This window comes from Sprattus sprattus (assembly GCF_963457725.1).
Source record: "Sprattus sprattus genome assembly, chromosome: 17".
Taxonomy (NCBI): domain Eukaryota; kingdom Metazoa; phylum Chordata; class Actinopteri; order Clupeiformes; family Clupeidae; genus Sprattus; species Sprattus sprattus.
Window position 1 is genome coordinate 19,482,887 of NC_137915.1, and position 63,694 is coordinate 19,546,580.

Here is a 63,694-nt window from a genome sequence, read left to right on the forward strand (position 1 = left end):
CCTGCTGGCCTGTGCCCATTAAATGTATGTAACCCTCTGTTTGTGCCCTCTGGTCTCTGTGCAGTTTGGCTGATTGGAGGTGATGAGCCTTGATTGGGTGCACCTGGCACGCAGGTTCACCGGACTCTATAAAATATCTGGCTCCTCCTCCTTCAGGAGATTCGACCTGCAGCAGACACTACCTAAGCCGCTGGTGTTGGCCAGCCTCGGAGTGTTGTACTGTTCCGTTGTTTGTCATTGTCATTGTCATTGTCATTGTCATTGTCATTGTCATTGTCATTGTCATTGTCTTTGAATTGTCGCTGTTACAGTTTTTTTCCATCGCTAACGAGCGCTTACCTATACTTAAAATACTTTTTCTAAACTCTTAACACAGACTTACACCTACAAAACACAATTGGCCAAATAGATCATTTTCTTCTCAAAAGCACATTTTGTTAACTATATACTAACTCTTCATTTCAAAATAGAAGACATCTTTCTCTGCACACACTAACTTTACCAAAACACTGGACATCTGAAATTATTCTTTCAAAGAATAACTCTTGTTTTCACTTCAGAAGGAACATGCAGCCAATCAAAGTACACCAGGTTTCAAAATACTGGCTATTGTGGACATTACAAAAACTGCATAGACTTTTATGTTTCAGTTTTACAGGTATTTGCATGCAAAACATGCAATCCACTGTTTTTTACGCCAATTTTTTTGGTTGGGAACTGTATATCCACATGTTATGTTCACATTCAAAAGCATTCCAGTAAAAAGCGAATCAGTTTTTTTTTCTTTACTGTTTACTACAGGAGGTATAGTAGAAATGCTGTTTACAGTATGATACAACAGAAAACGTTTTACAGTATTGTTTACAGTAGTAAAAGACTGTGGTTTATCACATGGTCAATGATAGTGGCACGAATTCCATCACTCACTACTGCCCTTGTAGCCCTTATAATGCCACCACCACGCATTCTTATACCTCTACCTTGCCCTCTCCTTAGGCCTGCTCTTCTCCCTAGACCTGCTCCTCTCACTTCTCCTGCTCCTCTCACTACTCCTGCTCCTCTCACTACTCCTGCTCCTCTCACTACTCCTGCTCCTCTCACTTCTCCTGCTCCTCTCACTACTCCTGCTCCTCTCACTACTCCTGCTCCTCTCACTTCTCCTGCTCCTCTCACTACTCCTGCTCCTCTCACTTCTCCTGCTCCTCTCACTACTCCTGCTCCTCTCACTACTCCTGCTCCTCTCACTTCTCCTGCTCCTCTCACTTCTCCTGCTCCTCTCACTACTCCTGCTCCTCTCACTTCTCCTGCTCCTCTCACTACTCCTGCTCCTCTCAATTATCCTGCTCCTCTCACTACTCCTGCTCCTCTCACTACTACACCTCTCACTGCTCCTCTCACTGGGCCTGCTCTTCTCCCTGGGCCCCTTGCGCTAACTCTTCCTCGTCCAGACATCTTTTTCGGTTTCTGTTTCCAAAAACATCACTCCTCAAAGTCCTCCTTTTACTGTATACCTAAGTACGTAATGCCATTGATTCTAAGCCAGACTGGAATCAGCTGTGGTTGACCCAATATACCCAACATACATCAGCTGTGTGTCAATTATTCAATTGTTTGTTTATCATCAGCTGGGATATATTGTTTTAGAACTGATATTACTGTATTACAGAAGCAGAGGTTTTTATACTGTAACTAAGGTTTGGAATATTGTGTTTGCAATTGTGGGATGTTGTGTGTTAACATTTGTAAATAATACAAAAACAATCCATAATATTGTTTGGAGGTATAGCTTGTCTGTTAAGAAAATGTAAGCATTATATAAATGTGTTCACTGACTGAATATTGTGTGAAAACAACATGAAATGTGTGAATGGTATGGCCACAAAGGACCGATGTTGTGCTAATCGTGTTTAGAGTTTTGAAAATGTGACTACTGTTTAGAAAAACGCTTGTTAGCGACTGAAAAAAACTGTATTTGTTATTGAGAGTTGACGAATACGTTTGCGTATGTGTTCGTTTGGGTGATTGCACCGCGAGAGTTTTAAATAAAAGCTATCTTTGGACATAGTGAAACCTACTCCGTCTGCTATTTGTATTGACACTTCAACCCTAGGGGCTTCTTGGCAGAAGTCACAAAGGGGCTTCTTGGCAGAAGTCACAAAATCCTGATTTAGTCCAGACATTGTCACACGTTGAATAAGACAGAGAAAGCAGTAAAGGCGGTTTCTTGTAGCACAGCCACACAGCAATCTGAGATGAGGCACAGCTCGTCGCTGCCTCACTGTCTCGCTGTCTCCTGTTGGTTTGAACAGGACATGCTCAAATTCAGCGATTTATTTTTTGTAATGCTCTGAATGATTGGAATCATGCAAAAATTACATTTAAAGCATAGATCCGTAGAGAAATATTAATATTCAGTTAATTCAATGTTTTACTTTTTACAATGTTCGCACGTCTCTGGATCATACGGTCATAAGGGCTCAAGATGTTGAACTCTTAATCCAGCTATAACCAGGGGTGTCAGGAGGGATCAGCAGATTCCCTAACTCACTCCCAAAGCAAATAAATCCATACCGCACAAGGAACGTCTTATATTTTGTGAGTCACAAAATATGACTGTGTGTCACCACCACAAGTGGAAACAGAGCAGTGACTGTGAAAAGTACTTGAATGGACAGTGAGGGGAGAAAACGTTAATGTTACTTCAGATGCCATCACCTTTGTTCTAGTCACTAGAAAAATACTGAAAGAAAAATAAGAATGTCTGCTTTCCCTGGGAGGATACGAGATCATTTTATTTGTCCCTGCCCCGAAAAAAGGATGGGCTAGAGGTGCACAAGACGTGCTAGCTGTAGCCTGTGACCAAGACAGACTACCAGCCTCTGAACCTGTCTGACTCTGAACATCATCATCAGCTAAATTGGATTGAAATGGAGATTATTTATATTGTGAAAGCTGGTTTACACAATGAAATAAATGGCACTAACAAAATTAATTTGCTGACATTGGCCATTCTGTTAAACACTAAAATTATAAGTTTAAATCATCAGCTAAATTGATCCATTATTAAACTGAGCATTTAATTGTTTAACAGAATGGCTGATGTTAGACAACTGACTTAGCTACATTAGCTTAGCTATAGAATCTTCCATTTTCAGCCCCCTTCATTGAGGCAGAGGTAGTGTTTGCCTCCCCTCTGTACTTTCAATGTGGTTATTCAGCGATTTTGTTAGTGCCATTTTTTTATTGTGTAAACCAGCTTTCATTAAACAAATAATTTCCATTTCCATCCAATTTAGCTGATGATGACGTTATAATAATACGATGACGCTTAATAATGGGTTAACACGACAAGGCGAACGTTTGCTGATAACACACGCCCTCCGATACAATAAAACATTTCTTAAAACTGGACTTTCAATCCAAACGTGAAGTGATCAATAGTGGGAGACCCATGCCGGAGCTTTAATGTATGCTTCAAACGAAGGGACAGAAGCTTGATCGACTATACACAATAAAGGCAAATTGCTTCACACAGTGAGTGGTTGTGATCACTTTTGAGGAGTTTACCTTGGATCGTAAAAGATGAAGCCTAGTTGTCATTTTGTCGTGTGAAATACAGCCAAACTTTATAATTCTTCTGCCTAGTTGGTATGTTTGCTGCAGTCTGAAGAAACCAGTGTTGCCAACTTTTGATTTAATTAGAATGATTTAGTTTCAATCACAATCGAGTTGCAAACTCGTAACTAGAAAATGCATTTCCTGAAGGAAATACCAGTGCATGACATGCAAAAGTTAGGAAAGGAAGAAGAAAAGAAAGAAGAGTGAAAGAAGGAAAGAAGAAAGGAAAGAAGAGTGGAAGAAGGAAAGAAGAAAGGATAGAAGAGTGAAGAAAGGAGAGAAGAGAGGATGAAAGAAAGAAGAGTGAAAGAAGGAAAGAAAGAAGAGTGAAGAAAGGAAAGAAGAGTGAAATAAGGAAATAATAGTTGAAGAAGGAAAGAAGAAAGGGAAAGAAGAGTGAAAGAAGGAAAGAAGAAAGGAAAGTGAAGAAAGGAAAGAAAAGTGAAAGAAGGAAAGAAGAGTGGAAGAAGGAAAGATGAGTGGAAGAAGGAAAGAAGAGTGAAAGAGAAAAAGAGAGTGAAAATATTGAAAAAAGGAGATAAAAATGGAGTGAAGAAGAGAGATTGAGTGTGAGAGAAAGTAGACTGAGAGGGATAGAGAGGAAGATGGAGAGATGGAGAGAAAAAAAGTATAGAATGGAAGGTGTCTTAATGTTCCTAGTTACAGTTAAATTGAGAGGGACAGAGAAGAGGTTCCTTTGATTTGGCGCAGCTGTCAGTGAAGCACAGGTGCAAGCCAGTTTAAAGACCCTATTATGATGTCATAATGGCCCAATGTAAGTCAATGGGAAAATTTCGATTCGTTTTTATTTAATATCTTAAAAAGTATAATGTTTAGAAAAGTGAAAAATACATAGCATAAGTGTCCTTTACAAGACCTACGGACAAAGTTTGAATGTTACTACGTACTTAAGTTTCTACGTTAAGCGGTTTGGGCTGAATTTATCGCAGAAAAAGGTAACAAGAATAATAATAAGAAGAAGAAGAAGAAGAAGAAGAAGAAGAAGAAGAAGAAGAAGAAGAAGCCTAGGAATAACAATACAGGGCATTTCATGCAAAGAACAGAACATTGATGGCGGAAGAACACACAAAGTCTGGCCTTTCGATGTCTATCAAACAGGTGAAGCTGAGTCAGCCAGATCCGTCAGATCCTATAACAAAGCCTTGTTACTTTAAACAAGGTCACTGTGAATACACTGTACATTCTTGTCAATTTATCTGGTTATTGCTGTATTAACCCAGGTTAAAGGCTGTTCCGGCCAACCAATGTGTCCTTTGCCCTCTTATTGAAGTTCCTCAATATAAGCATCCAACCAGTTTATCTTCTCCAGCAAATATGTGACACAGGGCGAGGGCGTTCTTGCTGTTCAAGGAATGTCTGGCCTTGAAGACAAAACAAGTCTATTATTACATATGTGTATGGTAACAGCTATTTAAATATCCCCATAATTAACATGTTTACCCTTAGCAGCTTTATGAATAATAATAATTTTTTTTTTTTTTTATATAATTGGTTGTCTGTTACTTTATATGGAACTTGGTGTCTGAAATAAAGAATACTGCAAAATATGAAGAATTATGTAGAAGCATTATAACTACTTTTGTCAGAAATAGTGGAAGTGGTGGTTGTGAGAAGAGAAATACATTTTGTGTGAAACTTTTTTTCAGACTAAGACATAACAATGGTGCAGGACCATCTGATATTTATGAGCTACATCTATGATAATCCGAATATAAAGCCTCTGTTCTGATTTAATATTCACTGCCTATTCCTTTATTTCATCCACCATTCTTGAATTTTTGCCTTGATGAAATCAGCCAGTGCATAAAACTGCCCATGTATGGTGGTAAGAAACAAAGGAAACCTCAGTGAATACAATACTTTAGAGAACATCCAACCAGCAACTACACATGATGATTAACTCCCAGATGAGTATGTATATGTAAGTATGTATGTTCACTCTTTGATAAAGGATTAAATGATATGTTGAATTGTAGAAAGCAGATGAGTACTGTATATGCAAGATATGTAAAGAAAACCTGCAACCTAGCAGTCACCCCACATATATTCAGATTGTTTACAGTCCTTTGATTTTCTGGAGCAAGTCACTGCACCTTGGCAGTCAGAGTTATTTGTACAGAGTGCTCAGCATCACCGATTTCTAAGGCAGCACAGATCAGTTACGTCTTTGCACCGTACAGTTACGTCTCCCCCTGGTCAATAAATAAACAGCTCCTTCTTAGCCTTTCCTTGCTATCCCCAGGTAGCCTTCTTCTGTCGGGGAACCAATAGGGCTTTCATATTTAAGACAATAAAGTCCATTTGTGTGTGATAACAGCTTAAGGAGGACACAAGGAGAACTGAATTCACCTGGACTGATGTGTCTATAAAAGAGGAGAGCAGTCCTGAGAGGAAGATCCAACCACAGCCTCAACCGCAACGACAGGATCTCAATCACTCAGAGCTGATGTTGTTGTTGCTGTTTGCGCTCCTTGCCCAGACCGTGAATAACAGCCGTGATGTTGTGTGTCTGTGAGTGTGCGAAACATCCCATTTCAGACCTTGTCTCGGTACATGCAGGGCACACTGCCAAACAGCCGGCTTGAATTAGACATGGCAGTTCTGCCTAACGGATCCTCTGTCACTCTCATACATCCAGCTTTCTGCTTTGGCGCACGGTTCCAGCTTCTTTCACTTGGTTCAAGAAGCTGGACCTGAGCGTCTCAGTTCCGGCATGCCCTTATTATGTCTTTTGACCTCCATCCCCACTGCCCACCCCCCCCCCCCCCCCCCCCCCCACCACATACATACACACACACACACACAATGGGTAGATGCCTCAGAAGCCTGAAGTTGGTCTTCACGCAACACACACGTGACAAAATGTAGAAATATATATAAAAAAAAAATTGCCTGCAACTTCGGTCATGGCTGGGTTGTTTCATTCTCAACATAACCTTCACAAACTACATGACAGTTGTTATTTCACAATAGTTTGTAAAGGAGGACAGCCCAAGGTTAGAGGTGCGGGGCGGGGGCTGTTTGGCAAGTACAAACAAATAGTGGATACTTATATCTCACTGTTATAAACAAGATAATCACTAAATGACAATTGACACAAATCCTTCAATTCACTTCATACAGCTGCAAGGTTGAGAGTTCATGCTCAGAGGTAAAGAAGCAGGATGTGTAAACCGACCAAAGGAAAGGCGTCTGTCAGCTATGCCTCTCTTCTCTATTCAAAAGCACATATTTGAGTTGTCTCATCCCCTGCTACGATAGAACAAGCCCACAGGGCTTTAAACGCTCAGCAAGCAACCTGGATGATGAACACCCGCCCGGTGTGATAAAGGTAGTGTGTGTTGTGTATGCTGTGTGTTGCTCTACGGGAACGCAAACATGGCACCTTTCACATTCCATTTGGTATTATCTGACATGATGGGTTACATCATGCATGTCATCTCACCATGCTTTTACATGTGTTAGAGTATCAAACAGACACGTTTGAGAGACTCTTGTCTAGTGGAATGGCATTGGGTGGCTCCAACTGCATGGGCAGACAACGTGTTCTCCCTTTGTTTTAGGGGAAGTGTGTGTGTGTGTGTGTGTGTGTGTGTGTGTGTGTGTGTGTGTGTGTGTGTGTGTGTGTGTGTGTGTGTGTGTGCGTGTATGTGTTGGGGGGGGGGGGGGGGGGGGAGGTAGAAGAAGAGAAGAAATAATCCTTTTTACTTAAGAATAAAAGACAAGGCAATGCACCTGTCCAATACTGCTGATGCTCACATGGGACTGGATGGTTGAACAAAGAGAAAGGTCAAAAAAATGAAATGCTTTTGCAAATAGGGGTGGACACTGACAGGAGTGGTATTTACTTTGCAGGAGTCCTCTGAGCATTGCATAAACCCTGGGAGGAGAAACGAAAAGGATTGCAATACATTACAGCTGTTCTAGATTATGCATGCCGTGCCTCGCCAACCTGACAGCCAAAGCCCATTTTAGATGACGGAAGCCAGCTTCAATAATAATTTCACGGTAGAGATATTACTCTCAGACTGCTAAAATCCATTCATAGAATCCATAGGGCATTCCGCAACTTTAACAGTAAGAAAAGGTGGACCCATATTGCTTCCATGCCATCTTGATTTGCATGACACTCCATACATTCTGGACTCTGGAGTCAAATGAATTTGATGGGCACACAGGCACAGAATGTTCTGATCAAGCTAATATTGGTACGCTAATCACATTGTTACATTAATCACGGGCTTGAGAGAAATAATGTTAAAGTTAGAGTCATCTCCAATCTGTTTCAGTATGCAGAAGGGCTGCCTTAAATCTCCTCTGCACCTCGCAGACATCTGTTTAAGATTGCTGTTAATAATCACATTGGCTACAGATAGCCACGGATTAGACAGAGCTAAAGCTTCAGGTATGGTTAATGCAAACAGCACCTATATATCCTATGACCTGAGTAATGCCATGTATCTTTTCTTAAGCCTTGTTCATGTCATTCAAATGTCAGAAAGCAGTTTTCACATTTAACTGAATCCTGCAATATTACAACGTAGGTAATAATTTATATTGTGACCATGCTTTAATATTGACGTTGAAGAGTTTACGTGGAATTATTCCATAACATAATTTAGCTAAGACACTGTATGCCTTATACATATGCTTTGTACGTATGATCATGTTTAAGTCATCCTGTATTGGAAATGATCAGGTCTTACATTTTTACCACAAAAATGCAGCAAAGTTTCCTTTCACTGTACAGGTGCAGGTGCTTGGTGAATGCAATCTATTTACAGTGGCTATATTTCTATGTTCATAATCACAAATTACAAAAGGAAGTATATTTATACCTTGACAGCTTAGTATGTGTTCTTTTTGCATTGAAGCCAACGCATTGCTCTTCAATTTTGGATCATAGTCTGTGTAATCCTCTTTGCTGTATTTAATTCTGTGTGAGACGCGGACCCATTGCAAAGCATAAGCAGTGAGTGGCACTCATACATCAACCCCTGAATGAAAGAGATATTGGGGGGGGAAAATGACTGAGGAAGACAAACAGAGAGAAGATAGAGAGAGAGAGAAAGAGAGAGGCAGAGGAAATCAAAACCAAGCACAAACAGAAATGTATTTCCTCTAATCCCCTTCAAGCTTGGTCTGCTTTGGACCCTAAACAAAACCTAAAGTCTAGAATCAGTCAGCACATCACACATCAGCCCATAATATATAATGTATAACCTTTATTATCCTTCCTGCAAAGAAACTGGGATGAGATTCAGTCTGTTTCCACCATTGTAAAGGTAATACAAATGGGTTGTGTGAATGGAATGGAATGGAATACTGCCAGCTACTTTGAATGGCACAATAGCCATTTTGTCTCTTGCCAGTGAAGGTTTCATTTATTTATTCAAGCCTTCATTTAAATGTGTGTTTTAGCAGAGAACGGTAAAAAACATCATGAATTTTAACATTAAACCTTCTAAAATGTAATGGTTGTTTAAAAAGCAGTAATGCATTATATATTCATTTAAATGAACACGAACACGAAGGTTTGAATTATGCACATAACTTTGGCTGATTCATCAACATCATGTTCTGCCTCACACAATGGAAGGAATGCGCAAAGCACAGGTAAGAAAGAGTGAACTGGCAATCGATTTAGCAACACTTGATAATTCAATGACTCCTCTGGACTCTCGCTCAGATAAAAAATTAAAAAGATCTCTCTCTCTCTCTCTCTCTCTCTCTCTCTCTCTCTCTCTCTCTCTCTCACTGTGTCCCATACACATGCACACATACAGACATTTTATACAGAAAATGTTAAGGTCATATTTTTTTGTGGTCCTTTTAAAACATGGTGGAAAAACTTAGATGACTGAGGTCTACTGTAAGTTATTTGCCTCTTGTTGGGCCTCTTGTTCCAATGCGTAATGACCCTCCATTTGCCATTTCTGTACAAAGCTATTTCCAACATTCCATTCCAGTGAGAAGAACCAGTGTGTCTTTGTCTGAGGCGAGAAACCTCTCTCAAGATGGTCAGCCTGAGTGGAAAGGAAGATTATGTCAAGGACGGATGAGTCAGTGTTGTCTTTCAACAGTAGATTTTGTTCCAAGCAGAAGGATTTTCTTTCAAATTCCATGTAGATTGAATCTGATGTAGGTTGAGAAACAATGGAAACAATCTGGAGGTTGGGAGATTGATGTGGGGTGGCATTCAAAACTCCTGCACTGTTGAACACTGGCAGTTAGATTTGCAAACTCAGAGCGTTGGTCCTTACGGGCTTCAAGCTGTCCATTATGTGGGTGTGTTTTGGTGTCCGTTCACAGTCCTGGCTCTGGAAGCGGGAAACAAACCAACATCATTCCAGTCAATCAACACATTGCTTCAGTAGCATGTAAGGGAGTGTGATTAGCTGTTGAGCTCAAATATCAACAATCCTTCAGCCAGAATCGTGGACTGTACCTTTAGTGCCTCAAATATTTTGTCTCACTTGGTCTATCCCTTTGATCCAGGGGGCTCCTACACAAAGAACAGCAGCTGACTTTCAAACTAGTCTGCCAAAGAAAAACAACAGCATACAGGAAGTAAAACGTAGTAATAATAAAGGGCTTCACATTGCCAGACACAACACTTCGGGGGCAAATCATATGAAGTGTTGAAATTCAGGTAGCCTAATTTAGATAATTAAGTGCAAAATTTGACCAAATGTGATCTGTGCAACATGACAAATAACTTAATTTCCAGGATTTTTCTGGACCAGCACTTGATTGGCTTTATCCACATATTCCCAAAGCTCTTGGCACAGTCCAAGTCACAAGATAATAGCAAACCTGATTTTAATCCATGCTCTATGCAAATCCCCTGCCTTTTTTTCAGTCAATGTGTGCTGTTTCCTAAAGCAGGAGCTGCTGGATGATGACCACGATCCTAGTTAGAAGGACAGGATAAGAGTACATTCATTCAGAGAACTCATTCAGAGTTCTATTCATATCTGTCTGTTCACAAAAGTTTCTATTTCACAATGTCCTTTCATCTGACAAGCAGTAACAAGGCTCACTTTGGAAGGGCACTCACCAATAAACTGGACACTGAGCACTTTCATGCATCCCACATACAACATTTGGAGCACTGAGCACTTACATGCAATTTACCTTGCAAACATCCCACTTGTTAACAGTTAAGTTTGAAAGCACTACAAAATCCCAGTAGGCCTAACCGATAAAATTGTTCTGCATTTGTATTCAAACTACACTCATTCTGATAGCAGAGGGAGAACACAATAGGACAGTGACAGGTACGATGGCCCGTGGAAAATCCTATCTGTGTCCTCAGCACTTTTCAAACCAAACTGATGCCCTCAACTGAATGGATACCCCACTTTCAAGGGACATTACATGGTGCGCCACGATGGCATTGTAGCACTCCTGAATACCAGAAGCTGTTTGTGGCTGCTCCAGGGTCCTCTTCTTGTGGACAAGTCTCCTTACAAAGTTAACCCTGTTACTGTACTTTATCCAGTATCTCAAACACATCATAGGCATTCACGTATCATAGGCCCTCTGAGTGGCATTCTTCTTGAGGGCATTCCACCTGACGCTCTTCTGGCATGTAAACATTGTTCTCAGAGTGGAGAGAAGCCATAACAAAGGCATACGACTGGCTCTCTGCACCTGGGGTTGAGGAAGCAAGGGGAGGTTTCATGACTTGGTCAGGAGTCACAGGAGCCGCACGCTCTTCTAAAAGAGTGAGTTGAGTACAATGAATGAGAATGCCTTTGAGAGTTGGGTGAAGTGTGTATCTCGTATACAGAGAACTTCTGCTGCTTTTATTTAGCAAGAGATCAACTTTCTGCAGGCCATAAGTATTAACCTGGCTGATGTTGGTCATAAAAATAACTATCAGGCACTTTGCCCAGATCATTACCTTTTATTTGAGTAAGATGAAGTTAATACAAATATACATGATATAGTTGAGGGCTATATTGCTGAATATACACAAGAAATGGGCTGCTACTATTTTCCACCATGAAACCAATATCAGCGGCTGCTTCTGAACACAGATGAACCAGCATTTATTTATATGATGAAATGTGCAGCCATCTGCAAACTTTTATTAAATTCTATTTTCCCTGGATTTGGCTGGTAGAAGGCGCTTCATTTTTATCCAAAGTGACAGTAAAATCCAATAAGGTTTCTTAACTGTCATTATGAATAAGGTGTCCAGCAAATAACCCACAAATAATAAATATATATTTTCTTTCTCATACTCCTGCTTCATGGTTGATGTCACGATGACTACTAATAGATTTAGAACGGTCGAGACGGTCTAATCCAAAATATTAGTAGTGAAAATCTTTGACAGCAGTGGTTTTGATGAGGAAAGCTCTCTGAAAGGCTTACATCCGACGTTTCTATTTGACATGTCTTTGCTGTAATGGCAAAGGCCTTGTCAGGCCAAGGACTTTTATGACTGACCTGTTAAAACCTTGACCAAGACAGACAGGGGAACGGCTTACACACAGCAAAGGCCACCCAACACAGCAGTTCACAGGAAAAGCTAGTATATCCACTCCACTGATATCAGATCCCACTACACTGCTGTAGGTTTATGAGATTGAGATCAGATCCCACTACACTGCTGTAGGTTTATGAGATTGAGATCAGACCCCACTACACTGCTGTAGGTTTATGAGATTGAGATCAGATCCCACTACACTGCTGTAGGTTTATGAACTACTGGTATTTTGGGTGTCCAATAATGATGCATTCTTTCAGTAATTGTGGTTTACCTTATCATCATATCTGAGCTCCAATCCTTTCCCATACATGACAAAGTTGTCATTTTAATATGACTTTATAAGTGCTGGGCACATTTTACTGTCCCTTCTTAACGCTACGTCACTCATAAGATAAACCTTATGATGTACCTTAACTTATTGAGTTGTTTCCCAGAGATTCTTAATGCTACGTCACCCACAATATAACCCTTATACTCTTAGGTATACCTCAACCCAGTTTTTATTGTAAATAAATGTTTTAGAGCGTATTAATGTTGAGTCAGTGACAGTGCACTAGTGACATATGCACTTACTGTGATGGAAGACCAAGATACAGTATGTGTTGTGTTACACTGTGTTCTTTGTTGAATATAAAGAAAAACATCAGTAATAAATGAATGACATACCGTTAAGAAGGTTTTGGGTTAGTAAGAAGCTTTAGCCACAGCCAGGAAGCCCATCCATTGGTCGTTGGAGAGCTCCAATCACCATCAGTGGGTATGAAATACGACATCTCTCCCGAGTCAGCCGCTGCGTTTTAAAAACACCCCTCGGAAGTTACAATGGAAGTCACATTAGCCCCCTGCTGTCCCATATCCAAAACTCACATTACCACTCTCATGATCATTTTTATTTGCAAATTTAATAGATTAGCCCATTTCTATAATCCTTTTGAAACAAATAAACACCCCCTCCACAAAAGGGCCTCACACAACGGCATAGTGAGTAGCAGCTCTGCAGGAGGCTTTTAACCCTGCCCATTCTGAAGGTCAGCATAAGGAGAGATCTCTGTGCCATATGGGACAATGGAAGTTCCCTACCTGGCCTCATACTATTGCCCTTAAATGACACCTCAAGGTTCAGATTTAATTGTATGCAACATAAAATGCCCCATCAGTAATTCAGGAAGTGTGGGCTCACTCTTCTGACACTATTTATGATGTATGCAGTCAAAATAACACCTTTGCAACACAACCTTGGCAGGGCCCATTGAGATTAATGGCTCAAGGTTCACCTTGTCATAATACAGGATGTGGTGACTTAATTGATTTGCGAATGCTGTGGCTGTAAATTTGAAGGGAACTTTATTCATACTAATTGAATTTTGACAGAAGGGCATGTGTAAATAAAAGGGATGTTTTTTTTCTTTACGATTATAACCTTTTCAGTAGATTTGAATGGAGACCATGACAAATGTTTGGCCAATGTCAAATTGAGAGCCTCGTATTAGTCTTTGTGAATTCAACACAGGAAAAGTCCCCAAGGACTAACTTCATGTCATATTAGTTTCAACCGTAACACATACACTGACAGAGTGAGCACTGTTGTACAAGAAAAGCTTATCTCTTTGGCTAAGGCTGAGGTTACCTTGACTTGACAAGAGACACAATTTAGACTGAAAAAATCATGCATAATTTAAACCACCGAACATTTCACAGACCACTTTCTTCATCTTGAATCATGTTTCGGTTCTTTGTTCTATTGAACACCGAAACCAAACACAAAAGATTATAATTTTCCCATCAAAATAAGTAATTTTTTACAGTCCTAAATGGTGCAGGACTCTTCACCACCCCTAGATATCCGTAATGTTATTATTTGTTTTCTGTTTATTAGTGGGTATTACCACAATTAATGTTTTGTCATGAAAATTTGGACCGTTACGATGGAATTAAATTCTGGATGTTTGGTTGAGTCATCTGACCACACACTCCATTCACCACTATTGACATTGAGATTTATATTCTGGGCACATACTTCTACTTCCCCCTCATTGTCATTTATGGAGCTTCGCCAAACGTCCTGAAATATGCACTCCAGAATGTGTTTTTGTTTGTGTGTTTGCACATCCTTGCCAAATGTCTTTTTCTTTGACGCCAGCCAACATTCACATTCGCAGAAAAAAAGGCTGTTCTGCCATTTGAAGGCTCTAACAGAATGGGCTCTTCACTGACGAAGCTTACCAACAGCAGTGGTGAGCGCTCACCCTGTCCAGATAGTCTCAAATCAGTTTAATCCAATCCAACTAATGGTTTACCAAATGAGTAAAGGGAGGAGATCAGTGAAGTTTCCGTCAATTCCCTCAAAGCTTTGGAAAGCTTGACTGATGTGTTTCCAGCTCGACCGCTGTCTGAATTTATGGAAACACGGTTCCTTTTCCACACTACTGTACACAGCGAGCACAGAATTATAATTGTCGGTCTGAAAATATACTTTCCCAAGCGTTACATAAATCTCTCCTGAAACGAGGAGAGATCGTTCAGATTAAGGACACAACTTTTAGGAGTGAGGAATGTGGAATGCTTCCGTTTGGAACTAACTTTGAAGTGCAATGTGTGCCACCATCCTCAGGCTCCCTGTGGCTTTCTCCCCCGACCACAAGCACTCCAACATTATCAAAATAAAGTGAAAATGTGAGATGAAGTGAGGTCAGAGTTGATGTAGAATTAATGGAGTCTAGATGGAAAGCAATGATCACCAAGGCATGGAGCCTCTTCACGCTTTGGCACTACAAGAGCAGAAGTTGTTATCGCACTCAATACCTGATAACAACACCATGACAAATCTAGAGTGATCTTGTGGGGAAACTACTCAAAGGAGTTGTTTGCCCACCCATCCTGGCATGCACACACACACACACACACACACAATACACAATGCACACAATACACACAATACACACAATACACACAATACACACGAGATATACAGTCAGAAAACACACACATTTTTCCATCCGATAAAATCTATTTCCATGGAAGCTCAACCTATAGAGCCCTCCTATACAGCTGTAATTTTCAAAACTATGAAAAGCAAATCAATGGAACTCTAAAGAGGTTGAAAGTATTAATGTTACGTTTTGCCATTCTTCGGTGCCCTTCCAGAAAGAAAGAAATAACTTAAAGCAGGGCCACCAACAGAGGAGAGTTCAAAGTAATGATGGAATACCAATGATTTTTGATGCAGAAAAATAACTCTCACACAATGCCATTTTTAAGAATTCCAGTTTTTTTTTTTTTGAAAAACTGTAATTAACCTTTCAAAAGAATATATTTACGGAAGATTCAAGAAATGTGTGAGTGTACTGTATGTAACAGAGCCTAAAAGAAGCCTTGACTATATTAATCAAAATGTCAAAATGAACAAGGAAAAGTTGTACATAATTATTGATACCAAGCCGATAGAAGGTACTTCAACTGATGAGTCATCCCCATCACCATCACCATATTGTGTGTTATATTTGTCTTCAACGCATGAGTCGGAGCTGGGAAATATCACGTTGAACGTTCTGAATTCCGAAAGCCTAGCAAATTTATACTAGCTGATGTGCATCATATACAACATCAGGCACAACATATGAATGTTAGTTTTGTGTGCTCTGACAACACAGTAGATTCTTGCTTCTTTCTGGTTAGCTGCTAGGCTGCGTCACACCCCTATCCCGCCATGCAAACTCTTCCTTTTACATAGGCCAATTTGGCTTTGTGAATTCCTCTGCTTAACATCAGAACAACAATGCCACCCCACTCCCCATTCTGTGCTCATACATTTGATACAGAATGGCAAGGTGGAATAAAGGCGGAATAAAGGTGGAATCAAGGCGAATAAATATTCCCGTCTTCAACAGGCTGTGTAATAGCGGCATATATCTATTAAGAAGACTGGGCTACCTGACCTTCTATGGCCTCAAACTGTGTGCTGTCAGGTTGATCTCTCCATGCAGATAGGGATTGACCTCCGGTGAGGATGGTGCCTTACTGATGGACAGAAGTATAGGAAAGGCTTTCTTTTCATTCTGACTGGCTTCCCTCCTCTCCTCCAGTACTGCATAACTGTGATTCCCTTTTTCAAATCACACCCGAGCTGCTGACTAACTACACACTGTTTATTAAACATTTCTGTTAACTGACATCTGATGAACTTCCCGTGTTCACACTTTCAGAAACGTAATCTTGTATATTGCATGTATGTTACCATGCCAACAACTATGTAAAAAAATGTAAAATCACCCATATATAGTCTATAGAACTTGAATTATCTTCATGTCATCGTAGAGGGATACAATAATGCATGCTTACATGCTACTGGATTGACTGCATTAGCGACAGGCATATTTGAGTAGACATTTAATGCACCGCCATGGCTTATAATTCATTTCCAAGTCAAAATATATTAAATTTGTCCCTGCAGGGGAGTTCCTCTCATTTGTCTAATGCATATTTCATCGATCACAACTATCATTAAGTAAATCTATATGCTCAAGTCAAGCAGCGGTGGCAGTGCAGTAGACTAGCTGAGCCCCAGAGGGCTCCTGAGGTGCTGTAAATGAACCTCCTCCTTGCTACGCTACATGGTGATTATCATAAAACATTTTATTGTTGTGAAGAATCTTCAAGCTTTTAGCATAGTTGCCAATCACTTTTGCACCCACCCCCATGCCCTGTCAAATATGTTGCCACCATCTAAAAGAACGCTGGCCATTCATCCCAGGCCTAGGAGACATGTGGCTCAGATTCAGGAGTTTAAAGGTAAGCAGATCAGTGCCAGGTATGTCTCTATCAGCCCAAACAGGACCAGTTAAAGTGTTTTAAGGACACAGAAACACACAGCACAGTTGCAATAAACTTCTTTATCGTTTTGAGCTAAATTTAACGATCGGCTGTTAGTTTCATGTGTCATTGTTTTATTTTACCACTCAGGTGTCCGAGCCAAAGTAAGTCTTGCCCTCTTGAGACTTTTGGAGAGCGACGTGAAGCTCCAGTAATGGAAAACCACTGATCAGGGATGTAGCCATAAATTGCGCCCCAACCCTCTTGAAAAAAATCATAAACATTACTATCTAAATAAATCTAAAAACTAAATCTAAAACAAATCTATATTGTCCTCATTGGGCCCCTGTGCAGATCTTCCCTACACCCCACTGAAACTTTAAGGGCTTTCCTCCATCATGCCACTCCCATAACTGTTCTTCATCAATATAAAATGGCAGGTTCACTGTTTCAATCTCATATTTGATTTCTTTCACCCACAGACAATGCAGGCAACACTTAAGTCCTGCTGCGCTGATGAATAGGAGCGGGTTAGTTTAATCACATCTTACTGGGTGGCTTTTTATTTCTCCGACTTCCCACTCAAAATCACATTAATTAATGCCGGCTGCTTGTCTGCTGTCAGCAAATCAGAAAATCATCTTATGAGAATAACATGGTGGGCTGAGAGAGAGGGGGAGAGAGAAGGTGATTACACATTATTATATACTTAATACCCAATCTCGCTCTAATATATTCCTCTTTTATAAGTAAATCTACTATACAATCTACTATAAGCCAACAAATTATATCGATTGTAATGCCATTGTGTATTAATGCTGGTCATTAGCCGTGAAATGAAATTAAATGAAATGCAGCCAAGTCATGTGTGCTTTGACACACTTCCTAAAGCACTCATGGATTACTCAAAGTTCAGGGCCTCGTTTCCCGAACACGCACTTAGCCTAAAAAGGACTTGAAATCGTTCGTAAGAGGAATCCTACGTTACAGACCGGTTTCCCGACGCGGCACTTAGCTTAAGTTTATCTTTCGTTGAGAAGAATTGTACGTGTGGTCAGGACCAGTAGTAACTTCACACTTAGCGATGCAATCCAGTAGTAACTTCACACTTAGCAATGCAATCCACCAGGGGCGTCGTTCGGCCTATTATAGAAGAAATCCAAACGATGTTTCTGTGTAAAGCACATCATGAGAATGTCATTGTTTCATCTGCCTATTCCCATCAAAATAGAAATAAAGAATATTGAGTATTTGAAAATAAAGATAAGGCTATACAAAACTAGTGCAGTGACCGTAGGAATTATGCATTCTGTAGTGTTAGCAGACGTAGAGCTGTTGGGTAGTGTAGTGGCAAGACATATTTGCACTCCACATAGGTACAGGTTACACTGAAGTATTATTGTGATGCATATTTCCTTTTCATTAAGAAATGTGTTAATGGTAGCCTTTTTGGAGAGTTACCAACAAATAAAGTTTGAGATTATGTAGTGGATGCAGTTGAATATAGATGTCAACGTTGCTGTCTAAACTATAAACTAAATGTCATAAAGAAAGAAATTATTTAAAATTAAGTTATGGTTGAAATAGGACCACTTCTTTATTGTAAGGGTAAGTGTAGGGTAAGAATGGTCATGCAGTTGGACTCAAATGTAGGTTAATTTTATTAAATGTATGTAGCCTACTGTACTGTATGACTTGCTAGCTTTGACAGCCCACTCTCAGACAGATCGTAATAAATGTCCTTACAATGGGAACACAGTTTAAATACTCTGCTGGAGATGGCGTTACTATCCACGCCCTGAATTCAGTGCACAGTGCACGTTCGATGCACGCATAGGCTAGCTAATTTCACAGCAATTAACGTAAACAGGTTAACGTGACGTAAACAGCTTCTAAGAGATACTTAAGCACTCGTTCACGTTGCGCTCGTGCACCTGACGTTAAGATGATGTTCGGGAAACGCTCGTAAGTAGAAAGTGATGTCGCCAAAATCCACGTAGAACGTTAAGATACGTCGTTATCGGGAAACGAGGCCCATTTCAGTAGCATTACGACATAAGACAAACTCAACTTCAAAGACAGTGGCACTCTATGCATTTGACATTATCCAATGACTATGAGAGCCTGTTGTGATGTCTAGCATTGGGCTTACTTCATGGCCTGCTCAGGTGGAGATGACGACGTTTGCCTCATGAATCCATTTGAAGTGCAGACAGAGCGCCTGTTTTCATTCAGTAATGATGGAATGATGAGAGCTAGGCCTTCCTTTCGTAATTGACTTCAGTATCAGCATCGTCAACAGTCGGCGCAGCCTACAAGATTGTATCTTGTTGTGCTCGGGCAGACACCGTCATCAGGGAGCCAGTTATCTGTGCCAGTATAAAATATTAATAAGGAGCATTTGGTTATGGATATCACACAATTTCCATTCCTTGCTCCCCCTCATCAGTCTAAAAAAATGCGTAATTATTTTTCATGTGCCCTCTCCCACTGGGGTGCTGGGTTGAGTTAGTGGGTGGGTACCTGCACAAAAGAGGCAGAGTATCTTTAATTACAGCTGTTAGTGAAAACGCTGAATCACTGTTCAGAAGAGGCCAAATCATACAGGCCCAGTTTATATTTTCCTGCCATAAGGTCATGATAATGAGTGTTTGTGTGAGAGTGAATTATCTACAAATGATTCAGGATAGTCATAAGGGGGCACAACTGAGCTACTTGGTAAAACAACTCCCTATAATAATAAGATCTTTGTGAATGCACACGACTATTCAAATATGTGCACCCATACATTCAATCATTTAAAGCAGCAGTAAGGAGATTTGTTCTAAACTTGCAAGCTAACTACCTAAACACCATAAAAAAACTTGCAAACACTACCAACAGTCCAGCTGACACTGATACAAATTGGTAACATGTTAACTGGTGGCTTTTGGCAATGTAAGTGTAATGTTGTGCTTTGTAAGCTTTTCTTGGTAATTAGAATATAGTGCATTATGCATGGTGTACAGGCAGAAACACAGATCCCCATAGTACACTTCCTGAATGGCTAGTATGTATCTGTCCTTCATATGATCACCATTCAAATTCATTTGAAGAAGTTGCCTAGAATAACATAGGTCAAAAAGTGGCAAATTGTTGCTCAGTGTTGCTTCAATTGCAAGGTCTAACTATTCACACTGAAAAGAGCTTGAATATACATGTATGTCCTATGATCTTTGGTACGAAGGATGGTATTATTTTCAAATGTATAATACCTTTAGTATACAGATGGGAAATATGGCCCTGATTTCGAGAACAGGCGCATAGAATTTTGAGGATGAAGCTGCAGTGAAGCACGGTTATCGGCAGTCGTTCGATGGATATTATTCCCTGTTAGTTATCATCTGTCCAGTCTTGCTACAGCAATTGACAGTCCGCATGAATCTTTGAGAACCCCCTAAAGGTTGTCCAAAAGCTCTTTCAGAACATTCCACAACGAGAGGGATGAGCGGATCAGGTTAAACATCGGGCTAAGCACACCCACACCCGAGCTCGTCTTGTTGGAGATTCGTTTGCATGCAGGCTAACTGACGCGGTAGCTTTAGATGCGCTGTGTTCGCGAGAAAAGCATCAGAGTAAAAAGATGATTCGGGAAACAAATGCCTTGAAAGCCAGCAATGGTATGCGTCAAGAACAAACACTGGCGATAATGAGATACTCCATGCACGTCATCTCCTAAAAAATAAGGCATACATGTTACTGCACTTCTATTTGCATCGCTCAACTTTTAGTGAAACTAACCACGGAAAAAATGTATTATGACAAGAGGGACCACAATAACAACTCAAAAGCAAGGCACGAGTCTAAAAATAACTGTTCAAAGTTTTCACTTTTAGAGAGAGGAAGTCTCCATATCTGTAATGATTCAGCTTTGTGCAAAGCCTCTGAGCACGCAAAGGGGAGCTGCGCACTGACGTTACAACTACGACCACGTACCAAGAGCGAGGAATAGAACCTATTATTATACTTCGCAGCACCTTGCAGGGACAGCACAGTCGCAAGTCTCGCAAAGCCCGTGGTTCCGACAACTTCAGGAGAACACCATCCAGAGTTTCAGTATGATCCATACTCGATATTCAGTGTCCAAATACGTTAATTTGGTATCTGCTTAAATCGCGGAGCAACTTTGGAAATTTGTTTTTTTTTTTAACTGGCTGATGCGATTTTTATCATTAGAGGAATGATGTGGACCTTACATGACGGAATTGGATTTGTTTTCTTTTCTGGTCTGTGTGTCCAGATGGGGTTCACTCTTCAAGGTAGGCAAACTGAAAAAATGTGCTTGTTTTTTGTTTCAAATCGCCTTACTGCCGTTGAAGGAATAAATAAACTGTTAAGATTTTGAAATCAGGTAACGCCGCATGAAACGACTTCGGATTTAATGTTCAGAGACTCCACAATTGCCTTTTTTTGGTACAGAGATAACAAATCGTTCGCATTTTAAACACGTTTCGGTCGATAGTGTCGCTGCATCAGACAGAAAATTGAGACATCTTCTAAGAAAAGCTCAACTGTTGATTGTGACGCGAAGATTACGGACTGTGTCTGAGTTATAGTTGTCTGTTCTTAGGGATACTCCAACAGTTTACCAGAAAAGCAAATGTAATGTAGACTAAAAGAATAACTTCGACGAGCCTGCATGCGCGACTTGCATTTCAAGTAGCGGATCTGCAGAAATGGAGTTCGATTGTGGGACTGCAGCTATTTTTCAGCACCAAGGACAGTTCCGTAAAAGTAGCCCACTCGGTTAACACGACGAGAATATGTCGCAAAAAGCAAAACATATTTTACGTTTGAATCGAACATGCTATACACATTTCATATCAATACAACATTAGTTTGAGAGAGACCTACCACATGCTTATAGAACGGATTTGCTCGTAGTCTTCCACGCGATTTAAAACGAATGATTTGCCTTTGCCATTGCAATCTTCAAGACACTGAACAAATGTATACTTTTCATATTTGTTGAAGGCTTCGCTCTCGGAATACATGTTAATATGAGCTTCACCAATGTCTACGCTTCATTGAACCCATAATCCAAAACAAATAAATTCTCATTATGTTTCTATGAGGAAAAAAACTGAGTTCAGTGTTTTTGACATTGCCTTTGACGTATGTTTATATATTTGCAGGGAGGTTTACCAAGATACCTGCCAACATGACTGCTAAAGTGGGACAGAACATTGAAATGGAGTGCGCCTTTCAAAGCGAAACAGCCTCTGTGTACTTGGAGATTCAGTGGTGGTTCATTAGAGCGCCGGAGGAACCGAGCTCCAGCGAGGAAGAGACTGCCACAGAGGTACTTTATTATTTTCCTTAAAATGACAAGACCCCGCACCGCGTGGCTTTATGCATTTCCAGATGTTTTGTGCGGCTTTATAGTGCGTTGAAAAGTACATTCACAGCCCATGACCTGGTCTCTTGGGATACACATGTTATACTATGCATGTACGCATACATGATACTGCGGTCAAGGTTAAAATGCTTGCCAAATTTCGGACATTAGTTTTACATGATTGCGACCCTCTCCATAACATTGTAAGGCTGCAATCAGCTGTTTAAATGTCTTTGAATGCTTCCACTCACTAACTGACCAGCCCCACTCCCCCCCCCGTCCACACACACACACACACACACACACACACACACACACACACACACACACACTGACATACACACACACACACACACACACACACAAAACACATATACACTTTCATCATCGTCACCATCTGGCTATTTCATCCCCTTGCACTAGTGCTATCAATGAGAAAAACTCCAAGAATGTCTGAGTATTGCTGCACCCTGTGTATTGTGTACCTTCGAGTAACTTCCATTAAATATTTAGTTATTGAGGACATTTCAGTGAAGTTTGTCAGCTCATTTAACTTGATATAAAGCAGGGTGATGCGTCTTTTAATAACCCCCCAACAACATCACAATACATACGTTTATTTTTTGTGGAGAATGTACGCGCTGTAAGTAGCTTTCGCCTCTCTATTGCTGGCGCTAATCACACATTGCTGCAGCTTTGATCCAGACGATCCATATGTGTGGGACGCTGGATGGCGAACTTGTTGCCGCTATTAATAAGCAATGTCCAGCCTTTCAGTGGTTCCATCTAAAATAGCTGACACATTACGTGCGTCCGATGTCAATAATAATAATAAAAATAATAATAATATAGAATTATGATAAATTACTGGATACTGGAGATCAGTTTCATATTACGATTAAGCAGTATGCACATCATGAGTGTTATTGCCACCTCTTGGATTTAAATGGACTGAACCGTTCAACGAACGAACTGTACATTGTATGGTAATGTTGCCTACTGTCAAGCCATAGGGGGAGCAGGGTTATCTACGCATTGCTGTGAGATGAATCTGATCCTCACATATATGCATAAGATGATGGTTTAGACAGAGAAATGTCATTTCCCCCTTCAATAGATATTAGTGAGGAATCCTTAGTGGCAGTGAAGGTCGGGCTAGTGCTGACACAATTTGTAAGAGTGCAAGGTTGTGGCTCACCAGAACTCCGTGTCCTGTTAAATCTGACAAGGGAAGATGGCTGTCTGTTGCACCACCTTAGAACAGCACTGAGCAGCTCTTCAGCTCAGCTCTTAGCTTACCTCAGAACCAGTGATGGTGAAATCAGAAAGAACAAGCATCAGGAATCAGATTAGATTGACCAGTGCACCCCAGTGTGGATCTTCGAAGGATCAATGACTGGTCCTAAAAATGTTTTTTTTTTAAATTTTTTTTTTTAGGGACTGAAAGTTTAGACCAGTGTAGAGAGTTAAGACCAGTGTAAAGGTTTTAACAGATTGCTTAAGGAGACACACACACCGTAAGAGAATACATGTATCTATGTATGGTTCCTGTACTTTGTGTTAGCATCAAAATGATGAGCATCTGCCCTACATCACAGAAACAATGGCAGCATCCTTTATCCTTGTGTACGTTGCCGTGCAAGCTATGGGATTTCATGGATGTGTTTTCATACACTATGTGATGCCTCAGATCTACTGCATGACTTTGACAAGAGACAAGGCACAAGGCAACAGTTTTCACACTGACAACCTCTGATGCACCATGTTTGACTAGTGAGAAACCCTGATCCTCCTTGCCATTGTCAATGCTCACTTGAAAACTCTGGAGGCCAAGTCACTCTACGAGAATTGTTCAGCAGGGGCAATTTACAGTTCCATTCATCACAAGATGGGTTTTATTTCAGGCTAACCTGGAATCATTTATCTTGACAAAAACTCCAAACGTTCTCCCTCACACATTCCCAAAAGACTGGTATTGTTGCTTCTTCTGTGCTTGTTATGTTTAATTATATACATCAACTCTGCTTCCCCCCTGAGAAACAACAGTCCCACTGTATGATTAATGTAGCACTGCTGCACTTCACCTGTGGTTGCCTCTCCCACACTGTTACCTTGCTGCATATTAGCAGCAATGCACTATAAAACCAACACACGTTGCCTCAGGTGACAGAGCTGTCACTGAAATGCAATGCATGCTATCGGTGATATTTCTGTACATGATACCTGTGGTTGATTTTGTTGTTACCTTTTATTAAAGTAAAAGCATATTCAGACTAATATCAGAATTAATGTCGCTGTGGTCATCATTGCAAGTCAATGATTTGGAGTCATGCTCTCCACTTCTTTTTTGGGTTTCATTTAAAGGAAGATGGCTTTAATGGCTACAGTTCAGTGAGCCCAAACTAGACTTCCTGATATTTCTGAAAGCCACGTTTGAGTGCGCAGGTAATGAGACAGATGGTATTACCTTTCAACCTTGCTAGCACTGTCTTACATTGTATGAATTTTTTATAAAATACTGTTCCAGTCATTTAATAAATGTATCACCATTTAGTTACTTATTCGTTTAAAGGGACCAGGCCCTAGCACTTGCATTAGTTGACCAGGCCCTAGCACCCATATAAATAATAGTCTACCAGGCCCCAGCACCCTTATAAGTATAAGTTTTCCAGGTCTTAGCACCATTATAAATATTAGTTCATCAGGCCTAGCACCCTTATGAATATCGGATAAACTCCCAACACCAACTCATTTGAAAAATCTCTACATGTTTAATGCGATGTAATGCTTTTGGACGACCCCACCAGTGAAATCCATTTGTCTTCTCCTCATCTCTCAACTCCTCCCGCACCCAGCCCTGGTAAACATCCCCTCCCTTCACCTTATCACCGCCCAGACTTCCCAAGCATCTCGTCTCCTCCGCCAATTGCTGAGACATTAGCAGCCAGAGTGGATAGAATGGGCAGACCTGAAAACTCTGGGCTGATCGATTCACGTCTCATTATGGCTGGCGCGTTTGTAATCAATATAATGTTTCAGAGACCACCGGCCCCACTGTGGGTGGGTTGGATCACTCACAGTGTCTTGCTCTCTGTATGCCGTTCCCACCTGGAGGGCGCAAAAACCACATGTGAAAATGACTAATGACCACACTTTCCCATTCTGCACAACTTGACGAGCAAGTCTGTGCTCCCTGACTTGTTGGTCAGTGTTTTGTTTAGTACTGTTTTTTCCGGAGGCGCCACTTGATTACATGACAAAGTAGCTGTTGAAGTTCTGTTCAGTGTTACTGGACAATTTACACTGATTTGAAGAAAATGTCTTCAAAAAGTTTCTAGGTCTAGAGTTAAGGGGCCTGCCTGTTGAAGGAATAAATGGCTTGGATGTATGGTAAAACTGAATAAATGCTATATCTTTTTCTCATTTTTGTCCTCATATAGTGTGTTTGAAAATTATATTTGTATACACAACAGAAATGTGTGTGTTGCCCAAGTCTCAGGAAGAGCTGCTATTGTTTTGGCATTTGACACTGAATGATCCCCACGCAAGAAACGATCGTTAGAGAGTGCAGGGCAAACAGCGACTTGGCCAATCCAGAGAAACCACATGCTGAGCCTTTTCATTTAACGTTGTGCAGAACAAACGGCTGATCGTGTAATCAACACCCCACCATTCTCTAACCGTAATATGAGACGGAATCGGAATCATTCGCTCTCAATTGAACGGAATCATGGAACCGCCGTGTGACATTAAAAGAAATCAAAAGTTTGCCAATCAGGAAATAGATATACATGCTAATAAGGTTTCATATAAATGAGAGATAATACAGGGCAGTAATTCCACACCACTACAAATCTACCCGGACTGATATGCAGCTATATCAAACAAATTCAATAGGCCTAGTGTAGCATGCATCTACACTTAGGGAAGTGGATGAAGTGAAAAAGCGATAGCAAACAAAAGTAAAAGTTGCTTTTAACATGGACCGAATGATATAAGCTGGTGCTCGGAATACTGGTTTCCTTGTTTATGGAAGTTTTTCCTATTTACGCATCTAATGCACAATCTGGATTACACCTGCTTTTAAAATGTTCAAAAGCTGACCCCCGCAGTTTCCATACATACAACGAATTGCGCTTCTACCATAATTGTGCCTAGAACTCCACTTTTCCCTAGCCTGGATACCAGACCGTACCCCGCCCACAACATTTGAGGTCTGGAAGTTCGGTCTGGCACTGCTCCATTGGGGAGAAATGATCAGATCTCAGAAAACTGATCTTACCAATGAAATTGTCAGGGCGGGCTTTATACGATGATGGACAGATGATCAACCATCGCTTGAGTTGAATTAATGGTAGATTACAAATCGTACCAAGATGGCGGCGTCTTGGGAGCCTGTTAGTGGGAAATATTGTATGTGAATTAAGCTATCCACACAGCTTTTTTTATGTCTACACTGACTTGGTTAGTTGTGTATGTGCTACACGAATGTTGCAGAGTATTGTAGGTCTTAACTGAAGCTCAAGACCATTATTTTTAGGTTACTGCTAACGCTTAGACCAAAAATCCATTGAAACACATAGTAGCTAGCTAGCCTCGCTGCTAATAAGTATAACGTGAGCATGCATATCTCACAGATATTGACAGCGCATTAATTTTGAAGGAGGAACAGAGAAGCGCGATCGAGGCATTTGTCGATCTAAAAGATGTTTTTGCCATCCTTCCTACGGGATCCGGTAAAAGTTTAATGTATCAGATCATACTACGTTGCTCTGATTGGTTCTAGGTATCCAATTGAGCGAAGAGGCATTTTTTTCCCTGGTTCGTTGAAACAGGCCCCATAATCACAGCTCAATGGAGCGGTATCACTTTTCCCACGACCCTCCCACAAATGCAAATGCCAAAGTCAGCGCTCCTGCAGCAGCCAGAATATGGGTTAAGCATGGTCCGTTTGCACATACCATGCCATGTTTTTAACGCACGAAATGACGTCTTGTATCAGTGTATCTTTACCTGTATTCTGCAGAGTTGAAACGTCTAGTATTAACTTTGAATGATATCCATACATTTAAGTCTTTATAGGGCATACGGGAATTGGGCATTTGTAACTCAGCTTTTTCATTAGGTAAACGTTCGAAGTATGTCGTCCTGTCCCAGAGGACTCTTGTAATGAAATAGATCTCAATGACCTTGAAAATGGTTGCTAATAGAATCTAAATGTAGGTCAAGTTCGATCATGTGTTGTGATTTGACTTATTCAAGCCTGTGGAAAGCATTTGTGCCTGTGGGACTGCTTTGCCAAACATACTAATAACCAGGTTGATTGCATGTGTGTTTGTGTGTGTGTGTGTGTGTTTGTGTGTGTGTGTGTGTGTGTGTGTGTATGTGTGTGTGTGTGTGTGTGTGTGTGTGCGTGCACATGAATGTGTGTTTGAGTGTGTGTATGGAGGGTAAAAGGGATGAGATATGTGTGTAGGCTGATATGTTTGTAGACCTCTCCTACTACAGGAAATGCATGGACCAAGCGCTTGAGTTCGTTGAGTGGTCATGTAGGTGCGTTAAACTGCAATCAGTTCACATTTATAGTCTTTGCAATCAGTTCACATTCATAGTCTTGTACCAAAAGCCTCAGGGATGTGGAAGGCTTTTCTACTGTCATAGGGTCTTTTTCCCTCTAATTATCATGTTTGCTTGTGACCTTTCACCTTGCTGGCAGGTTTGTTAGTGTTACAGCATGAGTCAATGGGCTGAATTGCCAGGAGCAAAAGCCAATGAACCATTGCAATTACACCTTTAAATACCATGACACCATTCCAGAAACAAGTCAAATAAAGGACAAGAACGAAAATACACAAACGACTCTCGCAGCGGCAGAATTAAAACATTAAACTGAGCATTAAAGAGATTCATGTTCGCTTATGTCAGGGTATTACAGCAGACAAAGGGCAAAGCAATCAAAAATGTGAAATTATTATTTGTTTTAATAATCCTTACCTTAAAATGAACGACAATTTACATGTATTCTGTTAGAATGTGGATGTAACTGTGAAAGAGCAAAGAAAAAAGATAGCAGAAAACCGTGTGCTCGTTAAATCAGAATTGAAAAGAAATGCAATTAATCATTTCTTCTGTTGCCCCACTGCTGCCATGGCTGTGGGGTGGCAACCAAAAAGGCCGTCTGGCAAATTGAACCTTGCAAAAAGAAAAACAGACAAATCTGCACAAGACACGGGTCCACCACAGGCGCCCTTCTCCATGACGCCAGCTGCATTGACCCATTCAATATAGGGAGATCAAAACAAAACTGTCTTCCCTTTGAAGGCGGCGAACACAGGGGCTATGCTCGTAATTAAGGACTGGCCCCATTTGATGTTCCATGGCAGGCCGTGAGGGCACCAGCGTAGCAGGGCGTGCCACAGGAGTGCCAATTGTTTATTTATTCTGGGGCGAAGGGGAGGCTCTGCACAAGGATAGCATTGAGGAATAGAAAATTACTGTTGTGCACTGACTGAATTCATTTGGGTGCTTGAAGCTTTTAAGAAACCACCCAACACAATTTGGAAACATTTGACAAAACAGGCTGGCTACAAAAACCCTATTTTCATTTAATTGGCCCTTGAGGTGGTTATTGACTTCTACCAGGACAGTTTTCCTTGTGGGTTAGGATGGGCAGTAACAATGAAAAAAATCTTCGGCTGTTTGACTCTGTTCCAGATTAGGTAGGGCAGCAAAGGAAATGGTCTACACTGCCCTCTGCTACCGGAAATTAAACATGGATGCTGAATGATTCCATTCCCATCAGATTTCCAAGATTGCAGCAGGAACGTGTAAGTGTGGAGTGTTATCATGGAAGTAACTGGTACATCAATATATATTAGAGGTTTTCTAGATATGACATAAATGTTCAGTCTACACCTCCTCTGTCGGACCAGGACAACAGCTTTTCAAACAAGTAGATCCCACATCGTAATACAACATTGCTAAAACAACGCCAACATTTAAGTGTTTTAAACCTTTTGTTTTCTGTATTTCTTGTTGTTTAAACTATTTCAGGGGCTCTTCAGAGACCATTGTTTTTTTGAAAGTTCTGGACAAATATCCTTGCTGAGAAATGACGTTTAGAACTGAACAATGAGACTTAAAGTGGGTGGCAGTTCTGTCCAGTGACTTTAATAGGCATGTAACCTAGATTTGTGTATTTGCTCATCAAGTGCTTGCCAATCACAATGGATGTCCCAACATTTCAAAAGGCCGCCATCATCCTAATCACATTACTGACGGAAGTGCTTGTCACAGGCGCAGGCACCGTGGGCCGTAGCGATGAGATTTGTTGGCTGTTGTAGAGAGAGGGTGAGATAGAGAGAGGCTGATAGCAGCCCAGCCATTTGAAGGAGCTGCTTCCCTGCTGAGTGGGAACTCGCTTTCATATTCTCTAAGAGGACGCTCTGCAGAGCCCCAAACACCCCTCCCCCGACCCCCACTTCATACCACATCACACCACCACACCCCTCAACGCCACCTGCTGATCGCGACTCTCTGTCGGGCACGAGGCGTTGAATTAGGAGCCAATTGTAAGCTGTTGAGTCGAGGCCCCGCGGATGTCTGGCATTGGCCGTCAGGCAGATGAGTGTCTGCACATAAAAAGTGGCTGATTAGATTAAATGTGGGCCATCCCCTTTGATGTGTGGAATGACTTTGACCCTTGGCTAGCAGCCTTTCTCCTGTTGTCTCTCCATCTCTCTCTTCTCTCTCTCTCTCTGCCACTCTCTTTCTCTCTCTCTCTTCCCCCCTCTCTCTCTCTTTTTCCCTTGCTCTCTTTCTCTCTCTCTCAGAGCCACTCTTTCCTGTGCCCCTGAAAATTAGAATGCGAAAAATGGGGGTAGCGAAGGCAAAGAGGCTAGCACATTCAGCAGTAATGGAACTGTCACACTGTTTTGATTAAGCATATCAATTTTGGCTTTAATTGCCCCCGCAACCCGTGTCTCCAAGATATTGTGCATCGGGATATTATGCTGTGTGATGTATTGTTTTATAATTATTGTGTTGATCACAGTATGTGATATGGTCTTAGGCAATACACAGAAGAGTGTCTGATCTAACGTGGACTTCACTGAGATAGTCTAGTGTCGGGTCAGGAAATCACATCAGTACGTTTCTAAGCACTTCGGCAACACAACTTTCTGATAAAATCTAAAGGAAGCTGGTGTATGTATGAAAAAGCAGAGTCAACCCTATCCAGGAAAATATGGGCTGAGTAACCATAGCAAATACGAATAAAAACGTATTTGTTCTAGACACAAATTGTGCCATGTTTGCAAGTCTTTTACGACCCCAGGTCGCATCACCACGAGCCCAGGTCACATGACCACAGTTATAACTTCATAACTTTCTTTAAGAATCCCTTAAAGCTTTCACCACTTCACTGAGAGATTCTATGCTGCATACATTGCAATGAGTAAATATTTCATCCTCTATGCTGCAAACATTGCAATGAGTAAATATTTCATCCTTTGTTAAATGGGTTTCAGTCAGAAGTGATCAGGTAAAACAATCTGTTTAGTTTTCAAATAGAAGTCTTCAAATTATTTTTTTCTCATACGGCAGTGTTGCAAAATCCATACAATCACTTCCGTCTTCAGTTGATCAGTCCAGTGGATCAGGTTTCCCAGCCTGCTGTTTAATGATGTTAGGCTACACTATTTAGCACACAAGTTTGGTTTAATTCATCAGACCGTCTAGTATGCCGTTTTATGCTGTTGTCTAGCCTGTCTAAAGTCACATTGTTTTCAGTTGGCCAGGCTGTGCTTTGTGATTTTTCACTCAGTTAACCAGACAGTTATGCCAGTTGCCCCTGCTGCTTAACGTAGTGTAACAAGGTTTTGAAATGATTGACAACACTGTCAAGGATGCTGTTTTTCATCCACTGTCGATCAGGTTTTGCAGTATACACTTTGTTACTTTGTTTCACCATGTCCATGTTGTGGGTAGCACCCTGCCTGTGGATCTCGCCCTCTTCTGTATGTAGCCAAGGTGAACCTGAGCAGCATACCGATGTCAGCATCAAGGATTCACAACACACTTAACATCAAGCATCTGTCGCTGGCGTGTTTATTATCATTATAAGGACTGAAAACTGTTAATCATTTTAGTTTTTGAGGAGGTTTAAAAAAACCTGGACTAAGACTAAGAGGTATCAAGGTCCCCAAGACAGTTCTGGGCAAGGTACAGGTGAGGGCCCAAAGGGATAATAGGATTATGTAAATGTAGGCTCATCTAGCATAAACATAGAGCCTTCATTTAGTCAGTTTATTTTGGAACTGAGTTTAAAAATCATGCTATGCTAACATGCACCACTCCTTTGTCTGTGTGTGTGTGTTCACATTTATGCATGAATACGTATTATTTAGATGACTGCTCAATTTACTGTTTTCCACTGCCATGTTAGGACAATTACGCATCCAGACGCACTCAGGCGTGTGGGAGGGGGAGACAGATTACAGCATTCATGAGGCATGACTGCCATTTGGAAACACTGTTAAATATGGCTAAGCAGACACCATGAATGGAGACCTCTAATTACAGCTCACACTGATTGTTCACACTGATAGAGTTTTCCACCTACTACTGAAGGGGGTTCTGTCAACATGCCTCAATGTTGACACAGCTCAGCACAAGAAAAGAAGAGACCATCCTTGACATTGATGCAGCAATAACACTACCAGTGTTAATGAGTATTTTGGGTAAAGTCTGTCATGACAATACCACAAAATACAGTGTTTGCAAAGCATGTACTGAACTGTTATTCCTATGCTGCGTTTTCTTCATATTATTATTCTCAAGAACCACTTAATGACGGAACTTTGTTCAAACTGTTTTGGTAGTTTGATACTTAGACTATGTTATAAAAGAAATTCTAGACTTCATATGTTTTAGAATATTAAAAACTATCAACGAGTACAAATTTCCCATTAAAATGAAGGAATGATTTCAACATTCTATAAATTGACAACACTCAACTGTCAACTGTCACTGCTGCAATCATTGCAGCTGTCTCTGTCTCTCATTATCAATCAATCTATCTTTCAATTTATTTCTTTTTCTCTTTAATATCTAACTTCCCCATTTCTTTATCTCCCTCTTTTTCACTCTTTCTTTCACTCACTGTCTCTTTTTCTATCACTCTATCTATCTATCTATCTATCTATCTATCTATAAATCTATTTATATCTCTATCTATCTATCTATCTCTTTATCTATCTATCTATCTGTCTGTCTGTCTGTCTCTTTCTTTATTTCTTTCTCTATATCTTAATATCTAATGTCCCAATCTGTTTAATTTCTTCCTCTCTCACTTTCACTCGCTTTCTCTCAATTTATTTATCTATTTTTCTTTCTTTATTTCCCTCTGCCTTTGTTTGTCTTATGTTCCCTCTCTTTATGAAAGATATTCTATACTGTCTCACTTTTTAATACAATTGAATCACCACCTCATGAGCAATGTTCCCTCTAAGCTGCGCGCGTGCGCAGCCGCGCAGGCCAGTCGAAGAGGCCGCGCAATATATTTTTCAGACCACGCACATTTTTCAGACCGCATAAACAATTATTTTTTTAGGGTTTAAAAATCTGAGCATCAAAGGGGATGTAGGCTAGTTAATAAACATTTAAAATACTGACATGTTTGACAACCAAGCCGGATGTGCGTTAGAATTTTTACATTCAAAATTTCCTTTAGCTCTCTTGCCGGTCTCTGCTCCAGCAGTTATAGGCTACCATGGCGAAAAGAAAGGCAGAGCAGGTGCCCCAGAAAAAGGTCTGCCTAACGTTTAAACATGAGCGGCTAGATGAAATAGTCCAAACTGACTCAGGTAGGATAAAACTTCCAGACATACTTACGTATGCTCGGAGGCAAACGCGAAAATAGTTCGCTCGTGGGAAAACATGCAGTGAACAAAAGTGACATTATTCTGTTTGTCCTTAAAGTTTGTGAGCACTTGCATGCCCGCTTCCCTGAGCTGAGTGGGCTACCTTTGAGCCGGACACGTTGGATCGTGCAGTTAGTACATTTGATCATGGGCTGAATGACGTGACCAATCTGGCGAAAAGGTTCGAAGCGCTTCTCGAGGAAGCATAATATGCAGTTCCGGGACGCATTTGTCGAATTCAAGTTCATGGTTATTGAAAAAAGGTGGTGGCTGAAAAGTGAGGATTTTCCAGATCTGGTACAACTTCGACATTTGTGGCACATTCCAAGCATCTAGCGCCGACTGTGAACGCGGTTTCAGTCTAATGAATGCCACTATGTCAAACTCGTGAAGCGAGAAGATTTGAGGTAGAAATGTCCAATATTTTCAAAGTGATCTTGATAACTACAACAATATTTTGACATTTGTATAGTCAGAAAGGTGTTTCTTCCATAGGCCTGCAGATAAGATGAGCCAAACAGCCAGATAGGCCTAGCTCCCTCAATGTAATTCGAATGACATGTTTTGTAGCTTAGTTTGTTGCAAACCACTCCAGTTATTACATTTTTTATAAAGGCTACCTTTAGGAAAAAATATACCATAATTACTATATTTATTGTAAAGCACTGCATTAGCATTTTTCTTTCAATTAAGTTCTACTTAAATGTTGTACCTGCTGAGAAATGACTAAACACCTTGGATACTTTTATTTTGTGTATATCATTATCATTCATAACCAGTGAACCAGTCATAACCTCCCTAAACCTTATTTATTTTCAACCAAAGATCCTTTAAGTTCAAATAAACTGACTGGTAAAACACCATCATTAAAATGTTCCAAAGGCCAGCCATTATAAAGGATATTGGATAAATATCAACCTTGTAGACTTATTGATGCATTTGCTGTCATCTCTTTGGAAACCTATGGCTAACGCAGGCTCGTGGTCATTTTTGTAAGGTCGCGTGGTTTACGAATTGCTCACATTGGTGAAATGTGCGCTCAGAATAAAAAATATTTGCTCAGTGCTGAAAAAAATTAGAGGGAACATTGCTCATGAGGTATGAATACCCTATTTGCATACCTTTTTAATCTTATGTACTGGTTACTGTAATACCTTTTTTAGACTTATATTCTTATTACAGTGTTTGAGTGCTTTTTAACCTTATGTACTTGTGCATACATTAGATATCTTTCTAATATTTTACTTTATATTTATTTTTACACTTTGCAAGCACTGGTATGTCCTTCAGGAAATGCAAATCTAGTTATTACAGCTATGTCCACAGAGGTGTACATGGTGCAGTTATGGAATGTGCACAAGCACGATCACCATGCCCAAGCTAGTTTATCTTCAGAAATGAAAGAGAATTTAAAAGAGGCTTTTTTTCATATTTCTATATATGAATGAGGGAATGAAGTCCGTGACCTGTCAAGTTTTGGAGGATTTCTTAGCATCCTATTCCACCATGTTCAGATGAAGTAAAAAAGAGTTCTTGATGAGTCACTTCTAGGTAAAGGCAGACAGGGAAGTCTCTGAGAGAGAGAGAGAGAGAGAGCGAGCGAGAGAGAGAGAGAGAGAGAGATGAGTCACTTCTAGGTAAAGGCAGACAGGGAAGACTCTGAGAGAGACAGAGAGAGAGAGAGAAATAGAGAGAGAGAGAGAGAGAGAGTGAGCAGAGGAATTCATCTTGGCCTGTCAATCATCAGGAGAGGGCCAGATCCCTGGTTGAAACGGCGGGTATCAATCACTCAAAAGTCCCTGCTGGTTACTTAAGTGTCAGTGCGTCTGTCTGTCTGACCGTCTGGGCTGTTTGCGTCTCTTTGCACACTGCATAGATGAAACGGATCAGTAACCTCGTGCAGAGCTGACTGGGATCATGCAATGGTGGGAAAAGTGCTTAGTCACTTTAAGTCTGGAGTGGCTTGTAATGGGAAATAACAAAGGTACAGAGGTAATGAGATTGAGCAATTAGATTGGTAGTTGATGGTTGATTGTGCCATTGATGTAATGGGGTCAGGGACACGACAGATCATTTGAGAAAACCACACCAAGTCTGAAGCAAGAGGGGGAGGATGTCTTTAATGAACTTCATCTCCAGGAGATGACTTGAAAATGGATGTGGACATTACAGTTTTTCTGTTCTTTGGGGAGTTTCACGAAACAGAAATGACATTCTCAAAACAACACGTGCAAACCTCCAAACCACTGGGCACTTGTTCACAACAGATTGGAATTTCTCATTCCTTTAATCAAATTGCAATTACATTAGCACATATTTCAAATGATTTAGCACAACTTTGAAATGGTTAGGTTCAGTTGCCTTCAGTTAGCCCAATTACCAATTGAATATATCTTGCTGGTCAAAACTGCCTGTTGCTTCTCAGTCAAGTTGGCGTTCTCTGCAAAACATGTTGCCATAATTTCCTTGTGTACGTCATCACCTGCACAATAGTTCACTCAATTGTCAAAATCCTTTAGGCACATAATACCATGAAAAACATCATGGTATATACTGTAATATGGATCTCTTGGATCATCGGCTTAATTTTAAGGTGCAACTAGAACTTTACTAATCAAGGGAGAGATTCACACATCTGATCACCGATCACACAGTAAGTTTAGTTAGCTGACAAGTCCTATCCAGGAGTATAAATGCTTCCATCAAATATCTAGAGCTTGACCAAGTTCAGTACAATTTATGAACATGGAAGCACCTGGCCAGGGAAACAACCAATGGCAACTGCCTGCTCGAGGAAGAGGAGGAAGAAGAAGAGGAAGAGGAGCAAGGGTTCGCTGCCCATCCAAGGACGCTGATAGTGCTCTAATCACCTTACTCTCCATACCTCAATCTTATCGGGGAGTTTTTTTCTGCATGGAGGTGGAGGTTCTACCAGCATCGGGCTCTAAACCAGTGGTCCCTTCTCCAGGCAATGGATGCTGCTTGTGTTGATGTCACAGCAGATCAGTGTAAGGGATGGTTGCGGCATGCACGCCAATTCTACCCCCGTTGCATAGCAAGGGAGAACATCTGATGTGATGTTGATGAAAATCTGTGGCCAGACAGACATGAGCGCGAGGATGAGTAGGAGAGTGAGGATGAAAACTCAACTCCAGCTTTGCTTTACTTTCCTACTGTATGTGTTGTTATAGGAGTGAAGGTTATACAAATTTTTATTTTGATGTACTTATTGTTTGACAGTATATTGTGCTGTACACATTTTCTGTTTCTGTTTAGCAATTACTGTAACAATTTCCATGGCAGTATGAGTGCAATACAGTATGTGATGTGAAACCTTGTTGGCTTCCTTTGAATTCATCGTTTTTCTGTTTGATACACATAGTATTCTGAAAAGAAAACATCAACTACAGTAACCATTCAGTGTCAAAGGACTAAGCCAAGAATGAAATATGCACATGAGGGATATTTCTATGGTCCACTGCCATACTGACAAAACATCTAAATGTTTTGACCTGCAGTGTTTAAACAATGCCAAAGGTACTATTCATTTTGGGGGCACTGACTATTTGTATGAGAAAAGGAATTAGTTTTGACTGATGAGTTGCCTGTTTTTGGAGAGATGTGACCTTTTGCAGGTGTGCCATAGTGTTTTGCTAAACCATCTAGCTTATTTTGGGGGGCACTGACTATTTATATGAGAACATGATTTGGTTTTGAAGCTTAAGTTAACTGTTTTGGGTGAGATATGACCTTTTGAAGGTGATCTATGTAGTTGTGCTGAACCATATTGCCAAATGCACTAAGAGTTTAGAGAATGTAATTTCTGTTTCGTGAAATTACCCAAAGCAATGGAAAAAAAACTTTAATTGCTGAACGTCTGTATTGGTTTTCATGCTCTCATAGGCATGTCTCAATAATAACTGAAGAAGTTCCAGCATTTGTATATTGCAGGTGCACATCTTTTCGCCAAGTCTTATTGAATTGTCACCTAGTGACAGAGTTATAAATCAGTGGACAGATAGAACTACAGAGAGTAGCAACATGTTCCATATGTCTGAAATAGCTATTAGTACGGTTACACTACATTTAGGCTAATGACCAAAGCTACTTTACAAAGTTAAGGCTCAACAGAATGCTGGGATAGTGTAGCTTGGCAACCACAAGTATAGAACGACTAACTACTGGACCATAACAACCATCCATGTAAAACTAACACTGGACTTTTTTAGTTATTAACATTATTAACATTATTTAAGCAGTTTGTCCAGTAGCAAACAAAATGGGTGGCGGAAAGAAGTAGTTCTGCAAAGTAGTCCGTTTTGGTGATTAAAATGTGGAAATTATATCTGCAAATTAACATAAATAAATAAAGCGTAGCAACCATGGCATTTATGGAATGAAGGACTTCACAGTGTTTAGGTAGCAGAAATGAATGCACTTTGAGGTGCATTACCACCTTTATTCAACCATGTAAGGGATAATGTATAGTCTGGTCCATTCAGTCAAGGAAAATAAATTCCGACGGGACGACCAGGACGCCAATGTGCAGTGGAGGAGTCTTGTTTCGTCCTGAAGGGTTTTAGTTTCCGATACTGACCAATGGACTATACATTATCCCGCTTACTATACGGTTCCTTGCCAAAACGATAAATGACATTCCTTTAAAATACCTACTATTTAATGATGCTGCTGCTGTTTTGTGACTTCCGCTAAGAAAACATAGTTCTTTGCGCAAATAAACCTTGATCTTACGTCCTGTGCGTGTGATGTATACATATCATGCATCAAAGGGACATGCCTTTTTGGGAAAAATCATCCAGCTATTTTAGAATGTGTCATACAAGCAAAACAACACACATTGTATCTTTCTACTTCTTTGATAGACAAACCCAAGGACAGGTTTCAGAGCTTAGATAATTAATTGTTAAGGCTATCAGTCATATATATAAGACCTTCTTGCCTGGTAAACTGAAATTGTGATGCTTGCAGTTTGGGCTTTTGCCATGCGTAAGATGGCCTTTGTCTGTGTATGAAGTTGCTTTTTTAGAGGTGGAGTAATTTGAGAGTCATGAATAAGGCAGTTAGAAAATGGCTTGGGGTGCCATGTTGTGTAAGTATTGTACCTTGTATGGAAAATACATTTTGGAGTTACCAATAACCAGCCTGGTCGGGGGGTGGGGGGGGGGGGGGGGGGGGGGTCAAATGTGCTAATTCGCAGAACCTCAGTCAGTGGTTGGGTGAAGACAGACAGTGTTTAGGTGTTGGCTCATTAAAACATATCTTGTCTGGATGTAAAACTGTTGGTAGACAACTTCAGGTTCCAGTGTATTGTTGTGACAGCTACGAGACCACACATGGTGTTGTATTCTGAGTGTGAGAGCACTTTTTACTTTATTGAGTTAACAATTCCCTTTGAAGATGTGATTAAGGAAGCATTTAAAAGGAAGAAGCGGAAGTGGTTGCGGAGGCGAGGCAACATGGTTGGCAAGCACACACAAGACCACTGTTGTTAAAGGCTTTGTAGGTGTTAAGTGTTTTGTAGCTAAATCAATCACCTCTGTTGGATTTTCGTTTTCTAGGACAGTACCTCAAAGAAACTTTAAAGGAGTTGTTGAAAAAGTGAGCCAATGGTTGTGGCTAAGGCACTGGCAGACTACTTGAGGTCTTGAATTGACCTGAACTAAAACTGAGATGTGTGTATATGTTGTTGTCTGGTAGGGGCATGTGTTGTAACCCATAACGATGATTGGAGGGGGGTGGTCTGGGATGCCAGGCACCACTGTCGAGCCTTCTGGAGGTGTCGTGAGTGTAATTCAATGAAACATTAGTAAAGAAAGGTGCCTGCTTGAGAACCACTGTAACATGCTCACAAAGGCAGCTTTGTTGATGTTGTTGTATCCTGCTGCTCAGGGTTCATGGTTGGGCAGTTGTCTCATTGGAAGTTGGAACATGTTGTACTGTGAAGGAGCTTAACGGATCCCCAGTAGGATCTGTGGCTTAGCAGTTGTTATATTGCTTAGGTTCCTGGCTAAGAGTACTTGCATGTGGTAGTGAGAGGATTGGCCACTGTGGGAAGTCTCCAACAAATAGCAGAAGGACTTTAACATAATTGTCTTTGTGTCATTCAAATATATACAGCATATATATATATATATATATATATATATATATATATATATATATATATATATATATATATTTCATTCATTCATTTCACATAATCCCTAATGATACTACACCACTGTAAACTTCACACATCTCTCCATATACACGTTACACATAAAATAAATGTACTTTTGTTGGGGCTATTTCCACTTCTTGGGGCTATTTTCACTCTACCTTGTTTCATTACCTTGTTCTCTTTCTGAATTCCCCATTGGCTGCAATAGGTGTAATGTCCTTAAGATCAAAGGCAGCCTACTCTTTCAATAATGCATCCTTTTTTTTTTGTCAGATGGATACAATAGCGTAGCAACCCAGAGGACTTGTGCCACTTTGCGTTTTAGACTATACACATTTTGCTTAAAGTACTCAGGGGGACATATCCACTTTTGTGCTGCAAATCACTTTGATGTCACTCAAGACCGTGAAATGCCCCACAGGAAGCATGTAGTCTATAAAAGTGAGCAGTCCTCAGTTGTATTCTCTCTTGCTGTTCAACAGTAAATATGATATTCTGATTGAACATCATCCATCAAAGTCATCAGGTACCCTTGATAATGACAAGGAGGCTAAAGTATCATAGGTTTCTGTGTTTCGTGGTCCAAAAAGACCCAGAGAAGCTCATCCATGCGTTTTATTTCCAGTAGAGTGGACTACTGTAATGCTCTTTTAACTCATCTGCCCAAAAACACGATTAAAAAAGCTGCATTGAAAATGCTACTGCATGAGGTTTCACTAGAACCAAGAGAACAGAGCCCATTACTCCAGTTCTAAAATCTTGACTGGCTTCCAGTTAGTTACAGAAACATGGTGTAATTACGCTATAAATCACTGAATGGCTTAGGCCCTGAATAAATCTATGATATGTTAAAGAAAATAAATCGAGTAGTACTCTTGGTCCCATGGACATGCCCGTATTAAGACTCTGTGGTGCCCCTGGGCAACAGTGATTCTCTGGTGCCCACCTACCCCCACCCCGCAGAACACAAACCATACCTATCCACAGGGGGGTATTGGTCCTAGAATAGAAATACTTTCTTACTGTACTCAGGTATAATTTCTGAGTATCTGTACTTTACTTGATTGTTTTTTTATACACACTTTTTGCCTAATACTGCTCCACTACGTTTTCCATACATTGATGTAAGCTATGTAAGGAATAATGCACAGGGAGCAAGTCAGTTATGAGAAAATAACCGTATCCTACAACAGGGGGATTCTGCCGTTTACCCCCCTGAAGTGCAGTTATTTTCCATAACTCACTTAGTCCCAGTGCATTATCCCGCTTATATCACAGCTTACTTGCCAAAGTAATGAATGCATATGCTGTAAATTATGTTTAATGTGAATTTATGTTATTAGAAATCATAACTTAATACAGTGCAGAACTATTGTTTTATCTTTTGTTGACCTTAATGAAATATCATTACTAATCTCAACAGGAATATTATTCGTCTTAATCATAAGAAAGTTTATAATTTAACTTTTGGTGCTTAAGTAGGACACTTAAATCTGCTATAATGTACACAGAAAAGGAGAACAAATCAAGCTTTATTTAATCAAACTCATGTACTATATCACACCAAACAATGAAATCTGACATTACAAAAAGCAATCCAACTTTAGAGAGATTCAGTTATCACTAAAACAACTCACAGCACTGCAAAAAAAGCATTGCAGTTCACAAAGCTTTCCAAAACCTAAATAGCTAACAAGAAGTGATGACGGCTATCAAAAACATTGACGAGGTTATGCATTTAGTGACACACAACGGCTGATGTTTTTGATAGCCGTCATCACTTCTTGTTAGCTTTTTAAGTTTTGGAAAGCTTTGTGAACTGCAATGCTTATTTTCGGTGCTGTGAGTTGGTTTAATGATAACTGAATCTCTCTAAAGTTGGATTGCTTTTTGTAATGTCAGATTTCATTGTTTGGTGTGATATACACAAAACTTGTGTATAATGTCCTTGAAATCCAGCCCCCTAACGAGCTCTGATTCAATGGTGAGTAGGGAAAGTGAGGAAAGCCGTTGTTGTGTCATTGTTGTCCTCAGTACATTTTTTACTCGTTTTAGAGTGGGAAAAGACCTCTCTCCCTCACGATTAGAGGCCGGCAAGGTTAAAAACAGTCTTAGCGCAACTAAAACATTCGGGAATGCAGGAGGAACCACAGGCAGACTGAGACACATTGTGGGACGTTAACGTGAGCAATTTTTTTGGTCACTGTTCTCCCAAATGTATGTACTGTATTATTGCAATTACATTTATTTAAAAAATATATTATATTTAAAATATATACATATATATATATATATATATATATATTAGTGCTGTCAGTTTAACGCGTTATTAACGGCGTTAATGCAAACCCATTTTAACGTCGCTAATTTTTTTATCGCGCGATTAACGCGTTGTAAAAATCTTTTTTTAAAGATTAACGTTCTTTTTGGCCTCGCAAACTGTGTAGTAAGCTAACGTTACGGTCTGAGTGATGGTGAGCGCGATGGTTGATAAAAAGCTTCTGAATAGAAAGTTTACCTTTAAAAGTTGTGTTGTGCAAAAGAAGTGAGCTTCACTGTTGTCTGAAAATGTCAACAGGCAGCTGGCTGAAAGCACAGAAGAAGTAGGCTTACCTTTTATTGGTAACCTAACTGTTACGGTTTATTGTTTTTGAAATAAAAGGCCTGACTTCTATGTTCACAGCAAACTTGAAAAAAAAAATTAAGCCATGGTTTAACTGCACTATAGGCCTTGTTTATCTTAAATGTGCACTTGATAATTTTATTTTGTTCCGCTCTGTTTGGCAATGTTGTTTTTCAATAAAATAAAACATTGCCTAAAGCAAGCCAATCCACTTTTCCATGTTAATAAGAGCATTAAAATAAAATAAAAATGATGGAAAAAAATAATGAAGGGCCATTTAGAATAGAACAAATGTGTGATCGCGATTAATTTTGATTAATTTAATCGCGATTCATTTTGAATTAACTATGACAAAAATGCGATTAATCGCGATTAAATATTTTAATCGTTTGACAGCACTAATATATATAAATTATATAAAAAATACATTGGTTGCTTGGTAGCCCTTGAGCCCAGTTGCCCATATGGTCAATCCGGCCATGCCCATGGAACAGGTCAGCTAGTAGAACCCAGAGTCCAAACTAAACATGATTGAGCTCTACATTTCTTACCACATCTTACTTTTAATTATATAACTTATCTTGTAATTGCATTACTCCCTTTTAAATCACTCTTTTATGTGCTTTGGACTTTCTTTTTAATTACACTTTGTTTTGAACTATTTTACTTTGCATGTTCCTTTTGCCTTTATTTATGTAAGGCATATTGAATTGCCCGTGAAATGACATCAAATGCTTTATCAATAAACGTGCCTTGCTTTGCCTTACATTACAGTATTACCATAATTCACAGGAACTCCTCAGCAGCCATAGAGTGATTAGTAGATTAGTACAGATATCTTAAATTAAGTAATGATAATGCAAATATTCTTCATTTCTGATTTAACTGTTAGGCGAGGGTTAAGCAGGACAGGGAAGAGTGACCAAATGAGTGACAGTCAATTGCTGTTTGACTATTACTGGTCCATTTGTGACATAGCTGTGACTGCTTGGCCTGTTAGACCATACTAGAAGTCCACTTCAATCATTTAGTTAAAGCCTTATAGAAACATATGTTATATCCTATATAGTACATAGATTGTATGCTAAGAACTCCACAAAAGCCTGCAAATGTCACTTGTAATGTTATCTTGTCATTTCATTTAGTTCCTGGAAGATTTGTCACAGTTTGTCCTATTAGGTGTGCTATTAGGGTATTTATAAACACTAGCAAGGAGCACTCTTTACTGCATAATAATGTATGTAGGCATAGCATGCATGTGAATAAGATATCCATGGAATATGTTACTAGTTTATAATCCTTTAGTGTAACCTTGTTCTTAACTCTGTGTCTGAAGCCCTTACCACTGACGCTCGGGGTGAAATGTTAAGCAGCCTTTTTGCCAGCGCTTGAAGTCTCCTTGGCCTGTATTTTCTTTGAGGTGTGTAAAGGGTGTTCGCCTTTTGTCCTCCCAGGCCATTTTTTATTCAGGCTTTTGAGAGCACCACAGTTTGCACAAGCATATTTTTAGGTCTGCCCCTCTCTATCTTATTGAAACTGTCTATTAAAAGTCGAACTAAGGATACATTATTGATGTGCTGACTCTACTGTTGCACCTCATTGTTCGTGATGCATAATGCAAACAAATTATATGTTATAACTTCAGTTATTTTTTTATAACAATTATTTTTTTTCTCTGATTCATGCCATTTAACATGTGACATCCACCTTGCTTTGTTCACCCTTCCGTATTCCTCGGCAAGTCACTTAGAACTCAGTTACCCTGTTTAATTGGGTCCTATGAGTCTTGTGTGTGGGGATACCTTCAGTGAACCCACATCTCCTGGATCTAACTATCACCCCAGACTCGAGGAATGCTATGCTGACCTGCTTGCGTTTTCTCCTGCTGCAGCCCAGCCTATAAATAACCCCTCTGAGTGGAGCCCTTGAAGGTGCTGTGATTTCTTTGTCTTATTTATTTATTTATTTCATGGGTTGTTGGCTCTATTTATTCAACAGGACTCAATCAATGACACCTAGTTTGGGCTTTTAGGTGTCTGTCTGTAAAAGAGTATAGTGTGTAAAGTCTGATATCCTCTACAGTAAGTACATTGGGTTCAACATATGATTTGGTTCCACAGATGGTTCATTGTGATACTGTTGCTTGATTTAATGCTTGAAATGAAACACCAAGATGTATCTGATGTACAGTAAAGTGATTGCATGTTCTCTCACCATAGGATTTCTCCATGCATGTTTGCTAACCTCTTACATTTTTACATGGCCAGCTAACATACAGCGTGGCCTTAGTTATATTAATAATCACTCTGTTATCGTCACATTTACACAAGTGTGAGTCAAGATATCTCCCCGTCACTTGGACATTTTAGATATGTTAGATTTGATCACTAGACACTCTCACTTAATTCCTCAATTAGCACATGCTTAGTGATGAGGAGATAAAGCAGTAGGTAACAGGGTAGTCATGGGGTTTAATATCTGGGGGCTCCAGTGGCTTGGGCTGTATCTTACATTAATGTGTGGTGTCACACGATTTGAGTTCTACCATTGCTCTTCAAATGGCTCTTCTGTGTATAGCTGAAGTAGAATAACACAGTTAATTTGGGGTAGCTTTGTGTTGATCATTGACTGTAAACAAAATAAAGGTGTGTGTGTGTGTGTGTGTGTGTGTGTGTGTGTGTGTGCGTGCGTGCGTGCGTGCGTGCGTGCGTGCGTCTTCAGCACATATATTATCCTATCTGCATGTCAATTGCTCTCTCAAATGACTGACTGTCAGTCAATGAAAAATACAGTGCATGGATTGTTTTTCTTCCAAAATGCTCAACATCCCTGATAAAACACCCCCATAGGTGGTATTCACAAGGTTCAGGAAGGTCTTATCTGATCTGTGGGTGAGGTGCAGTCATAATGACTCACGCGGCCCGGTCACAGGCATTCAAAGACATGCCTGTATTTCAATATAAATGATGCCATTCTTCTCTCCTGACAGTAATTTGGTATGCGGGACCCTGAAGCCTGGTGTATTATGCACAATAATTGCAGGACACATTTTACAAGAAGTCAATTGCGGTCTGCATGAGGAATGACATGGTGTTATAGCTGAGGCTTTCTGCAATAATGGGGATTGGGAGGTGGGGGGTTTCGCACAATCAAAAACTGGGATCACCAGCACTACTGCATTGTGAATGAACGACTCGCAATGGGAAGCTAATAGTTGGGGGTTATGTTTTCCAAAAGTCACAGTAAATTGTGCGTTATTGTCTGTGCACTCACGGCTTAGGAATGAGTAAGCATGATAGCATGAGAGACAAAGATGAAAAATGGTATGCTTTCTGAATAAACAAACCAACAAATAGATGGCTACACAGACAGACAGCCAGCCAGCCCTTAGGCAGTCTGCCCTTAGACATACAGCACTTAAATAGACAGAGATGGACAGACTGATAGATAGATAGATAGACAAACACAGAGACACACAGATAGACAGATCGATAGATAGATAGATAAATAGTTAAATAGATAGATTAGTTGATTGATAGATAGAAAGATAGATACACGGATATATAGATCGATAAGAAAATGCAGCAGTGGACGTTCATTTAATTAGCACACTTTGCTGTTTGCTATAAAACCATTGTTAGCACAGGGCAGCAAGCGGCTGGTGGCTGCCAATAGAAATGCCTGATGATGGACTTCAATTGGAAATTCATTACGTCACAATTAAGTTAATTGCATTTGCACTGGCTGGAGAACAATCAGAGTTCTTTGGTTCTCCGTCCTAGTGTGTGTGTGTGTGTGTGGGAGACGACTGTAAATTCAACATACTCTGAATAAGATTTAACAGCCTAATGTTCTTGTACTAAATTCAGTCAATATGCTTGGACTGACAGGGAGTGCAGGAAAGACCAGACTTAAAGTCACTGAAATCACTTGATTTTCTCTTAGGCCCAATCCCATTTCTAATCTCTACCCCTACCCTTACCCCTACCCCTTCGCCTTCGCTTTTTCAAACGGAGGGGTAGCCGAAGGGGTTGAAACGCTAGCCCTTCGAATTGGGATAGCACTTCAACAATTACGTACGTCATCAGTACGAAGCGTCAGCTGTTACGTTACCGGAGAGCGACAGCTGTCACTCACCAGACATAAACAAACATGGCGCCTGCAGCTGTTATTTACACAATGCAACATTTCATCAAACAAGTTTTAAAATCATGAATTACAAAGAAAATACTTTCATTTGTGTGATGCTTTCCCTGCTGTTTCCGACATTTTTAAATGGACTTGCGCGATGTTTTTTCTTTAATGATCACGGGTTCGCAATGCATTGAGGGAAATCAGTCTACCCCTCCGTTTGAAGTGTGCCCTCGGAAAATCTCCGTTTGGAGGGGTAGAAAGCGCTTCCCCTTCCCCTACCCCTCTGTCTTAACGTGAATTGGGACAGCCCTACCCCTCCACATGAACGCGCAAAACGGAGGGGAAGGGGAAAGACGAAGGGGTAGGGGGAGAAATGGGATTCAGCCTTAGAGAAACATGTTTGGCGTTATTCAAGTTTGTCTCAGTCGGGTCATAAACTGTCATGAGAGATGACAGGTCCCCTCATGAGCCGTGGCCGTGTCTAATGATAAAATTGTGTTGTCATGACACCTCTCATAATGTCACATGCTATGACAGTCTATTTTCCCAACTAATAAGCTCTTATATAAGCTGTCAAATAACCAGTAATTAGTATGACTAATATGTACTGATAAATATATATATTCTGTCAGATGAAACATCTGCCATACTGTAAAGGGGCTATTTACCAGCCTAATTGCTGCCCCCTGCAGGTTACCTTATTCGGACAGATTTACCTGGGGACTGAATCAAGTCAAACGCAGACCAAGATGTAAAGAAAAGCAAAGACTTTTATTTTTCTTTGTATAATACTTTCTAAAAGCACCTTGAGGAGAGAGCAGTGGCCTGAACCTGCATCACATTGATGTAAAGTGCTAAGTACTGATTAATAAATAGATAAATAACATGAAAGATGTAGGCCTACACACAGGAACAGATGGATCTATAAATTAGCATTAAATACACAGCAATTTCATCTGTGTTTCAGATGGGCAAAGTACAAGCAAGTAAAACCAATTAAATTCATCCAAATTATAATGTCAGTGCTAAAATCCACATCAAAAGCCACAAGGCATCCACAGCAACCCATAAGCACAGCAAACAAAGGCTATGTATATCCCCTCCTATTCCTCAGTACAGACACAGCACTTTGCACAGGACATGAGCTTGCTCTGCTTCCTGCTCACACATGAACACGCACTAACAGACATAAGAAACCCGCCGGGGAACTCAATTCCCCGGAAAACAACAAAACATTGGGTACACAGAATACTACCTTATAGGCTGGCCTCCTTGCCGCGACCGCCGGTCGTGGGGTATAATGGTGGTACACTGACCAGTATTCGCAACACGCAACTATGTTATCTAACGCACTTGGTTCAAATTATTATCTTAGTATTTCACGCGACGCATCACTCACCCACGTCCTGGCACGGCAGCCCTCGGCTTGGAGCTCAGCCGTATCTCCTGTCCCTGACCTCCTGTTCCTATACAAACAACCCCATTATATTTCGTTTACCAATTGCTTCATGCACCACAGGTGTGTCGTGACGTTTAAGCCGGCAAACGGGCAGGACTCCGCCCCCACATTGTATTCCATTCAAACACCTGCTTACAATTAGTTCAGGGTTCAATATAACCACTGTCATATAGGAATGTAAATATGAATACGTACATATTAATATATATAAAACTCCTCAAAAAAAGTTCTGAAACGTTTCTGTAGTCGATTATCCCTCCCCTTTAATAATACCAATTGGTAGTGTATTGTATATCGTTGGAAAGCCTGATTAGTCACCTTTACAACGAGGTACAACTTGTAAGGATCGTGCATTTGTGGAATGAGCAACACAGCTAACCGTGTGGGTAGCGGCCCACATTTTTTTGCCAAAATCCCCTGCAATATTCTTCTGTTGGTATTCACTCTTGTTTTGAGTTGCTTGGTGGATTGGATGATTCTCCCACAGTATTAAGGAAAAAACAACAAATATTGACCATTTTTACACTTAATTCACTGTCAGGGACCTCAGTAGCATGTGGAAGATCCATACGCAGCCACAACAGCTTGGCACCTCTTGTGGGATGGCATCCCATTCCTGAACCAGAATTTGTAGCAAGTCAGCCAACATGGTTGCGTTGGTCACTCTGGCACGTACAGCACGCCCAAGCTGATCCCACAAGTATTCAATTGGGTTGAGGTCTGGACTCACGACAGGCCATTCCATCCTATCCACTCCCAAGTTCTGGAGGTACTCTGTGATGATCCTGCCTCTGTGGGGGCGAGCAGTGTCATCCTGGAGGATGGAGTTAGGTCCCAGATTCTGGAGATATGGGATCGCCACTGGCTCCAGAATCTCATTCCGATATCTCACTAAATTACAACAGAAGAATATTGCAGGGGATGTAAAAATGTGTAAAAATGGTCAATATGTGTTGTTTTTTCCTTAATACTGTGGGAGAATCATCAAATCCACCAATCAACTCAAAACAAGAGTGAATACCAACAGAAGAATATTGCAGGGGTTTTGGCAAATTTTTTTGGGCCGCTACCCACACGGTTAGCTGTGTTGCTCATTCCACAAATGCACGATCCTTACAAGTTTTACCTTGTTGTTAAGGTTACTGATCAGGCTTTCCAACGATATACAATACAATGCCAATTGGTATTATTAAAGGGGAGGAATAATCGACCGAAAAAATGTTTCTGAACTTTTTTTGAGGGGTTTATAAATAAAGGCTTTAAATATATTCAAATAAATATATATATATATATATATATATATATATATACTGTAAATATTAGGGGTGGGAATCTCTTGGCACCTCACGATTCGATTCGAAATCGATTCAGAGGTCAACGATTCGATTTTAAATCGATTATCTATTATCGATTTTAAATCGATTTTGTAATTACATTTTTTTTTTTTTTTACACATCCATTTTATGTTGAAATGCAAGCTGCATCGACTATTGCATTGCTCATAGAAAGTCAAAATTGTGACCATTAAAAGCTTTTTCTCTAATAAAGCAAATAGAGAAGGTAATTCATCTGTTGATTTTCTTTAATTATCAAACACAAAGTAGGAAGTGATTTTAGACTCTGAGTTGCAAACTCAAATGATTCAATAATCCAAATGCATCGATAATCGTTTTATCGGTTTCGAATTGATTATCGATAATCAATCAATAATTGCATTTCAACATAAAATGGACGTGTAAAAAAACTGATTATCAATTCTAAACCGATAAAATTATTATCAATCCATTTCGACTTTTAAAACATTCGAGTTTGCTACTCAGAGTCTTTGCTACACTTCCTACTTCGTGCTTGATAATTAAAGAAAATCAACATCAATCTCTATTTTTTATTAGAGAAAAAGCTTTTCCTTGTCACAATTTTGACTTTCTATGAACAATCCAATAATCGATGCAGCTTGCATTTCAACATAAAATGGATGTGTAAAAAAAAAAAAAAAAAAAAATTTATTACAAAATCGATTATGAACTTTTCTGAATCGAGAGAGAATCGTTTTAGAGAGAATCACGAAAAATCGAATAATCAATTTTTTCCCCCAACCCAAGTAAATATATATATATATTTATTAGAATATATTTAGAATATATTTAAAGCCTTTATTAAATATTGTTCTGGCTGAACCGAAGCAGCACGATATGAATGTTAAGAATGAGAGATTGTGGTTTGCCTGACTTATTCAGAGTTCAAGGGGGAAAAAGAAACTTTTTTCTCCTCCTTCTCACTGTTGTGTTATCAGGAGGCATTATAATTTGTAAAATACATGCCTCCCCCCTCCCTAAAAGGTAAAGAAGACTCTAATGCTGCCTGGTAGCATTTCCTAGAAGGCCCTGTCTTACGCCGTGTGTGTGGTGTTTACAGTCGATCCGGGTCTGTTTTGATTGTCAGACAGGAATAGATTGCCCTTTCTCAAAAGGACAGCTGCTGCAAAACAAGACTGACAGCTGGACTAATAAATCAGATGCCATAGAGGCACATATTCAAGCAGCGCTCACAATCAAACTGAACAATTCTACAAGTCCTCCAAATTTCAACGGGGATGCATTAGAGGGGGAAAAAAATATTGAAAGACTGGTTGGACATTTTCTTGGTGCTATTGACATGAAAACTCAGTGCAGTAAATGGTTGTGAAACATTCTAACGTTACAGGCAACAACGGGACTACAAGTGCTTCAGGGCGTGCACTAATGAAGCACAGTTTAATGGAATTCCTTGAGATAAAATCTGCATAAACATGCCCACATCATCTGAAAGTACCTCTATTAGCTAGTTTGGCAGCAATGCCAGCTGCAGAGCTTGACCTGAGCATCTTTATTGATTTTTTTTCTTTGGAATACAAGTCCCTCAAACCTATTTTTCATTTTTTAATTAAAATACAGAAATCTATAAAACCCATGAGATCTCCATACAATTCCCATGTCTGACATACTTGGGGGTTAAAGCAATATTAGGCCTCACGGAACTCATCCATGTGGGCCCTGTGCCATATGTTCCCCCATACGGCTAGGCATTTTTCCTCCATGTAATCTCTGGAGATTGCCTGGCTGTTCCGTTCTCACAATCTCTGTGGTTAGTGACAAAGTGCTAAAGAAACTCTCAACCAAAAAATTCTCTTGATTACCCCTTTCCCCAGGACCATTTTTCTGATCCAAGCTACAGCTGATGGCGTTTTATCTGTTTCACACATGGGCAAATCCTAAGGCACTGGCATCTCACTCATGCCCATAGTCAGCAACTCTGGACTGGGCGTTGGTCCAATTTGGCATTCGGCGGGGAATAAATAAATAATGTCCGCTAAAATCAATGCTTTCTTTATGATGTTGGCTTTGAGTGCCTTGTTTGATATTGGGCTTATGGTCTGTGCCACGGTGCGAGAATATGTGTAGCCCCTTGTTGTTGTTAGCTGTGGTTGACTTATAGTATTTATTTGCTGTATGTTCTGTAATTGGATGCTTTAAATGAGCCAATGAAAATCTTGTCCCCATTAACAGAAGTGGTTGTCTAAAGGCTTAGATTTTGCTTAGCAGTTTAACATGTTTAACATGAAATATGGGCTTGTTATGTCTACATTACTTCCTCTGTCTCTCTGTCTCTGTCTCTCTCTCTTTCTCTCTCTCTCTCTATCCCTCTCTCTCTCTCTCTCTCACTCTCTCTCATTGGCTGTGAAAATGTTTTTTTTTTTTGTCAGCACTGTTTACTGTTAAGAGAGTATTTTGTGTGAATTCATCCATATCAAGCATTTTAAATGCACTAAATATCACAGCATAAGTGTTGAAGTGTTGAAGAGTCTATACAGAGAACTGCAAAAAGGGAGCTATCTGTTTTGTGATTGTGCTCATTTACACCACAATAGAGAGCTTCAATGGTTACCAAAAATTGTTGATGTTTATCGTCCTTGGATAATTTGTGAGCAAAAGAGGGATTTTCCAATTTCTTATAAGATCTTGTTTTCTCTTTTAGATGGACATCACACCAGAAATTGATCCAGATGATGAAGGAACCAAGATAAGTGTAAGTCCATTCATATATCTTCAACAGCCCAGTGCAATCTCATTTATGGACCCACTTGACCATTCTCAAGTACTTCAATAATGAAAATAAACCAACAAAGAAAGTCACAAAGACACATACGCACACACACACACACACACACACACGTGTGAAAAGTCTCTGCTTTCCTGCATCCACAGACAGTGAAAGTGCAGGGGAACGACATCTCCCATCAGCTCCAGAGATTTCGGGTGGACAAGAGTGACGAGGGAACGTACGAGTGCCGGGTCATCGACGCCAATTACGGAGAGCTGCGGGAATACAGGGTCCAGGGCTACCTGAAGGTGAACGCCACGGCAAGGACCCGGCCACCAAACAAGACTTCCCCCCTGCACCTGACGGACAAGAAGCCCCGCAAGAGCGGCTCGACGACGGGGCAGGACAGCGGCATGAGCGCAGACCAGAGGCCCTCCAGCTCTTCCTCACAGATGTCATCGTCCAAAACAATCAAACACACCCCAGGTTCAGGTAAGGGCTATGTTGTGTTGGGGTTTATTCGAGAAATATCTGGTTTCGAGTCCAAATTAATTTACTCTTGACACACTTTATTCAGAAGTGTATGAAGAGATTTAGAAGTTTGAAATGGTAGAAGAAATGAAGTGAAATGCTTTGAAAGTGTATTTTATTGTGTTGCCAATTCATAATTCCATGTACAACAACAACAACAGTTGGCAGTGGCAAACCAATGAAAATACTGACATGAGGGGACCTTTTTCTGAAAGCTAAACGTGACTTCCTTTTAAAATCTACATTACACAATATCAGTTAATGATGTTTGAGTGACATCCTGTTCGCCCAATTGGAGCCACTGAATAGTTAAGATTAAGACTTGTGGAGAAAGTTTGGAGATGGCTGCACAGACTTCAATGACCCAAGCTTAGAGAGGCCATAAGGGACATAGTGTCCACATAACAATATCCTTTTGAGCTCAACTACGAAAACAGAAATCCTGAATCTCAAAATTTGGATTACATTTTTTAATTTATTTTTATTTACATCATGAGGCAAGTTTGTATGGCATATTAGCATATCATTTATAAAACAGTAAAGGCATGAAGTTATTTTAACTGAAAAAATGCAATTCCAATGGCTATCCGTTTTCTGCTGATAGCTGCACTATGTGGATTGTCCTGCTCAGTGTGCCACATAAATCCTCCCACCCACCTCCTTTAGCCACGTTTATCCACAGCGCTACAGAATCATTACAATGCAAAAGCAAAGCATTGCAGTAAACGCTGTGTTTGCCTCATGGCCATAGCAGACTTTGAAGTTACAAGTGACGACAGTTCCCAGGGAAAACCATGCCGCCAGTGTGCCACAATATTTTGCAGATAACTGTTTATCGTGCCCACACAGTTTTTTCGATGAGCTATGGTGCGTTTCCTTGTCGACAATGCTTGGGTTGAGGAAGTGTGTGTGTGTGTGTGTGTGTGTGTGTGTGTGTGTGTGTGTGTGTGTGTCCTTCTTGGCCGCTGTGTTTTCCAGACACAGTGATTCACCGTGATTTGTCTCGTTCATATTGTCGTGCAAGCTGGCTGCGCTTCATATTCAGTAGGGTGTGCTTTGATGGTTATGACAGGTCACATTAGTCACCAAGGGTGGGCTGGTTTGTTTGTTATTATTTTCTTCCTCTTGGTGTTGCAAATAAAAACAAGTATGAGGTCATGTCTTTTGTTTTGCCGGTTTGGTGTAGGTTCAGTCTCACGAGGTGTTGTGGATGTCTTGTTTGAATGTATAGACAGTTGCATTAAGATGTTCATTGCTCATGCTTTGGCTTGTGGGACATGAGTGATTGGTTCTGACAAGGCTCTTTGTGAATGCGTAATCAAAGACAGTGACACATAGCTGTGATCATTATGCGAGTTCATGTCGTAATGACAGAGAAAGCGCTGCAGCAGACATACTGCGTGGATATGTGGCAGTTCAAGTTATAACATTAATACAAGAAGAGGAAGAGAATGTGGGGTTTGAGTGTATGGACCGATTTAAACAAAAAAGAGATAATTGACATTCTTACTGCTGTCAAATTATTGTGCTGTTTGTGTTTAAAATAAGCATATATGTTAGTCTGGGAAGTCCCGCCCCTCTTCTTCCGGCCAATTTGATTCAAATGAAATGCAGTGAAGGGGCGGGGAATTCCCAGACAACATATATGTAGCTCTTTGGGAAAAATCTTTTCAGATAGATAAAATATATACAATTGTCAAGGCATGTCAAACTACCTCAACAGTGGGTTTACAGAGGTAAGAGGGTTAACAGCAAATAAGGTGATTGATGCTCAATTTATGTCCATACTCCTCACAGTAGTTCACACTAGTGTCATTGTAATTAGTTTGGCACAGACAGTGCATTCAGAAAGTATTAAGACCCCTTCACTTTTTGTGTCGCAGCCTTAGTGTTCTAAATTAATATTACCCCTTATCAATCTACCCTAAAAACCCCATAAGGACAAAGCAAAAACAGGATTTTCAAATTGATTTAAAAAGGTAACAATTACAGCCTCAAATCTCCTTGGGTATGATGTGACAAGCCCTGCACTCCTGGATTTGGGGATTTTATGCCTTTCTTCACTACAAAGCTCAGCTCTGTCAGGTTGGATGGGGTCTGTCAGTCGACGGCCATTTTCGGATCTCTCCAGAGATGTTTGATTGGTTTCACGTCAGGGCTCTGGCAGGGCCATACAATCACAGAGTTGACTCTGAGCCACTTCTGAGTTGTCTTGGCTGTGTGCTTGCTGGTCCTGAGCTCTGGACCAGGTTTTCCTCTAAGGATTCTCTTTGCTCCGTCCAGCTTTCCCTCAACCCTGACCAGTCGCCCAGTCCCTGCCAGGGAGAATCTTAACGATTTTAGCATAAGACTGCAACATAACAGAATGTGAAAAAAGTGAAGGGGTCTGGACACTTTTTGAATGCACTGTAAAGTAAGAATTATATTCCTGAACACAATTGGAAGACAGTTCAGTCTTGCTATACCCTCCATTTCCATAAATAAGGAGCATTAATACCAAAAAATTCGTCTGTGAACAGGGTTTAATGGTCAAATAATTTCACAGCATTGATTTCACATTCAAAGGCCACACTTGATAATGGACTGTATACCTCCAAATATACTGAGGCAAGACCAACTCACCATTTATCCACAGATAAGCCATAAAAACCTGACACATGCAAGCTCAAGTATTGACAGAACCACCAGTTAATGTTACATGATACATTGCGTTGTTAACACAGGGCATCTACTCTCCCTCCCGATTATTATTGTTGCCAGATAAATGTGAATTCGATTTCCCACTACAATTAATCAGAGATAACACAGTGTGGCCTTGCCAATATTTACGAGACTTCCTAAAATTAGCGTGCTTTAACCTGACAGTTGTAACATTGCACTTCCCTGCACTGAAGCCTCATATGCATGGATCTAAGAATGGTTGAGAAAGGCCCAGTGCTGGACAGGGCCTCAAGTACATGCTAAACAGTAGTTTTAAGATGTAGCCTGTGGACACAAAGAGGCTTTATGGGCAACACAATATCTCACAATGTCCGTACTCTTAGGCAACTTCGGAAAATGGTCCCCCTCAGCATACCTTCCCTAGCGTTTTTATGAATGTAATTAATATATCAATGAATGGCCATCCTTGAGGGAGGATTTCACAAGGAGACACATGTATTGCTAGCCTGCAATCTGGCTGTAAAATGACCACCATCATCAGCGCTGTCCCAGGCTGTTCCTCCAGCTGGAGCTGCAGTCTGCAGGGGATGGCAGGAGAGGAGCATCACTCGAAGATGGCTGAGTGACTCCGAATCAACACAGCATCTAAAACCCAGCTTCCTCCCGCTGAGGGTGGCACCAGGTGCCACTGCCTTGCCACAGGCTCTTCTCTCCTTCACATCTTTCTCCCCTCAGCCTGGCTGCAGCTGCCTGGCATGTTGAAAGAGAGAGAGAGAGAGAGAGAGAGAGAGAGAGAGAGGAAGAGAGGAAAGAGAAATATATTAGGGATATATTCCAGGAATATTTAGAAACATAAGATTTTGCATATATACCCCTCCATTCGCCAGACGCTTTGGCATTAGTGTACAATGTTATTGCCATGCCAATAAAGCCCTTTTGGATTCTGAATTTGAAAGAGAAATGGAGAGAGAGAGATGGCATCTCTACAGAACTCATTCCTGGGGGTGAATGTGTGAAAAAATCTTAGCCTTTCACATCTCATCCGTCATGTGGAGAAGTGCAGTGGTGTCGGCGTGTGTGCAGCCTGCGGTGGAATAGTGTATGCAGTGTGAGGTTGATGCGCTCCAGTGACTGTGAACTGTCACCGCCGGCTCGCAAAAAAAGAAGCCTCTGGAAAAAAGAAAAAATTGGATACAAGGGCTAATCTATACCAAGGGAAAAACTCCCATGCGGTCAGCTTCCTCAAAGACTCAACAAATGCAGGATTAAGACACATATAAGCAGGTCTTGCAAAAAAGTTCAGACGCTAACAGTTAGCATGTGTCAGAAAAAAGCCTGGGTCTTTTTAAGATACTTAACTGTTATTAGTGGAGAGTGACTGCAGAGTTTTTTCTCCCGCTCCTGAACCATCTAGAGGATTAAACCCCTGGTGCATCACCTCCATACTGGGAGGGAGAGGAGGCCTGCAGACATGATTAATTATTCTCTGCGAGAAGGGATGTTTGGGCGCGGCATGATTGCTTGCCCTCTCTGGTGCCTCTGTTTGCTTGATCACTCTGGGCCAAATGAAATCTGGCAGCGAGGAACACCAGGTCAGAAGCTTCTGTCGCTCTCTCTCTCTCTCTCTCCTCCACTCTGTCTCTCTTTCTCTGTTCCCCTCTCTCCCCCCCACGTCTCTTTTCTCCTTCCCAGTCTCTCTGTGCATCTCCTCTTTCTCCACCGCCCCCTTTTCTCTCCCCTTTCTCTCACTCCTTGTATCCCTCTTCCTCTTATCTCTTTCTCCCCATCTCTCCTTCTCCTCCTCTCTCTCTTTCCTTCATCTCTCTCATTCCCAGCATTGAGCTGGGCTGAAGGAGAGCATCCCCAGACAGTCCTCATTGCTTAGTCTGATGGAGAAGACCCCCAGATAAATGTCACCCTGCTTTAGTGAATATTTCATTTCCCATTTTCTTACTGTTTTGTGGAAGTGATTCCTGGTCCTATCGTATGCTCCCCTTCCCCTAGCGTTGCCTACCAGTCCATGGACAGTAAGACCCCATCTTTTTACTGATGTGTGAGACCTTGTAGACTATCTATTGTGTCTCCAAGGGTGTTTCGAAAAGAACCATAGTTATATAGAATGCCAGGGAAACAGACTGGCAGCACTGCAAACCCTCCAGCTCTGCGCTCTTTCTCCCAAAACGCATAGACTCTCAACAGGTTGCATTCTGCTGGGTCCCGCTGGCTTGGTTGTATTTCCTAGATACGTTGTTGCTTTCATGCAATCGCGCCATCTCTTATCAAAACAAGAAACATGTCCCTCATGTCCCTGGCTCTCACGGCATTTGCACAAGATTGTTTTGTTGTGTTGCAGTCATAACAGAGAGAGAGGGGGGGGGGGGAAGAGAGGGGGGGGGGGGGGGGGGAGAGAAAGAGAGAGAGAGAGAGAGAGAGAGAGAAAGAGAGAGTAGGCTGCAGTGACTGTGTGAGGAAGGCATCCCCCTACAGTGCAGACGTGGGCTTTGATGAGTTTGGGCAGTGGAAGGGACTCATGTAAATCCATTTCATGGTAGTTCAAAGACAGTTGAGTCAGTGGTTCCTTTTCTTTTCTTTAGGGGACGATTATATCATTGGGTTTATGTGGGTGCTGGGGGAAGAAGGAGAATAAGTCTCCTTTTTTGACAGGGGACTAAATAATACATGTCTATTTGGATGCAGGGCACATGCACAGGATTCTGCACAACACATATAAATAATGTAGCTTGTAGCTTTTTCATGCAAACATCCTGAAGAATGAACTCTCATCTGCCATGCTGAACATATTGATATACTGAATAGCACAGGATAGGATTTGTTTTAGATGTGCATTGTTTATGTATATCATATCAATCAAGGGAAACGTAATGTTGCTGAAATGTGTAAAACGTGTCTTGTGCCTCCCTCCGCAGGTACAAGGATAGCCACACGCCACGGACTTGCTATCCTGCTTCTCACATGTGGCTTTGTGAGGAGCGCATTGCTATAATTTCAACCTTGACTCTTTTATTCTCCTCCCCTTGCCACACACACACACACACATGATATCATCCTCTCCTCTCGAAGCAAAGAGAAAATTGCCTGCTATTTCCATGGAGTGGTCAACACAGTTGGCCCTTACTTCAAAGCACCACTCTGCACTCGACGATGCATTCTAATCACCTTTCACCGGATGCACCTTTTCTACCCCACCTTAGCCAATACGAGGAGCTGTTGTAGTGCACATTTAATTTCACATGCCCTTAAAAATACAAAATCCACGGACAAGGACAGAGATTAAAGATATATATTTCACAGAAATATTTTGTTTTATTTTATTGTATTTTTTTTCTTCTTTCTTTTTAAATAATTTTCCTGCAGTGCATTTCATGTAATGTTTCAGAGATGAAAAACAAAATCTATATTTGTGTTTATATTATATGACTATATACAAAAAAAAAAAGCATTGTATACATATGTAGGTAGATTATTGCTTGACTCAAAAGCCCCAGTGTCCTGGACATTCATTGCATTAATTGAGGGTTTGTGATCATTTTCTAGAACCATCTCCCATTGGTCAAAGAAAAAACATGCATTATACATTAGTTTACAGTACGCTGCGCTTTTAGCCGCTAATGGATTTCTGCTGGACTGTGTGATGAGATGTGAGCATGGTCAGCTATACTGGTCTGACATGCGTTGCGGTGTTGGCCGTAGGTCCATGCAGATTGCTCATCATGTTTGTTTTGGGTCTCTTATTTGGCATAATAAACGTTGGCTGGGGTTGTTCCCTTCTCTTCCCCTGATTGGTATTCGGGTAACACCACCGGAGCAACAGAGGCTCATTCACTCACTCTCAAACACACTGCTTTAGTGCCACCGTGTTGATAGACAATTAGGTACCACAAGGCAGCAAATTACAAAAGCAAAAGTTCCACACTGTTATTATTACGGTATTTTTATGTCATTTCAGTTTGGAATATTATAGCTCTGCGTAGCCCAGGCAACCTCCTCTGACCAATTCAACAGCTTTTCAAAAATACATTATTGGATTTCAACTTATTAGGTCATTCAAAATATAAAGAACTTGTTCATGATTCTAGAATTTCCCTCTAAAAAAAGTACTCTATCTAGGTATCTATAACCTTGGGTATGGGTGTGACATGCCTTTCACGTTGTGCACAGTCTGACATAAAACATGGTATTAATGTTTCATAATATATTCAAAGTACCCAAACTCTTAACAAGACATTGCCTTTTGTGTTGGACACTACATAACATTTTATGAAGCACAATGCAGAATATAGCCTACTAAGGGACTGATTTACTAAATTGCGACCGCAGCTTAATCTGCGCCTTTGCCAAAGCGCAAAATACCACATGGTGTTTTGCATCCTATTTATCAAACAATAATGTTGCCTAACCCCGCCCATTAGTGTTAATAGCGCCCCGCTAAAATAGGGTAGACATAGCCTGCGTTTTCCTGCCACCATGGATGATGAGTTAAAATTTGAATTAGAGCTTTTGGTTGACAAGGTTACAGCAAACTAACCCGGTTAAATATAGAATCTCATCAATATTTTCTCGTGTAGCCCTCCCGTCCACATTAAAAGTTGTGATCACTTTAAGTTCATGACTGTCCTTTATTGGTGAGCTGATTTTGGGAAATTAAACTTTTCAATGAACATTGAGTTTCTGGGTTGCTATGGCTACCCCTCAGTGTACCTGTGCAGCTTCATGTTAACGAGTTTATGTTCACAAGTTCATATTTACACATATTAACATGAGTTTATCACACAGGCAACTGGAAACTGTTAAGATGGTTCCCTAAGCTAGAGATAGCTAGGATAGTTAATAGCCAGGTTAACTGCCCATAGCATCCCGTTTAATAGTCTGGTAGGAATACACAACACCCCTTAGGCCTACTTTAAAACGGTGTATTCCAACACTGAAAACTATGTTTTTCAAAAACGCTGCCCTCGGCGGATACATTTGAAAACTGGACTTGTAGTGTGGACAGGGCAGGGGCAACTGATGTTCAGACGTTCGGTTGCCTGGCACTTATTTAGGTTATAACGTCAAAATAAACATGGAAGGTGAAATGAATATGCTGCTCTGGCTCTACAATTTGGAAATTGGAATAGTGTAAGTCGTGTTGAAAAAAATATTTCTGCGCGTTGTCTGTGTCTTCGCCTTGCTCTAAGTACTGCTGCAATATCGAAGTTTTCAGACTCAATCAAAACACGCTTCCTGGTTAAGACGTGCTTTTATGAGGCGCATAATTATCCCGCAAACTTGAGACGCACTCTCGCCAGGCAGTTTTAATACCACGGAATACATAATTAGGCGCACTTAACGCCTCTCCTCCCACCTCTTAGCGGTACACACCCATTTTTTTCTTATACCCTCCCAGCAGCGGTAATCTGCGCTTCTACTCTGCGCCTCCTTTGTAAATACCGTTTTATGTTTACACCCGCTATTTTACGCCTGAAATGGGCGCAATCCTGTTCGTAAATCAGGCCCTAAATGCTTTGAAGTATTTGTGTCGATGACATTTGCTTCATAAGGCCCGGCACAAGTAGCATGTTACTAATAGATTTTCCTAACATCTATGCCATGTGTTACAAAACAGCAAAAAATAGAACGAAGAACCTTGGAAATGCAATCACTGTGCATAACAAAGCAGGAAACTGGCGCAAAGTGGGTGTCAGTGGAGAAGGGGCATGAATATGGAATGACTTACCAGTCTCATAATACTCCATGCCTTGACAATTGGCTTCACATGGCACAGTCACCACTTACAATACATGTCGTGCATAACGCATGACTGTGTGAAATGGCAGTTACATCCTCCTTAAGCATTGTGTCATCATTTGTGTCGATGACATTTGCTTCATAAGGCCCGGCACAAGTAGCATGTTACTAATAGATTTTCCTAACATCTATGCCATGTGTAACAAAACAGCAAAAAATAGAACGAAGAACCTTGGAAATGCAATCACTGTGCATAACAAAGCAGGAAACTGGCGCAAAGTGGGTGTCAGTGGAGAAGGGGCATGAATATGGAATGACTTACCAGTCTCATAATACTCCATGCCTTGACAATTGGCTTCACATGGCACAGTCACCACTTACAATACTTGTCGTGCATAACGCATGACTGTCTGAAATGGCAGTTACATCCTCCCTAAGCATTGGTTACCTAAAAGGAATTAAGAAGCACACCAGTCAGGCTTGATCGTTTTAGAAAAGGTTAGCACAAGACAACAAGGCCCTAACCCATTTGTTAGCATTCAACCAAAGACAGACACAAGACACAAGTCAGTGATTCTTTCCTGAGTGGATTTCGAGCTCTCTTGTATTATGCCAAATGTCCCTTCTCATTTTCATGCAACAACATTTTTTTGGCTTTTTGTTCTTTTATCAATTCTTTATATTCTATATATTATTCTTTATATTATGTTCATCCCTCAGATTGTGGCCACTGTGTTTTTTCACCATTTGGCCAGAAACCATGCTAGCCATTCTTTGATTCGTTGATAGGAGGGCCTGTGTGAGCCATTCAGTGGGAACCTTTGGTGGAATAGTCATTACACACTTCATCAGTTGTGCTTTAAACCACATGAGACCCCCCCCCCCCCCCTCCCACCCCCACCCCACCCACACACACACACACCCCAGCCCAGGGCTTTAATTAGTCTTGAGCTCATCTCGCAGGGGTGACCACAGGGTTAAACAAATGTTTAAAAACCTGTAAGACTCACGTGTAAGAGAATGGATAATTGCAGAACACTGGTCCTGCAGTCTGACTCGTAAATTGGAGGGTTTGTGTGATTATCGCTGGTAGGCAAATGTATGTAAATTAGATGGTGGTTTCAATGGAGTCTACTGTGATGTGTTATATTTTCTCAGATGAAGTTTGATAAAGCCTGTCATGTGATTTTGGGGTCATTTTTAAAAGACAGAAAAAGCCATTGACTTTCAATTAATTTCACATTTATTTTGGGCAGTTTGGTCTGTGTTGACACTTTGATTTTCCTAGTGGGTTCTGATAATTCACAGCTTAAGGACAGTGACTACATTTGTACAAAGTTTTAGGCAACTCCCTTGTACAGCCAGAGAAGTCTGTCAAGAAGAAAAAAGAAACAGACACATTTGTACAGTAGACCCTCACAGCATGAAACTTCCCTGTTTTTTTTTTTTAATATGTGAAACAACAAGAGACAAACAAGTGGTGTTTTTGCTGATACATTGTCATGTGAACTGACCACGTTTAAAAACAAAACAAAAAAAATGAAAAAGGAACTGTTCTTGCAGCATTTCAAGCAAGATCAAAATCCATCAGATTCAAAATCTCCAAGGAAAGCTATCCATTTTATGGACCATACCCCTTAGATGTAACACATGGATGGATATTACCTTTCCTCGTGGAGTTTTTTTCAGGAGACAGAAGTTTTTTTTTTTCTTGTTTTGGAATTATCTGAAATCAACTATTGGATCTAAGAGGATTGCTCTTATGTATTGTTTATTCAAAAGGTGTCCATTTTCTCTTTTTTGCACATAGCAAATGATCCTATATGACCACCACAAATCATCATGAAGTATATTATTGATACTATATGTAAAGAAAAAATATATATACAGTCTATATATTACTTTTTCTTAAGATAACTTGTTGAGGTTAACACAAGATCTCAACATGACATGTATGTATTTTTTAAGTCTTTCTTTCTGTCAGTGAGACATCGTACTGACCTTGTTACATTTCTATTATAATAATAATAATTATTATTATTATTCATGTTTGCTTTCCTTTGGTACTTTGTGGTGCGTCTTTGCCAAACACTGTGGCAGTTTATAACAGCAGTTTGTGAATATCATAGAAATAAAACATCTTTACAGATGGGAATTAACTTTCTTTTTTTTCCAAGAATGTCTTCTGTAAAATTGGTGTTTAATGTCTGCAAAGTTGCTGTTCCCAGTTGGGGGGACAGTAGGTGTTAATTTCAACTCAAAGTCTTATCTGTGCTTCATTTAACTGTATGCTTTGTGTTGTTACTGATAATGAGTTAGCTTTTTCCCAAAGATCATTTGGTATAAAATGGAATATAATAACATCCATGGGCACATCATAAAAGATGACAATGTATACAAATGCTTTAAATTGTATTTTTTGTCCCAGCTTAAAAAAAACGATGTAAAATGCCATTAAACTGCTTTTCAACATTACTGTTGTTGTAACAACACTGATACCACAGCTTAGGTGTTTGTTTAAAATATACTGTATTTTTAAGATTCTTAAGATAACGGGGGGGGGGGGGGGGGGGGGGGGTGGGAGAGTTGACACATTCTTTGCAAATGTTACAATACTACTCAAAATTTGACGTCAAATTATTTTCAGGTGTATGTCAGCAGGATTTCTGTGTAAATCCTTCTGGTGAGGTGTTTGAGAAGCAGAGTGTGTGATCAAACATGGATTTCATAAGGCAGGTAAAGACACTGCTTGACATTTCCCCATGCTAATTCAACATGGCGATTGCCATTTCGGTTATTAATACGTAAGCCGCGTGTACATTTTAGACACTTGTCTCAGGTTGCTATCAAATACGGAGATCCAGCTCTGTGTCGGAGGGAGCTGAGCTGACAGGCTTTGTGGAATTAGTGAAAATCCAGATAGCTGATTTTCCATTCTTCCAGCTGTCTTACCAACATTTCTTTGTCTCTGTACACAGGCAAGCAGAGAGAGATAGGAAGACAATGCAGAGATTTGCATGCATTGCA

The 63,694-nt window shown here is 40.5% G+C and overlaps 1 protein-coding gene across 1 annotated transcript; it reads left to right on the forward strand.

The window, feature by feature from the left end:
- Nucleotides 1-21,170: 21,170 nt before the first annotated feature.
- Nucleotides 21,171-57,923, forward strand: vstm2a (V-set and transmembrane domain containing 2A; the record flags this gene model as incomplete). The annotated part of the gene is made up of 5 exons (XM_080854853.1): nt 21,171-21,249; nt 22,126-22,292; nt 51,662-51,712; nt 51,892-52,219; nt 57,847-57,923. The coding sequence occupies 5 exons, from the start codon at nt 21,171-21,173 to the stop codon at nt 57,921-57,923; spliced, it is 702 nt and encodes a 233-aa protein (XP_080710979.1).
- Between the last annotated feature and the right edge of the window lie 5,771 nt (nt 57,924-63,694).